A 59,568-nucleotide genomic window follows, 5' to 3' on the forward strand; every position below is an offset into this window, starting at 1 on the left:
GTGGTTTCCTCTCCACATGAGCAAATGCTGAGAAGTTCCTGATTGACCCACATTAGTATATCCCTCCTGTTTTAACTCTCGTGTGAGGATCTCGCGGGATAGTCGGCTGTGGCTTTGAAGATACTTCTCCGCATTTCCTTATTGAAGAGGAAACCACAGAAAATTAATTCAGGAAAAGTCGGACTATTGACAAACATCAACCGACCTTCTATTTCTCTTTCGTGTTCGGCATTTTGTGTCCTATTTTTATTTATTTTATTAAACTAGGTTTAGAGGATTAAGTTGCATCTGCAAGGCTTTTGTCTTTTGGATAATGTACCTACTGAGTTGGGTCGAACAGGATAGGCATAATAATTTTTTTTTAAATGTTTCTCTTTTATCCTAGCAGCTATCGGGTGCTGGTCTTTTTTTAATTTACCTATACATCTCGGGAAAGAGCGACAATAGTGGAAAGAGCAGACTAGAGCGGCAGGAGCATGGAATAATGGGCAACGGCAAGCAAGAGCAGTTAAGGGCAGGCAGGAGTAGCCAGGAGTAGGCAAGAGCTATGTCAACTATAAAGTTTTCCTTCCTAGGGCCATGAATCTTTATGGCCATAAGTATTCAAGTATTCGCAGATGAACGTTTGAGCGAGCTAACGATTAGAAATAAATGATAGGTATTTTTCAATCTTTAGATTTGTGTTTTGTATGGATACATGGATGGTGAGTTATTGTCATGGTAATAAGTATTTAATTTATACAATAAATTGGAGTGAGCTATTACCAAGAACATCCATTATGTAATCTAGGTAAACTGTTTTAATACTGTTGTTGTGACAGTTTTTAAAATATTGTTTTTCTCCACAAATTTTAGACTAGTCTTTTATACATCTACTAGCTTAATCCGTCCACGCTTCGCTGAGGCTTTGTCTGATATTAATTATTAGGGGAGTAAATAAAAATAGTCTAGCAACTATGCATATATACCGAGAAAACAAATTGCTTAATTACATATCTTTATTTGCGTTGCTGTGCCTATGCTGTAGCATATGAGAAAAGAAAATTGTAACTTTGGCTAAAATTGATAAAATGGAAGCACTGTGTAGAATTGTCATTCAGTACTTACATGACAAAAATTATGAGTTAATTTAATACGCATAGAAAGTTCCGTTTCCATTGAAACTTCCGAATAAAAAGTATATAGAAATGTTCTTCTGCTAAAATATAATATTCTGTGAATATTTTAAGTCAATCTATTAATTATTTTCTGAGATTTGCGGCCTTAAGCATATGGAACATAAATTTTTATTTAGAGACCAAATGTATAAAAAATGGAATACTTTCCATCATTTACCCAACAATTTAAAATTCTGCAAGCAGAAGTTAGAAAAAACATAAAAAGAACGAAAAAAAAACACTTTGCTAGTCGCATAAATGAAACTAATGGGAACAGTTACAAAATATGGAAAGAAATTAAAAACATTACCCAAGAAAATGATACCAAAAAAACTAACATATCTAAATTAAAAAAAGAAAATGGTGAAGAGACTCATACCCGTATGCAGAGACAAACCTTAAGGTGAGGAAAGTGCATTCTATTGTCTTCACCTTCGGGTTATTCTCTGCATTTGAAATTAGAATGTACTTTCCTCACCTTAAGTTTTGTCTCTGCATACGGGTATTAAAATGCAAAAAAAATAGCCGACATAATAAACAACTATTACACAAACATCGGAAAAGAATAAGCAAGCGCTATAGTAAATCAAAATACAACCAAAACAAATTTTAGAAAAATAAAATACGACGCAGAAATTTACTTAAGATATACGAGCAACAAAGAAATCAGCAAAATAATAAACGGGCTCAAAGACAAAACATCACCTGGCCATGACGAAATAAAAGTTGTTACAGTCAAAAAAATAAAGGAAGAAATAACCACGACAATAGTGAAATTAATAAATAAACATATAGCAGACGGAAGCTTTCCAGAAGTAATGAAATTAGCAAGAATAACACCAATTTACAAAGGAGGAGAAAAAACTTAGCTTCTAACTACAAACCTATTGCAAACTTAACCATTCTAAGTAAAATATTTGAAAAAGTGCTACACAATCGATTATACCAACAGCTCGAAAACCTTAATTTTATTGCAAAAAACCAACATGGATTTCAAAAAAGAAAGGGTACCTCCACAGAAATGACATCAGTTTGCAACTTTATACAAACCAAAATTGATGAAGGAAATACAGTGACTGCACTCATACTTGACATCAAGAAGGCATTTGACACAGTCCACATAGATACCCTTCTAGATAAACTACAACATACAGGAGTTAAGGGACAAGCTCTCAAAATATTTAAAAACTATCTACAAGGAAGAAAACAGTTTACAAAAATTGAAGAACACAAAAGTGAAATAACAACAATGCAATTCGGAGTACCTCAGGGATCAATATTAGGACCATTGTTTTATATAATATACATTAACGACATAATACACAGTGACATAATGGGAAAAAAAAACAATCTATGCGGACGACTTAGGAATTTTATATGAAAACAAAAATGACATTGAAACGACTAAAACCATCAACAATGACGTGCAAAAACTATTAGAATGGACAAACAAAAACTTTTTAACACTAAATGCCAAGAAATGCAATATAATACATTTCGAAACACAAAAGAAGAACCATAACATGAACATAAAAATAAACAACGAAACTCTTAAAGAACTAGAACATGTGACTTACCTAGGACTAACAATGGACAGACAATTAAAATGGACAAAACACATAGACGGACTCACTAAAGTAATGGCATCACTACATAGCCTCTTCTACAAAATTAAAGATTTTATACCAAGAAAGGAAAAAATTGTGATGTACGAAGCCTATGTCGAAAGTAAATTGAGTTACATGATCCCCTTCTGGGGAACTGGTAACAAGACAGACATAACAAGAATACAAAGACAACAAAATAAAATTCTTAAACTAACATACAACCCTACCTGACCTCTACGACTGAACTGTACAAAAAAACACACCAGTTTGACATAAACTACTTGACAAAAATTGAGACCTTAAAAATTGTGCACAAAATAACACTGGGAAACATACAAGACGACGACACAATATTAGTCAAAAATGCTGACATACACAAATATAACACCAGCAACAACAACACTATCATATTGAAAAAGCAAAGACAAACACAAGACAGTCAAAAATACTACATAATGGACTTAAACACTACAACGACCTACCTTACTACTTGAAAACTTTTACTGGAGACAAATTTAAAATCAATCTGAAAAAGCACATGATGACTGAACTAACTAGACTAGATGAGACATAAAATGACTAGACAATATTAAATTTCTAATGTAACCCTAACGGGTTTTTTTAAATTGTAAATAAATCAAAAAAATAAAAATAAAAATAAAAATTTAAAAAATAACATTCTGGTGGACCCAACAGACGTTGTCCTGCCAGAACGTTGGCTTGCCTGCTATAAGCTTGTTGAACAAACGTTTTTTCGACTTTTTTGAGCCATTTATATATTCGTAATGAGGATTAGTTTTTCGCTTTATCTCCTCATGTGATTGTCCAAAAGTCCTAGTCGTGCTCAAATCAAAATTGTGCAAAAATCACTGCTCTAGTGCCATAATCCAGGAAGAAAATACGGGAATGCGTGTTAATCAGCCGTGTTTCGACGTGACTTGACATTTAATTCGAAACCAAAAGAAAAGAAAGAACTTAGACCAGAGGTTGTCTTGAGGTGGTATTTTTTTTTGTCCTAGCTTTAATTTTATTTAGTTATATTTTATTTTATTTGTACCTATATATTTAGTAAAAGAAAATGTGTTTACCATTGTTGGAATGGACTGTTTAAGTCCGTCAACAAATAAGTAAATAAATAAAAAATAATAAAAGAATAACGAATGTGTCGTAAAAGTATGCAAAAACTGTCCGAATAAAAGGAAAAAGACCTTTCATTGATATGTAGGTACCTATTAGGTACTTGTTGATGATTGAATTCCAAAACTAAACATTTTTTTTTTCCTTTATTATAGCCTTCTACCAAAACTTGTTAACATCGGCCAAAAATAAGTTACATTATTAATTTACAATAAACATAAGAACAACATAAACAGAAAGGAATTGTATATAGATATTGTTATATAGATACAAACAATATTATTTAAATATTGGATTTAATTACATATAGATAGGTACCTTGGTACTTGTTTGTGGTTGAATTCCAAAACATGAAATAATAATTTTACAAATAAAGAATTCTTTTTGCAAATGTCAAACTCTACGCTACTTACCGGCAATGGTACATTCTGTGTAAGAATCCGTTTTCCAAAAATATGTTGAATGTCGGTTAAATTTTTTTAAGCATTACTAAAATCCAATAAAAAAATATGTTAATTTGTAGAAATTAAGAAATTATTAGGAAGGTAATCAATGCAGTATCCATTAAAAATAATGTACGTTTGCAAACGTTAAAATATAAACTTTTTAATACACAAAAATACAACATTCTCCAAATTTTTTGGAATATGCATTTCAGTCTAATGTAACCCTGGAGGAACGGTGAAAAACACATATTCGGTCCTAAATTCCTAACATAAGCAGGTACCCATTCTTTTAAATATGATTATATCTTAGAGTATATATATACTCTAAGGATTATAATATATGCACTAATGTTAGTACCTTCCTGGGTAATCACTTGGTCGTTAGTTTAAAATCAGAATTCGCTTTTCTTCAACGTCAAATGTTTTTCTTTTTTCTTGTTGCCAATTAGCTGTGAATATGAAATAAAAGTGAAAAACGAAGTTATAAAATTACTGTTTGAAAAGTATAAACACAACATATTAAGTAATCTGTATCATGCGTTTTCCTTCCGGAATAAAGAATATAGCTCAAGATAAGGATAGCAAGCCAACTGAAGAATGTCAACCTCCAGGCGGAAGTATACGATCATGGTTTTCCTCAGACCCTGTAAGTGATTATTTAAAAGGTAGTTTAAAAAACATAACACTCATTTCGCGTGCGCGTAGTCAAAAATATGTTCAATATATCCAAATAAATTTGTATGTTTGAAAGCTCAATTCATAGAAATATGCTTATCGCAATAAAATAAAGTCTATAATGGTATTAGGTGACGTACTGAACAATCTTCATTCGAAGTTCCCGCTCGTACGTATTTTGAAAACACACCTTTGTCAGTACTGTACGATAGGAACAAATAAACCAGGTGAATATTGTGAATGTTTTTTGTGCCTTCATTATTTCAACAATATTATTATTTGTCAATTTATCTTAAAACTTAATATTCAAAAATATATTTATTTTGACTTCAACTTTTCCGCATTTGAGGTTTGAGGCTAAAATTTATAAAATATCAAAATAACGACGGAAAAATGAATTTTGAAATATATTTGATAGTTTTAATGAATGTATAATTAAGTATGATTTATTTTTTTATGAAAATGATTACCAATTATGCGATAATATGTAACCTTAAACCTTCTTTCGAGTACTTTCCGATTTCCGACTAAAGCGCCACCTTCTCTACTGACTTCGTGTGTGTCTAGTTTCAGCTCGTCGGCCAGGCAGTTCCCGATCTCCGCTTATAAGTGGAAATTAGTTTTATTTTGGAATTTTATTGACATATTTTCACTAAAACTACGGTGAGTGAATATATCCCTCTCGAATGTCACCTTTTGTTCCCTTTAGAAATTTAGATAGTGTAAATTTACAGTAGAGTTAGCCGGTTTACAGTTTTTGGGTTAATGCTAATATTTTATAATACGTACAACGTGGGAATATAATGATTTGTACGATATTTTCATGTATGAAAAGGTTTACAGACACGATACTTTTTAAGCGTTTTATTTTATACTATGTTTTCTATATCTCTTGAAATCAACCGTCTGTATCTAATTTTTTACACGCCGCGCCATAAGAGCAGTAAGTAGGATCACGCGATATGGACGACAGAAAGAGAGATGGGGGTGAGAAAATGCGATGGTGGATGTCTTCATGAACTTTATCGAATTACTAGGCCGGCTACTCGCGTATTTAGCTTAATCTATCCCTCTAAATACGTTTCCATCCTTTTCAAAAATGTTATGTAACTCTTATAAACGTTGCGAAATAATTCGGCTATATTTTCGCAAAATTTTGACAGACGTCTTATGTCAAAGTCGAAATGTCAAATGACATGGTCCACGTACTTGATCAACTCGAATTTATTGCAAATTTGGTTAAAATATTGTTTATCCTCATCCGTGGTGTTTTATGTCATTTTCATATGCGCAATGCATTATATTACTACCGCATTGTAACCGAAATATATTTTTGAAACTTTTAATAACTTTACATTGCACAAATTTCAATATTGAAATAAATCATCAATTGTTTCTAGCCTTTATTTATAGAGTGCGATTACCAACAAAATTTAAGCCAAATTTATAATTTTTCACTTGCATCACGAGTTTGAAATCACAATATTCTTAATCACAATAAAAAATAAAAAAACAAAACAGCGGATTGTATTTTGTTTTTCCTTTGAATAATTTACGATGTTTATTTTTAACGAATTCAGTCTAGAACAATAATTATTTTCGAAACAAAAGTAAGCAGAAAAAATAAATTATTGGCCATTTTTTGTGATACCTGAAATCTGTCACATACAGAAATAAACCATTATTGTTCTGATTATCATCATGTTTTTATTGGTTCACTTGGGGGATGTGTCCCTTATAGAATATTTTTTCCCAATACGTAACCAATAGCTTAAATATTCACCTAATTAAATTAATGCAGAAAATTCAAAGGGTAAATGGTTAATGTAATTGGATAAATTTTTCTTTGATTGTATTAGTGTCCCATCAATTGAAAAAAAAACAGTTCTCACTGGCAAGGGTTATTCCAGAACCCTAGGATATTGGGGCCTTAGGGATACTTTTTTTAATTTTCATATGGGAGTTGCAATATTACTGACCTTGCTTATAATGTGCAAGGTTTATATTTTACAAGTGGATTTTAATTCCCGGCAATCTATATCTATGTAATCTATATAATAGTGGGAAAGGTAGGAAATTTCGGCTGTGGACCTAAGAGGAAACCACAGAAAACTCATTCAAGAGAAGCTGGACTATTAATAGACATCAGTAGGCCTTCCGTTTCGCTTAAAGAGATCGCAGCATTTTGTATTCTGTTTTTATTTATTGCCCTTATTACCTCGACTATCCTAACCATCAAAGATACTACCTCTTGTGATAAGTCTTTGTGACTTATTACGCAATCACTGTGCCTTAGATCCTCACCAGCGCTTCTGCATCGTATCTCTAGGTTATGTCTTTTGATGCTGAAAAGAGGGTATTGCATCAACATGTAGGAAACATCTTGAGGGGTTTCATTATCACATGGAAAGCAGTTGATCTCAGAAAGTTAAAAACGGTGCAGGTAGCTCATGAACCCACCATGGCCCCTGAGAATTTATGTGAGTTCGAACCTCATACGCTGCTTTTTCTTGAAATTGGAGGCATAAAAAATTGAAGGAAAAAACATTTAGTATGCAGACAATTGGTAGAATTCCATATTAAATTTGGTAATGTACCTAAAATAAAACACGTTTATTGGATTTTAATTCTGCTTTTTTTTTATACCCTCTTGTATATTTTAAAAAACAAAGTAAAATAAAATCCAATAAACGTGTTTTATTTTGGATTCATTAACAAACATTTTAGTTATCTGTCCTGTGGTTTTGTTCAAATTACGTTCATTCCAGAGTCCTGCTTCTAATTTTTCTTTTAGCAAAACTAAGAGGAAACTCCGCAAAATCAGGAGCTGTCCTTTTAAGCGTAGCTTGCCGAACCTTTTCATCCGCTCTTTCGTTACCTAGGATTCCGAATGTTCTCTTACCCATCCCATATATACATTTTGTAATCTAATTTGTAATTTATGGATGTTCATTACAATAATGTTAACCGAATTCCGATCAGTTATTGCTTGCACACCAGACATACAATCTGTGAGAATAGTTATTTGTTTCCATCAATTAGATGGCTTCTTCATAACATAGATCAGTACTTCTTTTATTGCAAAGAGCTCCGGCTGAAACACTGAACAGAAGTCGTCGAGTTTGAGCTTTCAGGTGGCAGCTCTCTAATGCCATCAAAGGGTAGTAAGGCTGCACCGACCTTGCCGTCCAAAAGACTGCCATCAGTGAAAATTCTCAATTCATTCTGTTCCATCCTAGGTAGTCTGATCATTGATCTATTCGATATCTTTCCACTGGATGCGGGAAGGAAAATAAGTCTCTGACTCCCTGGAAGAGTGCTAGGCGAGCTCTAAGAGCTTGAGTTGATACCAGAGAAATGGTTTTGTATTCCTTGAAAGATCAAATGGTGATTTGTCGTTAAATGGAATTCAATTTTCTACAATATTCTTTTTCCGGACCGCTTCCACCCAGACGCTCGAGGCATATGTAATCTGAGGCTCTACAGCGACTTGGCTGCATAACCTATGGTGTCGCTCCCCATGTGGGTTTAGAGGCCTTGACGAGTTTATTTGTGGTGGCAGCTACTTTTTACAGACATCAATATGTTTGGACCAATTAAGATTTATATGTATTGTTAATTACAAAACCTTAAAGTGGACTATGGAGGCCATTATTACTTATTGTTGAAGGATACCTAGTATGTATTAGGAATAAAGAATGTCGATGGTGTTTTCAGGCAATGGCGGCCCCGGTGTATGGTGATATGGGTAAACATGCCCGAGATGTATTTGGAAAGGGATACCATTTCGGATTCCTGAAGTTGGATGTCAAGACCAAGAGCGCTTCTGGAGTAGAGTTCAATAGTGGGGTGCAAGCTGCCCAGGAATCTAAGAAGGTTGCTTATTTTAACTCTGCCAACATCAACTTTCCTGTATATTTGTACCCAAAGTTTTGAATCCTCAGCATGTTTGTAACAATATTTCTCTACAAACATTTAGTTCCATGTGCGTTTTTGTCTTAAATTTTATTTCGATTTCAGGTATTTGGTAACCTAGAATCTAAGTACAAAGTGAAAGAGTATGGATTCACATTCACAGAAAAATGGAATACGGATAATATTTTGGCAACGGATATTACCTTTCAAGATCAATTAGCAGTTGGACTGAAACTCTCTCTGGACACCTCTTTTGCCCCTCAGACCGGGTATGTTGTTAAGTACTTTTAGGCGTTGTCTATTGAGTGAAATAATTCAGTCAGATGAATCTCATCCACACCAAACTTTTGTCAGGTGGAAGAATTGAATACATATGGATGTCCAGAATGGTCAATGTTGCAGTGTGTAAATTTATCACTTAAACCAGCTCCAATAACAGGAGTAGTTCTGTAAATACCTTAACCTTTATATTTCCACTTAAAAAATGTTCTCTATGTCTTGTAATATGCATCAATTTAAAAACATATTCACTTTATTAAAAATACAACCATCTTGAAGTACCAAACTTTTACATTATAATTTACAGCCCCGGATCTAACAGGATTTACACCCCGTCCCTTTTCAGTAAGCGATAGAAATACACATTTACAAATGAATACGAGCATATTATTCTCCTCTCCCCTGTAAGCAAGTGTTTGGTTCTCTGTGCCGACTGAACCTGCAGTAGATTTGGTTTTGATTAAGGTTTATTAACAGCAAACTTGCAGATGTAATCATTTGATTTTATAACTTAAATTGTTTCTTGTTACAGAACTGTCACTGGTAAGCTAAAGTCGCAGTACGTGCATGAGCTAGGTTCCCTTACTTGCGACGTTGAGCTGGACCGTGCTGGACCTATTGTGGATGGGGCCACCGTGTTCAAATATTACAACTGGTTGGCCGGATACCAGATGAGTTTCAATACCCAGAAGGCAGCTATCACCAAGAACAACTTTGCTCTAGGCTACTCTAGTAATGACCTTATTCTTCACACAAATGTGTAAGTATACTCGTTTACATATGTGTCGTCTAGTATCAAACACTGACAGATCAGTATTTTATTATCAATACCTGCAAGAATTTGCATAAACAAATTTTATTCCAAATATATATTTTTGAAATGGTTATCTTAAGTATCACAGAATATACTTTTCTGGATCTGGCAGGGTTTAATATTAGATGATACATTACGTATATAATATTTTTATTCTTTATACCCTGTCAGCTGACTCTTCTACACGTTCTAATGAAATATATTAATGATTAAATGTTTTCCTTTAATAAAACTAATGATTGCACAGTAATTCACTCACTGATTGAAAAAATAATATTTTCTCCGCATTCATGATTTTTGTTTTTTGCTTAAGTATATTTGGTAAGTACATTTTATTATGAAATTAAATAGTAAATATGGATATATATCTCAGAGAAATAATTCACTAGAGTAGCCCTTTAGCTCTATTGCATAGAACAAAAGGGTTCCAAATTTTTTATCATTATTTTAGGGTAGAAAATCATATGACGGGGTGCCCACTCAATTTTTTAAAAGTCTGAAAATAAGGACCACCCTAATATATATGTATCATATCACATAATATCGACACATCCTACGTACAACTGTGTAACTGAAAAAAGTAAATTTTACAGGAGAGTGTTTTAAAGATTTTTTAAAAATCAACTCGTGCTGTTTCGCTATTCTTACGTAGTAAAGCTATGAAATTTGGCAACGCTTTTAATTGAGTTATTTAATAAGATAAAAAATAAATTTTCTTTCTGAGATCACTAGTTTTTGTTTTATCACACATACACTCTTATACTTTGCTACGTAACCTGTCATCAATACTGTAAGTCGCTGATACAGGCTTATTCAATGGGATCCATTGAAATGTTTCACGAGTATCTGCCTAGTTACATAGTTTTACTCTGTACTTCATTTAATATCTTCCCCTAAAATGTTCACTTACACAGCTTTTACCAAAAAATCGTAATGAAATACGGTCTTATATTTGTTTATGTATCACTGTCACAACATTAATATTAGTTCATTTTCATTATTTTGATAAGTATACCTGTGTTTTTAATTTTTTTAAATTTTTTTATGGAACCTGCGGAATTCTCTCGCTGTCCGAGGTATAACTGAGCGACGGGCATATCTCCGTCGCCTGCGCGGCGTCGCATTACCCCCGCGTAATATTCTGTAGCTGACACATACTTAATTATTCCTCGGATTTCGTTTTAGACATATGTAGTTAAACATTTATACGTTTAAATAAATACATGTTCCAACGATTTTTTTTTTTTTTTTTAATATTTGATATTAAAGTTTCAAAGGTGTAGATTTCAAAAATGCAACAGTCGTATAACCGTGGATGAGGCAGTTACACAGTTGTATGCAGGATGTGTCGATATGTAAACATAATTGTAATAATAATTAAAAAAATGGTTCATTAACATTACTCTATAATCTACTACATTTTTGTGGCTATATATAATAATAATAAATACTCATTCCATTATTTATTATTTTTTAAATATTTAGATTTTTTTCTTAAGTATTAATAGTGTGCCTGTCGTTGCCGGAATGCTATATTTTACTTATTCAAAAATTTGGGTTTGATCCAAAATAGGTTTCACATTTTTTTATAAACATGTTGCAGTGTCACATACAATTAATTTAAACTTCCTTTTTTATTTTACATCATCTATGAACTATGTATTTTTCTACTTAACAGAAATAATTTTTGTATACCGAGTTATTATTTAAAAAATTTATGCGTCATTACTACCGTGACAAATATAGTTCAATGTTCCGTCCCGTGCGTTGAAAAACAATGAAGTACTGTTTCTCCGTCAGCATAGAACAAACGATGGCCTGAATGCACCACACTAATGTTCCACTTATGTTGCATTGTAAACTCGAAAAGATTCAACATTGTCCATTTAAGTATACCGCGATTTAAACGAGCACTAAATAAATGGTCTAGATGATGTTGAATATTTTGTTAAAGCTCTGTTGTTCTTTCGTTTTTAATCTTATATTTGTAATTTTCGACTTTACATAAAATGTATCTGGTTTTCCTTTATAAATGGACAGTGGTTTGTTAATCAATAATAAAGAAATACAAATATTTGACGGGTTTCCACAGTGATGATGGGCAAAATTTCGGTGGTTCCATCTACCAGAAGGTTTCTGAGAATCTGGACTGTGGTATCTCACTAAACTGGACGGCTGGTACCAACAGCACTTCCTTCGGAGTCGGCTGCAAGTACCAGTTGGGTAGTGATGCCTGCATTCGCGGCAAAGTGAACAACATCAATCATATCGGACTCGGGTATCAGCAGAAGCTGAGGGACGGTAAGCCTACACTTATTACATATACTTACATAATCATTTGTACACTTTTTTTTTACCATAAGATTACATGATAAATTACATAATGTGGAGTAAAAATAATTAAAATGTAATTTTATGTGTTGATTATTTACAAACAGTAAATAGTTTGATTTGGAAAGAGTGCGGGTCATTAAGTAGAAGTATTTATTTTATAACTCGTATGAAAATATAACTTATAAAATAAGAATTACCTAATCAAAGTAGAACTCATTTTGGAAGAAGCTCGAGAGCAGCGTCAGTGTAATAATAGGAGATATTTACTTGGATGTTATTTTGAAGGTATGAACAGTTTTTATTAGATACGGGATTGGATTGTTAAAAATAATACATAAATAAATTTAATAGCATATCTCTTGATTTAAGTTATCATCCATAATATTCACTGGAATTTTTATTTGCATGTTATTTTGCACTGCAATAATTTACTGTCCCTGGACTGGCACCAGAAGCGTAAGACTGGTCACCTTACCTTCATGTAGCATGTAGCAGGTGATCGAGATACACTGTGTTTGGTTTTCCAATACAGTGCCCCGTGCACCATCGGGTGCAGATGGTATGATGAGTTCTAAATTCATACAAGATAAAATTTAATATAATATATTTACTCTCGATAACTATATTATAGTTATCAAGTGTACAATAATCTTTTTTTTTTAGCTCTCTGAAAAATCATAACTATGTTAATTTAATGAAAAATTATCGACAAAAAACTTTTTTTTTTTTTGTATTTACAGTTATTATTGTTATGTAACTGACCCATCTTTAAAAAAAAAACACTTCTACAAATAATCTAAAAAAAAGTGAATGATTATTTTTGTATATTTTTCTTTTCAAGATTTAAAAAAAATGTTTATCATAAATTACGCTATATATGATATAATATGTAATAAACCTGTTAAAGTTAGATTTTTAATATAATTACCATTTTTTGATTATTGTTTTTTTAAAATGAGGTTTTGGAAACATAACTGCTAAATTTGCCAACTAACATTTTGTAACTCGGCTATGTGTTCACTTTATCGGTTTTTAGAAAAATAAATGTGCTGTGTGTATTGGTTCTAGGAATCACCCTTACACTGTCTGCCCTGATCAATGGACAAAACCTTAATACAGGCGGCCACAAGGTGGGAGTTGCTCTGGAAATGCAAGCCTAAATACTGCCGTCACCACACAATATTGTAGATACTTATATATTGCTGTCTTCGCATCTTTCCAACCATAATTATGTATAAAGCACGAGAAACTGTCATTATTCAACTATACTATTTGTTAATCCTGTAAAGATGTTGATTCTACCAGTAGAAATTATGCTTATTATGTAATAAATTGGATGGCGCACATATTGAGCGTTATTTTATATTGATTTGCAGCAACAAGCGCCTTCTCAGTGCTGCTACTGCATGTCATAGTTTACCTATCTCGATAAGATATAGTTAGGTGAATCCTACCTATTGTGTTGTCCCCGCTGTCTTATGCCTCCGAGTATTATCTGGAAATCACCACCGCAGACATATGCCTCCTTCATCCATTTGTTAAATTATTTTGTTATTTGTGATCCATCTACTTACCGTGTTTTTCATTCCATCGATGGCATGTTTACCTTCGACAATTCTCAGGGTTCTGGTAATTGGGTCTTTGATTTGGCTGATTCATTTTTATATTTGAGATTTAGCAGTTATATAACGTTTGCGTTTAATCTAATGGTTACGTTGATCTTGTTCAATGAACTCAAATATCACCCTTCAACCGGTTTATAAATAATCTCACTTTAAAAGACTTTTAATTAACAGTTTTTTTACGATGTGAAATAAATTGACTAGGGTAATTTGGTCCTTTGAGCCCATTTATGAATGTCATAATAAAACATAGTTACCTAACTACCACATCTCCATTTACTTCTTGCCCTGTTTGTTTCAGTATTTTGACAGAAAAATTTCCATTCGTGCCAACTGTTTGGATGTAAATTTGTTCATTGTTGAGATTGAGCGTTTTGGTGATATTTTTAATAATTTCATCAATCTATAGGAGAATAACCTATTATCGTATTAATCATGGATAGTATCCAGCAACTGGTATGTTTATAATTCACATTAATTTTAATAAAGTTATCTCTTTAATATTGGTGTTTTTTTAACCCGTCTTTTATTCATGGGTCAAAAAGTCAATTAAATGATTGGGTACACTTTTGAAAATAATGAATACAATATTGAGGATACGAGTTGTGCCGTGGTAGTGATGCTGACTCACGGATCAGAGGTCTAAAGTTTGAACCCCGTTACCACAACTTGTTTCCCATTTTCTAACACAGTTATTTACAACTAAAAGAAAATGTATTCATACAAACACAAATATATATATTTTTTATACATAACAATAAAATACGGTTGTATGACTGTATACTTTAAAAAAAATTATACTTCAAAAGCTCGATTTTTCAATATTGTAGTGTTTTTAAATATTATATTGTTTGTTTAAATATTATATGATTGTATATATAACTAGCTGACCCGACAAACGTTGTCCTGCCCGAATATTGGCTTGCCTTGGAAAAATACTTTTTATTGATAAGTGGGTACCTAGGTAATTTTTTGTGATTGAATTCCAAAATTAAAAATTGTTAATGTTCAAATATTAAATTTAAGTAGGTACTTGTTTATGGTTGAATTCCAAAACATAAAAAAATATTTTTTCAGTTATGGCATTCTTTTTGCAAACTTCAAACTCCGGTCTTCTCACCAACAGAGGGGTGTACTTATTTATTTATTTATAATATATAATACGGCTTAAGCCAATTACAACAGTTACATGAAGAAACATAAATGCAAGAAACTGAACAAAAATAACATAAAACTATTTAGCAAAGACAAACAATAATTATATACAATATATTCATAAAAACGTAAGACCTCGAGCTAAACCATGCCAATCCAACTTCATCCCACACTGTTTAGTCGCGAAGAGATCTACGAAAAGCCGGAAAATCTATTCCAAAGAATTACAAGTCGTGTGATGAATTGACTAATCTACACATTCTGGACATTGGGGCATAAAAACCAAAGTTGCTCTTAGAAGATTTTATAAATAGCAGATTTTGACTTCTGGTGACACGGTTGGGAACATGAAAAGAAATTGATTGCAACAGAGATGGGACATCACTTAAAGCATCAAGTATTTTGAAAATGCATATAAGGTCCATCACAGTTCTACGTCTCTCCAGTGAAGACAGATTAAGAGATTGCTCTATTTCAAAGTAGGAATAATTACCTATTTGTAATCCGAGCAACCATGCCACTTTTCTTAGAAAACGGTGTTGGACAGACTCGATATGGTCAATATGAGTCCTGTAGAGTGGAGACCAAATAGGAGAAGCGTATTCTAGATGGGGTCGAACTAGTGAGCAATAAAGAGTTTTGATGGTATTAATATATGGTACTTATGTGGGAATACGAATTTAAAAATGTATTGAATTTAATATTATTTAAGTATTACCAAAAATCGAGTAAAAAGAAATAAATGGATAGAAATTATAAGGAATTTAAGGAAAGAATCTGATTGAGATCCACAAAAAACAAATGCTGTTTGTAAACATTCAAAAACAAACTTTTTTACACACAAAAAACAAAATCTTTCCAGTTTTTTGTCAATGCATTCTCCTCGAATGCAACCCTGGTAGATCGATGAATAAAACATTTATGCTCTTTACTTCTTTTTTACACATTAGATTGAAGATTTTAATATCTACGAACACGCACAGCGCAAATATCTATATTTCTCTGAAAACCGCACGTAAATCGGTTGAACCGTTAAGGAGTTCAGTGACATCACACGTACAGAGGAAATTTATAAATAAAGATAAGTGAAGATGAAAATGAATTGGAAACTACAGTAGAAAAACTATACAAAGCCTCTAGAAAGATTGGTCTTGAAATTTAGACAAAACCAAGATTTTGAGTCCAACACCTAGCACCATGGAAATAAATCTATAGGTGATGTTGACGAGTACATTTACCTTAGGCACAAAATTAAATTGGGAAAAGTAAATCAAACTACGGAACTGCCAATACAAATCGGGTTAAGTTGCTTTTGAAAAGCTGAAACACGTATTCGGAAATAAAAAAATCCCACACAATCTTTTTTAATAACTGAATAATGAATATCCTGCTAAGCATCTATTTTAGAGGCTTGTCAGAAGGTAGGAAAAAGGGGATATGGAAGAAAGTGATGAATTATGAAAAATACATCACAATAGATCATCACCTAGACTGCTTGAGAAAAAAAATCTTTATTGTGTTTTTTATTTGACTCTGGCGTTTAACCGACTGAGCCACGGCACCATCTGAAGGCAACTCTTGTGTTCTACTGGTAACAACACACGCTCTTGAACCCATGTCACTCACTACCAGAAGTGTCCACAAAATTAAGTGCACTCAACGATCTATGGTAAGACAAGTGTTGGGCGTCTCCTCGAGACATTTTAGAGAAGGGATATAGAAGTCTAGGCATCTACAGGGCTTATGAACTGTCATTGGCTGGTTTAAGTGGCCACTTTACACACTGTGTAACATTCACCACTATGCCCATATTTGAACATCTATATTCTTTCATCTGTTGATGTTTGTGAAGTTAAAGAGTTGAAACCTTTCTTCATGCGGGTGAGATTCATCTAATTGAATTATTTCACCTACATACTAGACAACGCCTGAATTTTTTTTTTTTTTTCAATTTCTGTACTTTTTTATGGACCAGGTGGATTAGTAATTCAAAACATTGTCTTCTTGAGAGACCAAATAAGGAAGGAAGAAATAAGACAGTACAAAGGTTACTTCTATTGCAGAAATAGTGAAAAGACAAAAATGGCAGTGAACTAGTCATATGGCGAGACAAGAAGCTGACAGCTGGACCCCAGAATACTACATTGGAGACCCTATGAAAATAAAAGAAAAGTAAAGAGATCACAGAGAAGATGGATTGATGACATTGTTGAACTCGTAGGACATGGGTGGAAACAAAGTGCCCAGGACAGAGAAACGGGCTTATATAAAGAACAATTTATATCTACGAAAGGACAAATGATATAAAAATTGCGATATCAATGGCAGAAAGGCTAATTGATCTAACCAATTTTTTTTTTATTTTTGATGGATCTTTAATAAAAAAATTCAAATTACATTCGTAGGTGTGCTAACAGCAGATTTGGTAAGGAAGAACTTCCTAATTTTTATTGTAGATAAATATCAACTTTACAGATTGACGCAGTTTTTCACCAAATCGACTGGAAAAATTTAATGTAGGAAACTTAAGAAAATGAAACAATACCAAGAATTTTTAAAAAAAGGTAGAAGTGAATGTTTAACATATTTTTACACTTTGAAGTCTTGATTTTTAAAGAGGAAGTCCTTCAATTGCCTGCTTCTTTGCTCCAGACTGGCAGAGCCCTTTACCTCAGCGGGAAGCTTATTAACCAACCTTAGTATGAATAATTAAGTTGTTTTGCTTCCATAGAAGTTCTGGGCTCTGGTCTCCACCAATTTCATGGCTGAAATGGACCTAGTTCCATGTTGGTGACTGAGCCGAGTTTTTTCCTCATCGAAGTTTTCCATTATCAACTTAAAGTGAGTTGCTTCATCGGAAGTACCCCGGAAGTAAATTAGGATTGTGAAATAAAAGGTTTGTTATCCAGTTGATAGATTAAAAAAATTAAATAAAAGATGATCCATATAAAATATAAACAATCACCCTAATAAAATATTTTATTACATTAATTTCAAAAATAATACTTTGTAAAGTCAGTTTATAACATATATATAGTACAATATTAAGTAAATCTTGACAAATTCAACAGTCGCTGCTGTTTGTAAGTATACATATATTACAGGTTTTTAGGTATATATTTGTTTGTGTAAAATACATGTAAAAATATACATTTGAAACATCAAAATAACAAGTCATTAGCTATAATATAATGTAAATACTTAATAAATCATTATAGTTATTAACTTCATAATGTTCCCACAACCAATAATCTACTTTTTTTAAATGTTAATTTTCCAACGATCTAAGACATTTTCATTTGGAATTCTTTATTCAAAATAGACTTGATTTGCTTGAATTGATCACACTTGCAATACATTTATAAATGCACAAATCTTACTTACTGAAATATGTTTAATGTTACTTATAAAGGGTTTTTCAATTGGCGCGGGTAGATTTTGACGGTCCGTGGTGGCCATTTTGTTTTTATGACATCCACAGACTACAGATAGCTTATGCCAAATCACCATGTCAAGTTACACAATTGAACAGCACGTTTAAATGATCAAATTTTATTATCAAAATGAGTGTTCGTTAGTACAAACGTTGCGCGCATTGCGTCCATTTTACGGTAGACGTGGTGGCTTTTTACAGTCAACTCTTCAACGTTTGGTAGCCAAATTTGAGACGGTCGGTTTGGTATTCAATCAGCCAACACCCGTACCTTCAAGGAACCCAAGATCGGCCGAGAACATCACTGCTGTCCGTGAAAGTGTACAGCGGGCCCGAGGCAGTCGATTCCTCGCCTCGATTCTTTCGCAGACTTGGCGAATATTGCGTCGGGACTTAGGCCTACACCCGTACAAGATCTGATTGACCCAGGAGCTCAATGTTCATGACCATAGACAACGCCGTTTGTTCGCTGACTGGGCTTCGAATCGTTTGGAAGACGACCCCAATTTTTGCCAAAAAATAATTTTTAGTGACGAGGCGTATTTTTGGATGAATGGCTGTGTTAACAACCAAAATAGCCATACATGGGACAACACCAACCAACACGAGGTTCACCAGGTGATAATGCATCCTCAAAAAGTTACCGTTTGGTGTGGATTTTGGACCGGCGGCATCATTGGTCCGTACTTTCTCGAAAATGACATTGGTGAGGCGGTCACTGTCAACAGCGAGCACTCATAACGATGATAACCAATTTCTTATGGCCAAATTGAACCATATGGACCTAGACATGTGGTTCCAGCAGGACGGCGCTACGTACCACACAGCGGACGCCAATTGACATTCTGCATGAACGATTTGAGGGTAAGGTTATCTCTCGCAGGATCTGATCTAAATGGGCCACCAAGGTCATGCGATTTGACCCCGCTAGACTTTTTCTTGTAGGGTTTCTTGAAGTCACAGGTCTATGCAAATAAACCACAATCGACCGATGCCTTAAAGGTGAACGAACATAACACAGGCCATCGCTCAAATTCAGCCAGATCTACGCGGAAGAGTCAATGATAATTGGACCACTAGGATCCGTGCCACCGTAAGAAGCCAAGGCGGGCATTTAAACGATGTTATATTTCACACTTAATAGCACATGTGGGCCTTTCACATAAAAAAAGAATTTTGTTAATAACCTCACACACAACTTGTTTTATTTCATTTCAGCATATATCCGTCCTTATTGAAAAACCCTTTATTAACAAAACAAAATAAAACTATTTTACTACAAACCATAGAATTAAGAATAGTCCAGAAGGAGCGTAGAATCATATTTGAATACATCGGACTGTGTCCAATAATTCCCCCACTATGCCCAACTTTTGTGAGGTCGTAGCGTAATGTTGATGATGGGAAAAAAAATCATAACACAAATGTAAGATAAAAAAAAAGCAATCTGTTAATTTCTCTAAAATTTTATTGTGCATGCGGAAATATTGATTGACACAACAGAGTAGATAAGTAAAGGGTTATTTAATAAGAATAATTGAATTAATGAACTTCAAACTTAAAATATAAAACAAATTTTATTTTCCATAAAATGGATATTTTTATATCATGTTAAATAATATTTGATGTTTTGAAGATAATGTCGGTCAAATGTCCACCACAGAGCTGTTGAATCCGAGATCCAACTTTCATTAATTTTCTCATTAGATGAGCAAAGTAGGGTAAAAAAAATTACTAACCCAACAACAAAGAAATTTCCATTATGTTTCTTCGACAATCTGACAGAAGGAAAAATAATTAAATTTTTAAGTAATGCATTTGTTACACTCACATTCATTTACTAATTACACATGAAATGTGATTGCATCCTGTTTCTTTAAGACATATACAAAGAAACTAATGGGTCAAAACGTAAACCTACTTATTTATAGAGTAGTTGAGTCGCCTTCTGTTTGATGTGCGTATGCAGTTTCTGGACTATTCTTAATTCTATGCTACAAACAATAAATGTAAAAAGGCTACATATAGGCAAACACAAAACAAAAAAATCGTAATTATTATTGATTATTTATGCAGTGAAACTTGTGCAAAAATATTCAATGGATTAATTAAATAAAAATATCATAAAGATAAGTACATATTGGAGGGTCAATTGCTGTGCTTGTATGAGTCATGAAATATAAATAAAATGAATAATTTGGTGCGAAAAATAATAAAGGAATGTTAGAAAAACTTAATAGTAATCAGGCACCGGAGCGCAAGCAATTTTCACAAAGTCTTCATAACGAACTTGCCCATTATTGGAAACATTTGCTTCTCTGAAGATGTTATCCACCTGAAAACTTTAAGTTGTTGAGAAATTGTAATATGTATAATTTGTAAGCAAATTAAATCTAATTTTACAGAGTTTCTTTATTTGTGGTCAATTTGTAGAAGAAATTACCTCTCTGGAGGAGAGTCCCTCTCCCCAGTTTTGCAAGAGATTACGTAATTGTGATGCGGGAATAGTCCCTCGACCTGATCGATCTCCCGCTCGGAATGCATCCACCACCTAACAGAAAAATACACAAATTGTTAAATTAAAACAAACCTTTAGCTAAAAGTCAACCATAGAAAGAAAAAGCACAAAAAGAGGCAATGGTTGACATGTACACAAGAGTTTTCAACATTAATTTAATATTTTTATGACTCTGGATGTAGTAAATACCCTGCCCCTTTAAGGTGATTTTAAACGAAAATATGAAACTAATTATTCATAGATGGCGCTTTTATAATGAGATGTTATTTTTTGTTTTGTACACCATTTTGTAAAAAGGACCGAAATTATATTGTTATGGTATTTGCTACAATCAACTTAGTGTAATGTTTCCGCAAACCAAGTTTTGTAAAATTTCCATTAAAAATAAACGTAAAAATGGCATTTTTCAATAAAAAAATATAAAAGCGCATCTATGAATAATTAGTTCCATATTTTTGTTTAGAATCACCTTAACTAAGCTGATGTTAAATATTACTACAATTGTTATTTCAATTAGGCGAAAAGTTTATTCAAAAGCCAATATTGATTTATTTATGCTAAAAATAAAACGTAAAAACACTTTTGGAGTAGTATCATTTAAGAAAAAATATATATCAAAGAAATAAATCGTTATGACCATAATAAGTAGACAATAAGAATACTTTAGAACATTATTGATTGACCTTGATTAGGCTTTTAGCAGCAGAAATGATTACTTAATGGGTATATAATTTTTTACATGCAAATACAATATAACTATGGTAAGTGCATTAAACTGACTTCTTTCGGTAGATTCTCAGCTCGTGAATGCACATGCATGACCTCTAAGAAATCTGCAAAAGTCATTCGTCCTTGTTTACCCTTAAGGTACCCGGTGAGTTCTGCAATAGTAGGGGATAGACCAAGAGACCTCATTACTACTGTCAACTCATCTAGAGATCTGATTTGACCAGATCTTGCAAATAAATAGAAGCATTCCCTGAATTCTGAAAAAACAAAAAAGTTTTTTATTAAATACTTATATTAAAACCTCTTTAATAAGTATTTTGAAAACTGACAATACAGGAAGTCGTCGACTTACGACCACAGTCGATCCTGATAAACAGGTTTTAAGTAGGTCCGATCCGTCGTCAGTCAGTTGTAAGTCGGCTTATGATATTATTTTTTGAGACTCTGCTCTCTACGTTCTTGTTATAATCACTTGAAGGTAATACAGCGAAAATGGGATCATTGACAAATAAATCATTTTACGGGAGAACAAAAAGAAGAATAACCTTAACTAATGTCAGTAAATATTAGTATATAACTACTTACCGACTTTTTCAGTCTACCGGTTTCGAGACGTACCGTTAATTGTAAAGATAAAAGTGATATATTTAACAACTCGGGAGTTTATCAACTCCAATGCAACTTGTGTCTGTCAAGACACATCGGGAGAATGTCACGTAGCTTCAATATTCACATTAAAGAACACATGAGATGTTTAAATAATAATAATTTTTCAGAGTTTGCTAATCATCTTATAACTTCAAATCACGTTTCAAACTCAAAACTTTAAATCAGCTGCTAAGTATATGAAGAATGGGAAAGCGCAAGGTTATGATAACATTGCCACAGAGTTTATAAAGGCGGGTGGAGAAATAATTTTTGTATGGCTACATAAGCTCTTTAACCTATGTTTAGAGGAGGAATACACTCCCCCTGATTGGAGGAGAGCTGTTGTTATGCCTCTATACAAGGAAAAAGGCTCTAGGGTGGACTGCGGAAACTATAGAGCTATCAGCCTTTTGAGCGCTGTTGGAAAGATTTATGGCAGAATACTGATTGAGAGAGTAAGAAAAGTGACTAAAGATAGAGTTTGGGATATACAAAGTGGATTTATGAATGGAAGAGGATGTATGGATCAAATATTTGCTCTGCGCATTTGTCGATCTGCAAAAGGCATTTGATAGAGTTGACAGAGAGAAATTGTGGAAGGTTTTATCGGAGTATGGAGTGAATGGTAACCTGACAAGGGCTATTGTGTCACTGTATAAGGACAGGACAGCACAGCATGTGTGAAGGTGAATGGGTCATTCACATCGTGATTTAATATTCCGAAAGGAGTCAAACAGGGATGTGTAATGTCACCATGGTTGTTCCACATATACATCGATAACTGTATGAAAGAACTAAAAGATATATGAATGGGAGCAAAAATGAGTGGTATAACTGTTTACTGTCTTCTGTATGCAGATAATGCTGTGTTTCTTGCTAGCAGCAAAGAAGACCTCCAATTCTTGGTAACAAAAGTCTACAATGTATGCAAGAAAAGCGATTTGCTTATGAATGTTGATAAATCGAAAGTGATGGTTTTTGAAAGTGATGAAAATATAACTAAATGTGAGATCAGTGTGAACGTAGATATTCTGAATCAGGTAGAAGAATTTGTGTACCTGGGAAGTATGTTAACTAGGGATGGAAAGACTGAGAAAGATATTGAAAGAAAGGTGAGTGCTGGGAACAGGGTGAACCGTGCACTGAAATCTACTTTGGCAAACAAATATTTATCGCAGGAGGCTAAACTAGCAGTTCACAATGGAGTTCTAGTGCCAACTCTAATGTATGAGAGGTGCATAAATGTCGAGATCCGTGAAGTGTGTAAGGCTGAGACATGCATTATTGACAGAATCAAGAAAGGGGTGCTGCGTTGGTTTGGAAATATAGAGCGAATGGACAGCGAAAGAGCGGCTAAAAGGATCTACGATGCAAATGTTGATGGATGCAGAAAACGAGAAAGACATGGCACGATCAAGTCCATCAAATACTTGAATATGGACATGTCAAAGTAGGAATAATCTGCGTGCGTGCATGAGATGTATGAATGTAGAGGAAACAAGGTCTGTATGCCAAGATAGAGTGTTATAGCGTTCTATCCTCTCTGCCTACCTACTGAAACGGCGTGATGGTTTGTTTGTTTGATAAGGATAAAAGAGTAAAAATTTTGCATTCAAATAATAAGGACTTAAATGAAATAATATGGAGATTTTTCACATTAAAAAATTATATTCCTTTAATAAATAATCAAATAAGTTTTCAGTACAGCGCTCTTTTTAAATTAAAAATTAACGAATCGGGTAACCCTACCTCTACCCCCCCCTCCATCACAACTCCCTACCAATTCTTTAATACAAATTAAATATTTTTTTAAATTAAGCTCAGTGCATGACTAGACACAGTGGCGCTCGAATCTCTATAAATCAGCATGTGATTTATGTGTTTTTGGAAATACTATATATATACTACGGTGATGGTGAAGGTGGAGGTGTATTTTAGTATTAGAATGTTGGTGTAGTGAGTGTCCTGACGAAGAGACGAATACGTCACGAAACCGGTTATTTTAGTATTAGAATGTTGGTGTAGTGAGTGTCCTGACGAAGAGACGAATACGTCACGAAACCGGTTGACTAAAAAAGTCGGTAAGTGGTTATATACTAATATTTACTAACATTAGTTAAAATATTTGACCACAAAGTTAATGATTTAAACATAAATAAGAATAACCTTATTTGCGGGACACTGCCTTGCCATATATTTAATAAATGTACAAAAAACTACTATAATTTTTTTTAAACTCATTTGAACAGACTAAACCGAGGTCGCAGCACGGTCGCATTATTGACTGTTTTATAGCCAGCTGTGACCCGAAGTTTTTTCCTGTGCATAGTTTATGAGACAAAAGGCCACATTTGATAGCTTATCAATATTCCATTGCATTTGATACATTTTAAAAATATGGTTTTAATATCTCAAAAATAAAATGATCTCGTTTTTCCGTGCACCTTCTTGTGTAAAACCACTAAAGTTTATCAGGTTTCGCTATGTTTTAGTTTTCAATTTCCTTAATGCAAGTTGAGGAATTGATATTTTCCTTTTTGTAGACATCTCAAAAAATGTTCAGCCCGCTTACGTCACTAATGCAAATGGTCAACTGAGTGCCGATGAGGTCATTAAGACTAAATATACATCTCACGGTTTGACTCACCATCAATATCTTGTTCTTTAAAATAACGAGCCTAAAAATGGAAAAACAAAATCATTAATAATCATTGCAGTTTTTATTACTTACAAATCTTACAAAATACTTACAAAATTTTTGTCATACGATTAGTAAAAAACATTATTTATATCACTGCAAAAACAAATTAGTATTAAAACCGATTTTCATATTGTTTTACTGGATTAAATTTATTTATTTATTATTTTATTGGGTAAACAAACAGTTTGTACGGAAATATAGACAATTTAATTGTATATTAGTGTAGGACACTCATGTATATGACAATAGTAATGACCCAATTCTTGTATAACAAAGAATTGCAATATTAAAACTTATGTACTTACATACTTGAGAAGTTCTATTGAGTCTCGAGCAAAATAAAAATAAAAAATAATTGCAAAACACCTAGAAGGTATTTCAATTTAAAAGAACTAGAGGTATAACAAAAATAACACGAAATTGAAGTGCCCTAATTTTCGCTGTCAATGTAGAGTAGATTTTTTTCAAATTGGAATAACTTCATTGTAATATATTGTTATTAAACAACGTAAAAAACTTATTTCTGGTGAAACATAACATATCGAAAAATCCTTACCATGTTCAAACTTAATAAAACTTTTGCTTTTGAACGATCGGAATCTTACAATAATTATGGTTCTTTAATATTTGAATTTATAATGTTGAAGTGATGAGATAATAACTCGAATTAGTCGGAATATTATCCATAATATCCATATATTATTGGCCTTTTTATTTTTATCAATCTTATCGCTATCTACAACCTCTCGTTGACGTCACCAATAACCAATAACCACAGACACAGATTACATTATTCTAATCAGACTGGATCAAGCGAAAATAGGTACCTAGATTCAGAAAAATAAATCGGTAGATTCGGGAGGAGAGCAGGAGGGGGGGGGAGGGGGGGGGGGGGGGCAAAAATAAATTTGAGAGTTGTTCAAAATAAAAGCGCTTTTTCGCCTAAGGCCGTTGTTTTAAATGGTCGAAAACGCTTGATAAATGAACAATTGAAAACCGAAAAGACTGCAATATGTGAATCACCAAAATATATTGATTCCGGCTCGCAAAACAGGCCCAGAATACAGGTAAATATATTTTAATTTCTATTTCAACAATACTGTATTTTGTGTAACCATACAAATTCTTCGAGGGTTTAAGGCATAAATATTTTGATATAAGTGTATGTAGCGAAATTAATTGATTAAATCACACTAAGTTACCTATGTATTAATTTTTTACGTATAAATATACATCTAGATACATCAATATATAAAGATATATAAGTTATCCATAATTATTATTATCATTTGAATGTGTTTCATAATATATATTTAATGTTGCCATTACTACCGACTTTTTTTGTAGATCTACCGATTTTAGAAGCAATTTACCGATCTACCGAATTCTATTGAAATTCTACCGATTTTTATACATTTCCTTGTTTTTTTTCCATTGAACAAAATTTCAATACAAATAAAACGAATACTCATTATAATAATTTATTGTTTGTTTGCTCACTTAGGTTGCCATATGTTGATTGTTCAAAAACTGCTTATCTATCGTACATAAGTATATAATGAATGATATATTAATGAAATGAATTGAATTGGTTAGTATTTTTCAAATATAAAATATTGTATTATAATAAATCATGACCATTGAATTTCATGACATTATTGAAAAATTTATATATCACTTTGTCTATTTTATGAGGAAAAATTTAAGCGATCACCTTTCATATAAAAAAAATATAGAAATGTTTTTTCTTCAGTTAATTATCTATTTTCTATTTAAATTTAGTTGAATCATTGTTTTAGGCAATTCGTTCAGTACTTCAGCAGTTTTTATATTTAAAGAACTTAAATTATTAATTATTAATTATTTCTTTGTTTAGCAATTTAGTTTGGCAACAAAATTTGACTGATGGTTATAAAAATAACCAGGACATAGAGAGATAGAGAATACCCATCAATGTCAGGGCCTCTATGCTGCAAGACGCTTCTACCTGCAAAAAACTGTTTGTACCGACCAGGCTTACAAAACACAATACTTGAATTTCTACAGAACGGGTATTATCATACATTATTGAATATATTTTAATGAAAAACATTCAACCGATGTATCTTTGTGCACAAAAAAAAATGCATTCATTGGTGACTTAGTGTGATTTCATTAATATGTATGCCTTTAACCCTTGAAAAGTTTGTATGGTTACACAAAATACAGTATTGTTGAAATAGTAATATCAACATAACCTCAAAGTAATAAAAGAAAATCTGGAGTCGATATATTTTGTTAATTTACATAGTGAAGTCCTTTTGGTTTACAATTGTTCATTTATCAAGCTTTTTCGACTATTTAAAGCCTTAGGGGATGTTAAAGCCTTAGGCGAAACGACGCTTTAATTTAGAACAACTGTCAAATTTATTTTCCTTCCTCCCCCCTCCACGCCCCCCGAATCTACCGATTTATTTTTCTGAATCTACCTCTTTTCGCTTGATCCAGTCTGGCAACCCTGCTGTCAACTGTCAACGAGTCAATGTCAAATGTCAAGCATTGCTCGTGTTAGTGCCGGAAGTCGTAAAGTGGAAAATAAAGACAATAGGATTGGTGTTGTTTTCGCATTTCGAATAAATTATACTTGTAAAATTTTGTTGTCAATATTTTTTTCTTAAATCCCTGTGGGTTTGAACACCCAACATGGATAAAGTTATCGATAATCTTAACCCCCAAGTTTATGAAAAAGAAACTGAGAGACCTATAACGAATTCGGATCAAGACGAGAATGTCACCGACGAATTCGACAAGAGAGAAATATTTGATTTAATTCGAAATATAAACGACCCTGAACATCCCCTTACATTAGAAGAATTACATGTAGTTGAGGAGAGGAATATATCTATCGACAGTACTGTCAACAATGTTCACGTTAACTTTACTCCGACGATTCCGCACTGCAGTATGGCGACGCTCATAGGATTGTCTATAAGGGTTCTTTTGCTTCGTGCGCTGCCCTCCCGGTTCAAAGTGTCTGTTGAAGTGACTCCAGGGAGCCACGCATCAGAAGCAGCCGTTAACAAACAACTTGCCGACAAGGAACGGGTAGCAGCTGCGCTTGAAAACAACAATCTTATTGAAATAATCAATCAATGCACTAGCTCTTGTTGATTGCTGGTAAAGGACTTTGCAAATGTAAGTAAATATAAGGCTCGGTAACTGGACCTCAAACCAAATTATATTTATAAAGATAATAAAGTTTTCATTCTTAAAATGGTCCAATGTCTTTCATACCTGTTTGTACAGATTTTAACTGCATATAATATGTCTGTATTATCTATAAATATGAAAATTAATCATAAATGTACACACAATGTATAATTTAATATGTTGTAAGGATCCATTTTATGAGTTAACCTAAATTGTATTATTCTTATTCATTGTTATCATATCATTAGTTAATCATTTCAAATAAATCATTTTTGTACCAATATCTTCATTTTTTATTTACGTTATTGTAGTTTTATATATTTATTATTTCAACACCTTACGCCTTTAATAGAATATCAATATCATTATAAAAACAAACAAATAAAAAACATCCGTGTCTGTAAACATGAAATGAAAAAATTCAATGGTTTGCATAGAAAAAAAAATCATGAACACTTAAACTTTAGCATAAGAGACAAAATATCAGAAGACATAAAACAAAATGTTTTGGATTGACGGCAATGTATCACTGTGTATTCCTTTACATTAAGGTAATCAGCAGCAGAGATGGCAGTACTGCACAACCATATCTTTTCAATTATCAATTTCTTTCATGTTAGAAAGAGAAAGTTTACTAAAAGTTAAAAGAAGGTTTCACAAGATGTTCCTATGACCGCCTCGTGGCCAAATGGTCAGCGCGCTTCCCTACCGTGCGAGAGGTCTCGGGTTAAATTCCCAACGTAGTTGACATGAAATATTTATTTAAAGAGGTATTTTTACACTACAATATTTCATAGTCCACGAACTGGCGCGTGAAGCGTAAGACTTATCATCTTACCTTCACGTAACAAAAATTATTAAGATATGCTGTGGTTGGTAAAGCAATACTGTGGCCTATGCACCATTAGGTGCAAAAAGGAAATGATGATGATTTCTGTTTTACTAATTCAAAATGTCAAGAGTAGTTATCAAAGTAAAAAATTGTTATATTTATGACTAAAATTTTTTTGTACATGCATAAGATGCATTATTTAAATAAATTAAAATACATAAATCCTTTGAAACTTATTTTTATTAATAAGCTAATGAATTTCATTACTTTTATTCATTTTTGTGGTCATCTTACCTTCATGTAACAATATAAAATAAATATGGAAATGTGCTGTTATTGATTTACCAAATAAGTGCCCTGATTTTTATTGGAAGAACTGTTTTTTCTGGTACTAATCTCTTCTTTACTCAATTTGTTATTTAATCCAATTGTTTTAATTCAATAAAAAAAGTTTCTTTACAGAAAAATTACAGATATGTAAAATGAAACAATTTTTTTTACTATAGTAGAAAATTAAGAAATGTTTAACCAAAAAAACTATATGCAATCACATTATTTCTGAGTTGGTAATATGTGATAGTTTAGTTGCATAATACGAGCGAACAGCATCTTCAGCACGCAAAGTTAAAGGAGATGGTTGATGTGTCAATTCACTGTACTCAATCAAGGTCCGTTCTAATGCAAATGTTTTTCCCCCTTTATCCTGGATTGCAAGAGCTTCCTAAAAACAAATTTAAAGGGATTATCATTGCTTCTATTCCAAAATATTTACAGAAAACATACATAATGATTATTAAACTATTATGATAGTATTATAAATTTAGTAAAATATTATTATGTTATTATTTACCTCAATTTTTCCAAGACATTTTTCAATAGAATCCTGTTTCTCAAAAATATATTCCATTGAAGCAGTTGTGTTGCACATCTTGCAAGTTATTTCTTCTGTGATTTGGCCAACTTCCAAACTGCCAGTACATTTCAAATTAGAGCACCTATTTATGTTTTAAAAAAATATTAATTAACCATTAAATTGGGTTGTGGTCCCGTGGCTAGTGTTGCAGACTCACGGAACAGAGGTCCAAGTTTGAACCCCAATCTATCCCAACTTGTCTACCATTTCCTAATAGTGACTTATTTACAACTCGTTAAAAATGGCCCCAAAATCGAAATATTTGGGTAAATAATAAGAACGCAAATATTTCCTTTTTAAAAAAAAAAAAAATTTAATGTATCTCCTTAGATAATTTCATAATTTGATATTTTATTTATTCATATAAAGATACATATTACAAAAAAATAAAAACGTATCCCTAACTCAATGAGACCAAGAACCCTGTGTTAAGTTGGGGTACAACATAATGGGAGGTGGAAGCATGCATATTATTAAAGAATACTAAAAATAAGAATCATTATAAAATATAAATTTTAATACACATCTGGACAACACACTTAATAGTAGGTAAATCTATGCAATGTCACATATTGATATTAGATTGTGATAGACTTTTTTAGGATTCGTGTTTATTAAAAAAAAACATTGGTTGTGAAACGCTTTAATCCTCAATGTAAAAGTAACTCATGTAATTTTGTGAGGACCACAATATTTTTTACCATAATTTCAAAAAATAAGATTATTAGAATTTACTTGATATAGGGTGTTTGTGGAGGTGGTACCGGCCACTGTTGACTGCAAGGAAGGCATTGACAGTTGAACCAGTAGCGAGATCTTAGTTCTTTTTTTCTTATTTCCCTGTTCATTTCACTACCAGCCTTAGCTCGGCCCCATTGAGGACCATAACTGTCACCTACAGCCTGCCCTGCAGATATGGGCCGTAGAGCTTTAATAACCAGTTTTTTCCCCAAGAAATATCTGAAATACAAGTTAAATTAATAATAAGTATTATAAAATAGGGGGAAATATTTCAGCATTTTTCCAAGAGTGCAAAAAAGAACACACTTCTGCATAACAAAAATAATATTTTAAAATTAAAATCAATGTGTTTATAATACTTAGTTTACTTGAAAATTTATGTAACTTTAAAAACAGGATAAAAATGAGTAATATGTAATATTATTGATTGAATCGGCATTATTCATAGAAATATTACCTTATAATGGTAGGACTACAATCATGATTAAAGAGAGAAGCTGTAGAATAAATAGCACAACCTAGCTCCTTGTCTCCACGTAGACCACAAACTTGATGAGCATTAAATTGTAATACTTGCAAATTAAACAGCAAAACACTCCACACAGCTATTTCTTCAGAACCAACTGCGAAATATAAATTTCACACTCAATTAATCTCTAGATCTATGAATCTTATATTTTGGCTTATGAATTTTAATTCCTTAAACTTACAAGTATTATAGGATTGATCATCCTGATTCTTAGATGTTTTCCCTTCAGTGAAAAATAATGTTTTTTGCAGACACCTAGTTAAAAATAGGGCCATCAATGTCCTGTTAGCATAGTCTTCTGGTTTGCGGTACCTTTCATGAGTTACTAATTTGTATATAGCGCCATGGTGAGATTTGTTACCTTGTATATTATGATCTTCCGTTTTAGGACTTTTTTTTACATAATGATTGAATATTTTTATGACTTCATGCAAACCAATCTGTGTTACCATTCTTAGTGCAACGTGGCAGAGAATTGACATTCCGGAACCTAAAATAACAATTGTAAGAATCAGGTCATCACAAAAAGATTATTATTTGAACTCCAACTGTAAGTTATAAAAGTTTTTTTTTTACCAATGAATAGGTCAATAAATTTGCATTCGTATTGATGGTACGTAGTGATTGCTGTTTTATAACATTTTTCCCCACAGAATGCAACAGTTGCACAGTCGGGACATCCAAAAGGTGCTTCTAATCTGTAGAGGTTTTACATCATGAAATTAAGAAAGGGGTAATCAAGTATCGAAATATTTAATCATTCTAGTGATGCACTTTACAACGATGTAAAGTTATTAAATAATTGTAATAATTAACACAAAATTTGGCAAAAAATGATCAAAGCCAACATGAACATGATCACAATACCAGAGAAAATGTAAAAATAAGACTCCGATTTAGAAAAAAGGCAGTCACAAAATTAAGGAAAAACATTTATAAAGAAAAAAAAACAAAATTCAAACAGAAGGTTAAGAAATATTTGATAAATAACTTATAAATTAAATATATGTACATTGTTATTATTAGAGCACACATAAGAATATGTTTATGTTTGCCCTATTTCAATAATATTCAAAATAAAAAAATGAAATAAATAAATAGGAACATATTTATTTCACTAAATAATTATAAAAATGCCTGTTGTTTAACATTTATATTCAAACACAAAAAAAGAAACCATCATGCTGTTTCCCTTTAGAGGTGGGTAGAGAGGATCGAATGCCATATCACTCTGTCTTCGCATACATACCTCGCTTCCTCTATATTCATACATCTTCTCATGCACGCATGATGATTATTCTGAATTTTTACATGCCCATTTTCAAGTATTTGTTGAATTTGGTCGTGCCATGTCTTTCTCGGTCTTCCTCATTTTCTGCATCCATCAATATTTGCATTGTAGATCCTCTTAGCCACTATTTCGCTGTTAATTAGCTCTATACATCCAAACCAAAATAGCACTCCTTTCTTGATACATTCATTCTTAATTAAAATTTAATTCTCATCCCTCAAACGAAGTAATAGTTTCATATAGTAGACTAGTAGAGGGTGTTGTTAGTTATCACTATTGGTATTAACTAATTTTATGGAAAAATGAGCTAATGAAGCAATTGGTTCGATTTATGTTATTTATTGTCAATTTTTTGTGGAATTTCATTGCATCTTCAGACTGGTCCAGTTTGAAGATGCCCATTAGAGGGTGAAAGCGCTAATTGATCAAATAAATAAGTGGAAGTGTACCAAGTATTTTTCATTTGTAACTTATATTCAAATATAAGTTATTATATAATTGAGTAATTGGGGATAGAACACTTAATTGATCATTAGAATGACCCATATTTGAGTTCTGAAGTAGGTAGATGGTTATTTTTTTCTGTGATTCCCTTGATTTGTTAAAACAATAATTCATATAAATCACCTTGTAAAACAATTGTGACAGTGGGTTCCAAAATACTGAGGATTAAGGCACGCTGCATATGGATTTTCAACCACTAAATTATCTCCAATGTTGATGTTATCTGCAGCGGAAATAAACCTTCCCTGTAAAACAAAAAAAAAATACAAACTTCAATCTTATTTGGGATCCATATCCATGTCATTTGGATCCATCATAAGTTCTGTTAAAATATTCATACTTCAGACAAAATATTTATTTTCTTGTATATTTTATTTATTTTATTTTATTTTATTTTTTTAAGAAATCAACAGTTCTACATACATATTTTTAGTAAACAAACAGATATAGTGTATAAACTCAGAACTATTAACAGATTTCCACATAGTATACAAAGTTAGTAAAGAAAATATATTACATATCAAATAAATACATACAATTTATACATATAAAAATGTTATTTTCATGTACTCAATAATTAAAGATTTTTAAAATATTTATTTTAAGAACATTAAGTTACTGTAAATTGGGCGGGATAAGGACAAAAATTATTGAAGAAAGGATAAGGAGGGGAGGGGAGATGTACATATTTATTATTATAATGTCTACTAAGTTACACAATACATTTTTAGTGTAAATTTTAAATCTGACAGAGTGATGTTTGTGTAATCTATATTTTTAAATTTTGTATTGTACATTGAAAAAGTCCTACGAAAAAAAGCATTTTTAACATACGATGTTTTACTTATTGGTACATGAAACAGGTGGTACCGTCTACAAATCCTAGCTGGCACATGTATTGTTATTATACCAAGCAGCTCTGTACAGTCAACCATTCCTGTCATAATTTTGTAAAGCAGTAGTTGGTCCGCACACACTCTGCGGTATTGTAGAGAAATGATTCCATGGAAGGTGGAGGCAGTGAGAGTAGATACATAAGAAATACCGGTTTTGTATTTAAGGTACTTTATAAATTTGTTTTGAATATTTTCTATTCTACTTATATATATGGCATACTGGGGATTCCATATCTGAGAGGCGTATTCCAAATGGCTTCTGACAAATGTATAATATAATGAAATAAGGGCCTTTGGATTATCAAAGTGTTTACTCATTCGAATTATGAAACCTAACATGCTCAATGCTTTGGAGGTAATTTTATTGATATGCGATTCAAAAAGTAGTTTTGAGTCTAAAACAATCCCAAGATCTTTAATGTCGTGCTTTCTCATTAGTACATTATTGTTTAGTTTGTAATCAAAATTAAGAATTTTTCTTTTCCTTGTGAATGTAATACAGACACATTTATTTATATTCAAAAACAGTTTATTTTCAATACAATAGTCAGTTAGACGATTAAGATCGTCTTGAATCATGAGGCAATCTTCTCGAGATTTAACTTTAGCGTATATTTTCATATCATCGGCATAAAGAAGAAATTTTGAATAACGAAAGCAAAAATCAATGTCATTTATATATATATAAGAAATAATAGGGGACCGAGTAGACTTCCCTGGGGAACACCAGAGGAGATTTCTGCCCAATCAGATTTATACCCGCCAATTACTACCGATTGACATCGATTACTAATATATGATATCAGCCAGCGCAGAAGATCACCATGTATGTATATCACCTTTCTTAAAAACTTATCTCCTGTGTATTTTTTTTCAATTGATGCTTACTTTATTCAGTAGTGGTAGATTTTTATCTTGTAATCTATATTTTTAATATTTACCTGTCTTTCATTTTCAGATATCTTAAGTAGTTTTGAGGCACTAACTATATCTGCATGTTCCCCTCCTGACAGCGGAATTTCTGAAAAACATTTTGGTTGGTACATAATTTTATCTGGTTTAATAAACATTTTTCGACAAGCAGACAACAACATTTCTTCACTAAAATAGTCCTATGGGTATTTTAATTATGTACCCGTGTACCCCTTTTGTATGTAATGTATTTATTTAGATAGCTTTACAAATAAAATTTGAACACCTAGTTATACCTAGCATGGGTATGTAATACCTGGGTAAGATGCTGATCTCGTAATTTCTGATTTATCAAATAATATTTCTGATTTATCAAATAATATTATTCTAACTCTGATATGATTAGAATTCAATGAACGAAAACATAAATACCTTTTTCCAATCCAATACATGGACTATTACTGCTGTTACTATTTACTATCTTGAGTTCCCTTAATATTTCTCTTAAAAACTGTTTTAAGGAATCCGTTAGTGGGCCTAAAATAAAAAAAATATATATACTAGGTAGGAAATTGCATTATTCTAAATATGATTTATAATATTATTATTATAATCATGTGTGTACCATGTTGAAGCGAAGCATTAATATCTGCCTTTACCAAATTTGTTTTTTCTTCCTTCAAAAGGCAGTGCGCTCTGAGAAGTAATATTTGTGAAAACAAATTAGTTTCTTGAGTTTTAGAAGTCAATGTTTTTGATGAATATATAGCAATAGGAGCTCGAAGTTGAGCTTGGCTGCATTTCTCTCGGCATTGCTGCCATTGTTGAGCCTTCCATAGTTGTTGTGCTTCAATAAATAATTTATTTGCTGTTTTATCACATTTTTTTCGATACACTTCTGTAACTGTAAATGTCTTCAATACATTGGAAAATATCTGTAAAATTAGTTTTATTAAATTTGCATTTTTTTTAAATGTATTAAATTTGCATTTAAAAAAATGTACTAAGAAGAATTTTATTTTATTTAAAAACATGTAGAAATAGCTTCTGCTAATCATAATCTTTCAAAATGCAACATTATTATTTGACATTTCAAATTCGCAAAGTTTATAAATCAAATTTGATGGAATAAATCTGCTAAGCTTAGCACAAAAATTAAAGTTGAACCTGTATTATAATATTATTATGTTACCCTCAGTAAAGTTATGTAGGTATCTAGTTCTGAACCTTTCAGTGGTTTGAATGTCAAATCTGACTAGGCGTAAATAAGTTTTCAAAATATTTTTTAATATCCAGTCATATTACTATGTGTATTTATAAATGTCCTGACTTTCAGAAAACAAATTTTTAAAATATTTAGCGACACTATTTATTCGTAGGGGTGGTATCTAAGACCAACTTTTCTATGTTGTTTTAGTCATGTTCGCTTACTAGGGTAAATTAGGGTTTACAACGCCTTTTCACCAAAAGTTTAAGAAAAAAATCTAAATTATAATATGGATATGTCTATTGGAGATATGTTGTTCATAATTTATTATTTATAAACCAATTTTACGATAAATAAACACATTAAATTATTTAAATAAAAATTAAGATTTTTAAAGTAAAAAAAAATTGTACATAAAGTTTGCGTGGACCTGCAGTTTTTTCTCTGTAAGGTACACCTTTTATTTTAATTTTATGTTATTCTTAAAAGTGTTATATTTAAAAAAAACATTAAAAACAGCTGCCATGCACCACTGTGGTTAATATGGCTTATTTTCCTTTCAGACTACTTAATTTCTAGAAGGATTTTGTTCAACGATTAGCGCACTGTCCTGATACATTTCAAAATAATAATGTTATCATTCAAAACATTTTATTAAATATTAGTAAATAATTGTTTGTTACCACTTACTGACTTTTCTGCCTACCGGTTTTGTCAGAAAACTAATTACACTACCATGCAAATCTCACTATACGCCTTCACCATAGTACCTAGTTGCACTACTGCTACCTGCTACCATCACGCCATTTCAGGCAGAGTGGATGGACCTTCACAAACGTCTATTCTGACACGTATTCCTAGCTTCTTCCACATTAATACGTCTTGTCACACATGCTCTTCGGTTCTGTCTGCTTTTGACATGACCAGACTTAATATTTTAGTTTATCTGTTCATGCCACGTCTTCTAGTTCCACAAAAATAAAAAAACCATCCGTGTTGATACGACACATGCTTCTAGTAGTTAACATTTACGTGCACTGATTATATATTTTTTATGCCTGATATTGTGGGAAAAATAGTTGAAAAAATGGTAGTGTAATTAGTGCCCTGACAAAGAGACAGGTACATCTCGAAACCGATACACATAGGAAAGTTGGTCTGTAGTTATATTAAATTATTTACCAACATTAAAAAATAATATATTAGCTCAAGTTTTAGAGATGATACAAGAAACAAATTGAAAAAAGAAGTTTACCTTTTATCGACAAATAAATTGTACTATTTTGTGTCAATTAATTATATTTAAAATGGACTCAAAGCAACAGAACCCTTAATCGATTTATAAAAATAAAATAAAAAAAGCCTAAATAAATCCATTTTGCTAGCCTATTTCTTGGAACTAGAAACACCAACTTCCCTAACCAATAACATAAAGCAGTTTTTATTTTTTAAACAAAAAACAATGAGGGTGCAAAATTTAATCCTATGCAGTTAAAATGTATTTATATTTGTTACTTCGTTTTTTGATAATTTTTATTTTTCAAAATAAACTTTGCTAATAAAACTAATTGTTTTATTTCATTCAAGTTTATTGAAAACCCCATAATTACTGTTATTTTATTGCACATTTAAAAAAAGGAAAAATATCATAATCTAGTTTGAATCGATCATTCGATTCAAAATCCTGAGAATTACTTTCAGGAATATTTGTTTATTAAAATAAATACAATGTTAAGCTCATTTTTTTTCCAAATATAATAACGTTTTCCCTAGAATCTTTTAATTCTTTGTTTACTTAAGTGCTATTTACACTAATTACCTATATCTGCATCACATACCTAATGAACATAATGGATAGTTTAAAAAGTCTACGAATTGTTAGTAATAATATAATATGAAATTCCCTTGATGCATTCTAATAAGGTGTATTGTATTTCAAAATCTCACAACTCATATTACTACAACTCAAATTTTATCATTAACTCATTCGGTTTATATCCAAAAAAATATGAGGTACAAATGATTAATTTTATTTGTGCTTTTTCTTATTGGTGTTTTTTTTCTTCTATGATCGTTATTAGTTAAGTCGGCTTTTAATTCATTCTGTTGGCCTCGTAGTGTAGTGATCGGTGCGTTTACCTACTAAATTGGCCTCTGGAGGGGAGACTACACTTACAGAGAAATGGAGTCAACGTTAAAAATCACAAGTCTACAAAAACGTAGAAATAACATTGACTCCATATTCATGTTTAATTTTCTGAATGGCTTAATTGATGTACCATCGTTACTGGAACAAGTGACATTCAATGTTCCGATCCACCGGTTGCGAAATAATAATGTGCTGTTCCTCAATCAACACAGCACAAACTATGGCTTGCATGCACCAATGTCCCGATTGTGTCATATTGTAAACTCGGGACAAGATCTGGACTTTTTTGGTGTAAGTCTTTATAGATTTAAAAATTTACTAAGATAGACCGGATCTTGTCTTGAGGTAGTAATTTTTATTTTTTTTGTCCAAGCTTTAATTTTATTTAGTTGTATTTATTATTAGAAATTGTATTTACCATTGTTCGAATGGACTACATAAGTCCGTCAAATAAATAAATAAATATACAAGAGGTCTCAGGTTCGATACCCAACATGGTTGACATGAAATATTTATTTTAAAAGAATTTAGAAGAGACCCGACTTAACACGGAATTTTCTATCAAGTCGGGACAAAAAAAAATAATTGTTCAATGATAAAATTGTGTATTGAGTGCATTAAATAAATAAAATTTTAAAATTTAAAAAGTGGTTCTACGCTAGATCATTTCATAGTTGCTGGACCGGTACCTGAACTAATCATCTTACCCTTAAGTAACAAAAAAAAATTAGATACACTGCGATTGGTGTATCGATTCAGTGCCCTATTCACCATTATGTGTGAAAGGGGAATGATGGTGATAATTATCAATTTATACAACCCATAAGAAATTCTATAAGTTTTAATATATTTATAAACTTTAATAAAAAAAAAACCGTCTCTTGATGTCGTAAAAAATGACGAAAATAACAACCGGGAATTCAAAATGAGTTGGCCTACATATCAGCTTCTTCTCAGGAAAAAAAAACTGAGAATTCTAACGGAAGGTTACGTTCACGAAAGCGATTTCTAGGCAGATTCGATGTTCCAACCACTGTGCGCCGCGGCGCGGAAGTGACGTCACAAATTTCACCGGGGATTTTAAAACGAAACTTTTTGTCTTCACAAAAGTGAAAACGCATTACCTACCCAATTGATGATTATTTTAACAGTCATTATAATTTTAAAAACTATCTGCGTATTCAATTACTAAGTATCTTATTCATAAAAGTATCAATAAATTAGGTATCCTGTCAAAAAACATTTAAAAAAATGATAAATAATCACGATAGTTGTGTTTGAGAATGGGGTAGAGAGGACATAAACATATTGTTATTATCATCAAACTCCTATCCAAACCCGAAGGTGCATAGGGCACTGCAGAGGCTTTTTTCCCATGATCATATGGGGGGGGGGGGGGACAAGTGCTCCATGCCTAGAGCACTTTTGACAGTTAATCCGCCTCTGGGGCACTGTACTGGTACATCAAATGCAGCGTACCTCTATCATCAATCGGTTACATAAATGTAAGGTGATCAGGTGCCAGTCCAGGGACAATGAAATATTGCATTTTAAACCATCTTATAAACAAATATTTCTTGTCGAACTTGCCAGGAATCGATCCTGGGACCTCAAGCATGATAGGCGAACGCGCCAACCACTACACTTTGAGATAGACCTATCTCAACTAGATTTCCTTTTTCGGATTGTACCTGAGAGTAGCCATTCATAGCCAAATGTGCATTACATATTCACGAATACATAGGTTATTATTTGAGATACAAAATATTTTATTTATATAACAATGTATGTAGGTAAAGGTAACGCACCACTCACACAGATGTAAAACTTGTATACAGCGTGTTACTTTTCTGTATAAATTATATTTTATTCAATTATTATTATTTCCTAACATTTTTATAAACATATTTTATGTCCAATTTGTGGTATAGTGGTTAGCGTATTTGGTTGCCGTGCATGAGGTTGACGTGAAATGTTTATTCAGGGTGATTTTTCACTGCAATGTTTCGTGTTAATGCGGAAATAATTTAAATGCAATAATTTATTGCATTTTTAATAACTTTTTTTTATGTAAAAAATATAATAAAATTAGCAATGATTACTAAGACCCGGACGGTTCGTAGCAAAGCGTCTAGTGCCGCATGCCGCGTCGTAGTAAATGCATTACAAAAAAATAAAATTATTACTGTTTTTCATAATTCTACTGTATTAATACAATATAGACTAATTGCAGCTATAATTATCTGGAACTTATTTTGATGACAGAAAATATTTATTTGACATGAAAGTTTTCTTAGAATTTGGTCAGCACCTCTGCAAAGCAATTTCTGCTGTGTGAAAATTACCAGGGTTAATATGCAGGCACTATCCGAAGAAAATTTCTAAAATATTTTATTATTTAAAATAATTATATATTCACAGAAGTGCATCAATAAAATAGTGGTATATATGTACTTAATTAATCGTCCCTACTTGAATTAATCGTTTTACATTTATTCTCTTGTTGTCGGGTCTAAAGACAAGTTTTGTAAAATTTAAATATAGGTAGGTACATACTTATGAATATTTTCGGTTGAAAATTTTTAGTGCATTCGATTACTTACTTATTGATTTTAGTATTTACTCAGTGGCCCAATATTTTTTTGTTTCGTGTTAATGTGGGAAAATGCAAACGCGCAAAGCGGCAAACCGGTAAACAAAAGTAAACTTTAAAATATTATTTTTACTATACAGGATGTTCTTTAAACCCTGTCACATCCGAAACCACGATGATCAGTATGAGCAAGAAGACATATTGGCACCTTAAAATAAATTTTTAGAGCGAATAAAATTTACAAAAATAAAATATTTAAAAAAACAAACGGTTGCTTACTTCTGCAGGGGAGAAACGAGGAAGGGGAGTCTAATATACTGTCAACCACCCGGCGGCGCCCCCCCCCCTCGTTTCTCCCCTGCAGAAGTACGCAACCATTTGTTTTTGAAAATATTTTCTTTTAAAAACATTTGTTCGTTCTAAATATTTTTTTTAATATGCTAATATGTCTTCTTGCCCATACTGATCATCGTGGTTTCGGATGTGACAGGGTTTAAAAAACACCCTGTATATTGAGTCTTAAAAATGATGAACGAAAGCACTTAAACTTTTTGACAAATGCGTGACGATTGCGAGACGGGTGATTTAAAAATAAATATAATATACCTTTATATAAATCACAATGCCAATAACATTTACTTTGAATTATTATTTGGTCTTTTTGATCCATGTTTTTTATTTATGATATAATATTTTTTTATCTATCCACCAAAATATTTAATTTCGGTGTAGGTATACATAAAAAAATTAGCACCGAGATTAAACTAGATTTACCCGAATTCACTGGAATTGCTACCGCAGCATAAACGTTCGCTTTTATTTTTAAAATATTTTTATTATTATGTCATTGTATCTAAAAAAAACATGGAAAAAAAACAATAAATTTATATCTGCGTTATCCAGTCATAAATCATACTTGTAAATGCGGCTTATTTCATACAACGCCAACGGTAAAAATCCACACGGCACAATAATACAGTCGCGAACTTACGGATCAGAGGTCCAAGGTTCGCACCCCGCTCTACTACAACTTGGTTCCCATTTTCTAATAATGAGTTATTCACAACTTGAAAATAGCTCCCCAAATTGGAATATTTGGGTAAATCATTAGAACGCAAATACAATATATATATACTTATATACATAGGGGGTGGGTTGATATTTATAGCATTCTAATTTATTTATTTATTACATTTATTTATTTAACAACAGGCAAATGCAATAAGGTCACTAATCTCAACTTGATTTCTTTTTGCGGGATTTTCATCTAAGAGTAGCCTCAGAATACATTAAAAATAAATACAAAATAATTTAAGTAATAAAAATGTCAATCCACCGTATTTTTACCGTGCCGTGTGGATTTGGACGATTCGTGATAATTGAGCCTACACACTATTGTATCCTTCGGAAGCATGTAGAGACACACCAATACTTGGCCATTTGAATGTATTGAATGGCCTCAACTAGAATTGAGTTAACATACTGGGTAAAACTTATTGTGGTATTCAAAGTGAAATAATAATGTGTATCTTTCAACGGGCATCAACCTATATTATTTAATTTGTGGTTTCATATTGCATGTGAATACTTACATCGTCTTGATTAATTAAAGATTTAATAAAATCTTCTCCATACAATGGCTTCTTCCACATATCCTCAGCCCATTGCCTTATCCTCGTATTTATTGTAATATTTTCAACCAACGAACTGAAGAAGCCTCTCGCCTCTTCTTGAATTGTTTTAATATTACAAAGTGATGTAAATTTAGGATCACTGTCTTCTTCCATTTTTTAAACGCCCTTTTAATCTGAAACATTCGAAACCCATGTCAAAACAAAATATACGTTTTTGTCGTGTAAAATGTAGTAACCTTAATCCCAAATGTCAGGAATAAACTAACGAACTGATAAAACTAAAGTAGTAATAAAAAATATTTCCACGTACCTACGAATCATCAAACATGTAATCTGGAAATAAAACAAAATACGTACCGAGAGTCGGAAAGAGCAATATTTACTAATAAAATATCTTTAAATATTACCTAAGCAGGTGTATACTCTTAAATCGGTAGGAAATAAAATATCTGTAGGAAATAAAATATCTGTTACATTTTATTTAACAAGAATGTCCATTTTGAGAATGCATTAATGCAATAAATCAATCTCAATTATATATAATAATAATTATTTCATTTATCTTTAGGCGAAACGCGCAACCGGCAACGTGCTTTTCCCCGTGGTACTAAATCTAAAAATACGCAACGAGCACGACGCATCACGTACCGACGTACCCAACAACCCAACCTACTGAGTACTTCTTGTGGATAAAAATAGGAGAGATGATTTTAGGTTAAAATGAAAAATAAATATTTAACTGAAAACTATTGTGAACGCTGCCATGAAGTTTTGTTTTTATATTCCAATGTCGTCCATATTTTGTATTATCATTTACAAACACAGTAGAACTACAACTATCTGAATCAACTGGGACCGGACCCCATTCAAATAATAAACAATTCGGATAATTGTTTTTTTTCCGAAAAAGGAGTCTATTTTAATTAATTACTGTATGTACACCCCCTTCAAAATAAATAGCCGAACCCGTAAAAATAGAACTTAGATAAAAAAAAATCCGTTCCATTCTAACACATTTTCCAATGTTATGCTTATTCGTATACCTATAATATGTATACCTACTTTACATCAATGAAACACTAATTTTGACATTTAAAAAAAAAGGTTTTAAGAGTTTTTTCTATTCGAGACAAAAAACATTTTTTTTTTTTTTTTTTAAATCCTTTAATTGTTATGCTCCAAACTCTTTAAACTGAAATATTGAATTTTAACAACAATTATTCCCTTTTCTAAAAATATTAATAGTTACCTTTCGTTGTCCCCGTGGTAGGACTTTGAATGTACTGAACCAATTTCGAAAAGAAAATTAGCTTGTAAATCTTATCATAAACATACGACATTGGAAAACTTTTTAAAACTAAAACAGGTTCAGACTCAGACCAAACGGTTGTTAAGGAGTAAAAAAAGACATGGATGGTCTCAATTTTGCGAACGACTTTCCCCTTCGAGCACTTTAAAATCTGTATGGACCATGATACGAAAATTTAGAGGTTCTTATAATCCTCCAATTGAACGTGTGCCGGTAACACTTTGGTTGGACGACTTCCTTAATAAATTGGCTCCTTCTTACAGTCCCAATATTGAAGAAATTATTTGTTCTCCCGTTCCTTATTCCTATGCTCCGCTTAACGGTCCCTTTTCTTGAACTGAACTGGAAAAGGTTCTCCTAAATTTAAATAACTCTGCTCCCGGTCCTGATGACATTCCATATTCCCTTATAAAATGTTCAAATACTGTATTTCGTGATTTTCTTTTAAATATTTATAGTCATTTTTTTTATTCAAGTTGTATTCCAGACTCCTGGAAAGTACAGTACCTCATTCCTATTTTGAAAGTTGGCAAAAATCCACATATTGGCTCCTCATATAGACCTATTGCATTATCTTCCTGTTTTCAAAAAAATCTTGAACATCTAGTTAAAAATCGGCTTGATTGGTTCGTTGAAAGCGATAAGTTTCTACCAAATTTTCAATTTGGATTCAGGAGAGGTAAGGAAACGCGTGACAACCTTTCTGTTTTTGTTACAGACATTTTAATCGCTATAAGTAAAAAAGAAATTCTAATAGCTTTCTTTCTGGACATCAAAGGAGCATATGATAACGTCGACATTCCGCTTCTCATTTAAAAACTCTCTTCTCTAAATGTTCCTTCGAAAATTGTAAATTTTATAAATAATCTCTATCTTAGTAGAACTGTTAATATTTTGGTCAATGGCCACACAGAGGGATCTAGATCCATTTGGAAAGAGCTTCCTCAAGGTAGTCCCTTTAGTCCTCTTCTTTTTAATATTGATACTTATGATCTTTTTCACTGACTTAATCATTCTTGTATTTTTTTACAATTCGAAGATGATTTCAATATTTATATTTCTGGTAAAGAACTTCCTTTTCTGTTGAACCAAATGAAACTATCGCTTGATCTCTTTGATTCCTGGATTACCAAAAACGAACTCATTTTGGCCCCTGATAAATGTAAAGTTATGGTCTTCACTAGAAAAAGGAATTTATTGCTCCCTCTCAATCTTTTGATTAAAAACTTTTGCATTGGATTTACCAACGAAATTAAATTTTTGGGCATTCATTTCGATTCTAAATTAGCTTGGCATACTCACATTCAGCATATTATTTCGAAATGTAATAAAAGCTTCAATATTTTTAAGTCCACAGCTGGCGTTTCGCGGGGATTCCACCCCAAGATCCTTAAACTCCTTTACAATGCTCTTATTAGATCTCATTTGGATAATGCATCATTCTTGCTCGAACCACTAACAAAACATTTGCTTCTAAACTCGATAAAATTCAATTCAAATCACTTCGTCTTATTTCTGGCTGCATGAAATCTACTCCAACTAATATCTTACAGGTTGAAAATGTTGACCCCCCCCCCCCTTCACATTAGAAGACAACAAGCGGATTCTAGGTGAAGATCTATGCGACATCCCATCGGTGATAGGTAATAAAGAACTCACACGAGAGGTAGTATTATACATGATCAATATAGTGCAGGCTATTGGTAAAATAAACCAAAGTAGGGAAGAAAATGCCGAACACTCCTCTAGTGGAACGGAAGGCCTGTTGACTACTGCCAACAGGCCGGCTTCTCCTGAAGAGTTTTGAGTGGTTTCCTCTCCACATAAGCAAATGCTGAGAAGTTCCTGATTGGCCCACATTAGTATATCCCTCCGGATCCCAACAGTTTAGATCAATTTAAAGAAATTTAATTGCAGATAAATCCACTTTTGAAATATAAACCTTGTATATTATAAGCAAGGTAAATAATAAAGCAACTCCTATATAAAAAAAAAAAAAAAAAAAAAAAAACAAGCGGATTCGTTCTTCATCAAACGCATCCTGTTACGGATGTCGTATGGACTCAGCAGCCCTTCCTGGGGCCTCTTGAATAAATAGTGTAGAAACCTCGGTATATGTAACACGAAATCCCACCTCCACAATAAAGACTTTATTTTGTTTATTTACCTTCGGGGGTGGCTTTCGTTATACCGTGGCCTATAGAATTAGGATTTATTATTAAATTATAAATATATTGCATTGCCTGGTCATTATTTGAATTAATAATAATATTTTGCTCTGTACATGTTTCTTACCGCGCGGTCTGCACCCTAGTGCGGGTGGGTGGCGGGGGGAGATGGTCGTTATACGTGGTGAGAGAGAGATAGATAGAGCGGGCAACAGCGCGCTATCTCTCTCGCGACAGGATTGGTCGGCTTACTCCCGCCCGCCATTGGCCGGCCTGTGTCGGCCGCGCGGATTTGTTATGTATAAAACGACGCAGCGCCGTAAAATAAATCAGTCTATCTTTCACTCGTGTTTGAATCATCTCCTGCTCTACTCTCCGCCGATACCGACTACGCTACAAGACCTTCGCCTGCCCTTGGATTCGACTTCTGGACTTCTCACCTTACGGATCTTTTCAGGACTACTAGTCAAATCGGCTTTTCGCTGCAGTGAACCAGTGCTTGAGCTTCGCCCTTCAGTTCCCGCCGCCAGTGAAATTAATTGTGTGCCTTGTTCTTCGGTTTCCGCTGCCTTACAAACAGCGGAAGGGACGACCTCGTAAAGAGTGGTGGACCCGCTAACTCGTCGGTAGCGCGTCAGCTACACATCCGTTTTCAAAATCATCCTGTTCTGTCTAAAGTCCAATATCTTCTTCCCATTTGCAATAATTCTCCTCTTTGGCGTAAGAAAAATCACCCTGCTCTTTCGATTAGTCACGAGCGTGTTTCCTATTTTACTACTAAGATTTTTCGATATCATACTTTACCACTTTATTCTTATCCATATTTCAGTTTTTTCTCAAACGTGGAAATTCATCTCGATCTTGGCTTTTCAAAATTTCAAACCATTCACAAATCGATTTCTTCTATTAATATTGAATTTTCAGAAATTATTGACTGTAAGTGGCCCGATCACAAGTATGTATTTACCGATGGTTCGAAATCAAATAATGGCATTGGCGCACAAGACAATTTATTTGGTATTTTTAAACTCCCTTCTTTGCTCTCTAATTTTAATGCTGAATGCATAGCAATTTTTGAATCTTTAATCCATATTGAAAAAATGAACTATTCGTAGTCTGTTATTTTTACTGGTTCACTCAGCTGCTTAAAATTACTTCAGTCATCCCCATTAAGTTCTAACTTTTCAATTATCATTTGTAATATTTTTACTTGTCTTTTTAAATTATTTCGATGCGCCAAAATTATTGTTTTTGCCTGAATTCCAAGCCACATTGGAATATCAGGCAATAAAAAAGTAGATTCTCTTGCAAGGTGGGGTTCTGAAGTTGGTAATTTAAAAAACGACCGGGTGGATTTCTCAGATATTTCTAATTTGATTAGAGTAGTTAATTTTGATTCTTGGAAAGTGGAGTGAAATTCTTCTAAATTGCCAAAGGGATTTTTTATAGTAATATCCAGCCTGACATTCCCTCCGAACCTCGGTACAATAGCGCGTGTAAACTTAATAGGTCTAGGATTGTAACTTTTTGCCTTATCGGGTCTTTATTACTCCTGTCCAGTCTCCAGTATCATTATTACTTCCTGGCGTTTAATTTTTAATTTTAATAGTTATAATTTATCATTAATATAAGATTATGTTTTTGATATAATAATTTGATAATTTTGTCGTAATTTTTCTAGTTATCAAGTTCTATCTTCCTTCTAATATTTTGCTGTAAGTTTCTCTTTTCTGTCAAATAGGCTTGGTGGGTTTTTCGGTTAGTGCCTATTTTAATTTATGTTGAAATTTTTGTTGTTTTTTATGTGTTTATTATTACAATTGATATTTTGTACTATTTTTTTTTTCAAAGATATTACAAATACAAGTAGCTTTGTTTTAGGACACTTTACATAACTGCGAAAACCAGGTTTAGATCCGTCGGGTGGTCGTCGAGATTTATTATAAGCATGGGACGTTCAAGGTCATTCGGTATGTACTCTTTTTTAATAAAAAAGGTTATTATATTTGGAAACTTAACAGGATCGGTGGACATAGGGTCCTTAGTAAAACCTTAAGTTTGTGACCTTGTGAACGACCACCGCTCGTGCCGCAATTTTGAAAAAATGGTGCTTGAAATCAGTTTTTTGTGTATAATTACGTCCCTGAAGGTTTTATAGAAAAAAAAATATACGAAAGTCTAAGTAAATAAAATTTACTTAAAAATCGTAATAATTTTTTTTTTGTAGGATCAATACTTTCCAAGATACACGTTTGAACATCAAATACATTTTATCAAAATAGCGGAAAAGCGGTATTTGAACTAACTTTTTACTAATTATTTGATAGTTGATCTACGAAAAGTCATCATCATTCCATGTCCACTACCTAGTTGGAGCATATGGTGTTCACAAAAATCCTCGAGGCATCTCGGTCGGATGCCAGCTCCTGTGCATTCTCACAAGTCAGGTTCGCATCTCATAGTTGTGACATGAACTACCAATCAAATTAGCAGCGGAGGTCTAAGACGTCGAGAACTTGATGCCTTGTTAAGCAGACTAACCTGAAGTAGCATTATGTAATATTAAATTATTTTTATATTATAATGTACACTGTTTAAAGCATTTGTAATACCTACCACCTGTATATTTGTAAATTTCGATTCTTTTATTAGAATACTCAACTGCGAGAGAAAAAAATACTGTTTTTAAAAACCATCGGCGGAACTTTTATTTGATAAGGATGGAATGTGAAAGGAAACAAATCGACACTATTCAAGACTAATTAATATAACCAGCACCCATATGCACATGGTAACAAATACAATATAAATATATTTCTTTGAAACTAGTCTGTTACAATAAAAGGGATCAATTGTATGACACAAAATGTCATCAAAATCTTAAAATACGAGGAGTAACGGGAATCGCGCTGTGGTGGGGAGGGAGAGCGGGTATGCCCATTTTTCAATCCGGTATCCATTAGTCCGAGCCCTCCTTCCACGATACGTGTATCCATCGACTTGGCGCGCGGCGTATGTAGCGTGCGATGATGCCTTCCTCCGCACTCGTCTATGTTGCACTTTGTCGCACAGCACTTCGATCGAAGCAGTCTGGAATCGCGCACGAATGTCCACTTGTCTTTCATACTAAGCCCCGAATATTCGCAGCATACATCGAGCTTGTGTGTTCCTTCTTTCACTATATACATTAAGTAGCATGTGTCCTTTAGAGGCGCGATTCCTCTCAGCCTTAGCGGGGCCTGCATTGATCTCGAGGCAGCCCGCGTTAGGTTAGGTTCGGCGAAGAGAGGTGTTCACCGTCGAATCCCTCGACGATCGCGACAACGTCCTCGCTGCGACGGCATAATCAGTCACAGCTTCCGCTGACGCGTTGTCTGGCAGCTTCGGAATCCACCGCATCCGCTCCAAGACCGTCTCCACGATAAGCTCAGGGTGTCCGAACGCAGATTCCAGCATCTTCATTATCTCAGTAACCTTACCCGGGTCCACGAGTAGGGCCGATACAGTCTGTCTGGCCCGTCCTGTGAGTTTTCTCTGCAGCCGTAGAATATTTTCTGCATTGGATAATGCACACATCTCCGTAGACTGGTCGAACTGTTTTAAAAATCCGCCACTCTAGCGGATCCCCCGAGAACTGGAGTAGGTCTCTCGCACCAGCCTGCCTTGCGATGAATGACGTCATCCTTGGGTCGTCACTTCGCGGCTGCGACGTCACTCCGGTCGATTCACCGTCCTTCAGTGCCTTCACGAATGCTGCGGCCATCCTGTTAACTGTGGGGTATGAAGCACTGTTTTGGTTGCTAACCCACTCGCCGGTGAGTCGTCTTGTCTCCGAATCCTTGGAGTCGAGTGTCGTCGGGTTCAATGTAGTATGATTCGCAGGGCTCGCTACGTTTGGTCGTGGCTCTGCGGCTTCATCCAAATGCGCCGGCCCGGGTTGAGTTGTTTCCAACGACCTGACCGGGTTTTCCAACCAGCGAACCATTTGTCTTTATTGAGGGCCTAGCACTCAGCTGACAAATACCAGAGCACCTAGCTACATTTATCCATTCATTATTAATTTATATCAACTCATTTATTTATTAAACAAGTTATGTACGTCCGGAACAGTGATGTTAAATCAATCACAAAGCATGCCACTTGTAATTTAGAGTTGCCAGCTTAAAAATCAGTTTCAGTACCGATTTTTGGCAGACTGCATAAAAAAAACTGCTCCAGAAAACAGAAATAAAGTACTGTTAACTATACCATGGAGCACTGATCCAGAGTATGCAACACTACAATGTGACCACAACCTGACTAACGCAAATATATCAGTGCATCCATATTTCTACTTAAAGTATAAGTAACAGTCCTTACGTCTTTTTTATCTGTACAGGACTTAAAAATGAAGTTACCGTAAAAATACTTCATAACTGTTTAGATATCGGCATGTGCAAAAGGAATATTATAGTTCACACATATAATAGTTCTGTGAGTGAAATAGAATCAGAACCCTGGACGAGCGTTTTTCCCTAGATGGCTATTCTTAAGCAAAAATCTTGAATAAGGAAATCGAGTGAAAATAAGGCTGCCTTGTTGTGTAGTGGTTGATGCGTTCCTCTACCATCCTTGAGGTCCTGACTTCGTTTCCAATATAGATTTTAAAGGTTGTTTGAAGTGCAATATTTAGTTGCGCCTCAACTAGCACCTGAAGCTTGAGACTGATTACCTTACCTTAAAGTAACAGATGATCAAAATACGCTGCATTTGGTTTACAAATACAGCGCCCTATGCCCCATACTGAGTGCGAAAAGGGAAATGATGATGACGATTCTTGTTTACAATGTAAATAATGATACCCGGATTGTGAGAAAACACTTTATTAACCAAATTTTGACTAAATTATGATTCAGTACATGTTTTCCGTTTATGAGCCACAAAAACTATTGTATCATCTGTTCTTCCATTACACTGGCCATCCATTCTGGTTCCTTAGCAGTGATTTTGTCAATTATACTGTTCACTTGGTAGCACAAGCTTTGGATCTGTCTGTCCCACTGTGGCAATACTTCCCGAGCTAGAAAATGAACAGACTACTTAACCATTTATAGAATCATGTGACAGTTCGGTTACAACCCATTTCAGTGCTTACAAAATCCAAAATTAACACCAAAGCACACTACGGGTACAAACCATTGTGCAATTAAAGTACATTTTCACATAAACAGATGATTTTGGTTGCTAGAAAATTTATTAGAGATTCACTCGCCTAACTCGCGTGAAACTAACAGGGATGCGTATGTGAAATATTGAAAAAACGGTAAAAATATATTTATACGCGATATTAAGTACACGTTTTGCGCTTTGTTCAAACAACCAAAACAATTGTTTCAACATATTTCATGTTTGCAAATTGAGAATACTTTGAGGTATTGTAACACAAATGGCACATTCCAATTTTCTACTGTTTTGTTAACTTTATTGTGAAAATTTTGAAAAACTGAAACACGCGTTTCATTATTTGCAGAAAGCTATCAAGCGACCTGGAGTGGTATTCTGAATTATATGGCGCGCATAGAGAATGCTATTTAAATGTGTTTTGTGTAAAAAACTAAATACGCGCTAAAAAAGCATTATCTACACGCTATACTGTTCAGAATACCAGCCCTAGTATTTTTTTTTTATTTGAAAGAAGTTTAGTAATAAAGGGTTAATGTGGTACAATTCAAACCATTTTATGCAGATTAACATACTATATGTATGCAACAAAGATTTAAAACATTTTATGGGTTTACACTGACCAATTCTTTCAGGCTGATAAGAGGTTATATCACAAACTCAGCCATTTTGGAGAGTATAAATTTTAATATTCCTGATGGATATCTCAGACAGTGTTAGCACGCACTGTTTTACCTCCCGACTTCCAGAACCAACCTGCCTTTGGTTATGCCGATTAGAAGATCAATCGGGCAGCTTAACACGATCACTTTGGAAATCAACATCTTTCACATCCGTACAACTATGTTTAAGAGGCAAATACTCTTGCTATTGGGGAGTACTATACGTTTATAATATCCTTAGGGTTCCTGGACTGATATGTTGTCCCAATTCAAGGCCTTAAATATTTTATTTTGTAATGTTATTTTGGTCCAATAAAACTAATTTGAATTTGAGGTGGCCACTTTCCACACTTAACGTTCACCATTCTGCCTAAGTTTGAATTCAGATGTTTAGGATCACATGGGGGTAACTACGAAAATACGTATTGTGAGTTAAGCTTAATTTCAGTGATGTTATAATCATATTTCAGGGTTTAGGATCACAAAAAAAGTAACTAGAAAAATACGGCTTTATGATAAACGCAAATATAGATTTTGATCTAACTGAGAAAACATGATTATGGCATTGCTGATACTGAGCCTAACTCACAATTAGAACTTTTGTAGCTACCCCCTGTGATCCCAAGCCCCTGAAATGTGATCTTAGATCACAGAAATTAACAGAAAAATTTAAGAAATATGGATGCTCAAACGTAGTCAAAATTTCATATGTTACACAGTGTGTGAAATTGCCACATAAACCAGTCAATAACAGGTCATAAACCCTGTATAAGCATAGACTAGATTTTGGAATACAGTAAACCCCCCAATAATGTTGAGATAGGTACCACGTTATCGGGGTGAACCTTATAGGTGGGACTTGACTCGCGCGGGATGACGTAATCTTCCCGGAACTTGCGGGCAGGGTAGTTCAACGTGACAGTTTAACTTTTTCTTGTTGTAAATGAGAATTATCTACATCGAGAGATAATGCGTATGACATCTATCGCGCGATATTCACATATTTACTTACTGTATAACGTGAATATCCCCGGGACAGAGCAGCGATGTGCCGATGAGTCATCAATGTTAGTTCCGCTGAACGTGTCTATCAAGGTCAAGGGACACGGGCCTACGTTATACGGGGGACCACCGTTATAGGAAAAGACGGCCGCAAACGTTATAGGAAAAAACCCTATAGAAGTGTATGTTATAGATACAACTCACTTTCGAAAGGTAAAATAATATAAAATAAGTCAAACAATGTGGCATAGGTAAAAATAATGTAAGGATGAAGATGTGAAATAGGGCAAACAATGTAGCATAGGCCAAAACAATGTGATAAAGGTTAATGATACATTACACATGCCAACATGATGATATATTGTGGAAGTAAAACTTACTTTCAAAATGGACAATAGAATCAATTTGGTCGATGTAACCATTCATTCTCCCCTCTGTGATCATTTGACTAGCGATTCGCTCAGCCTTCGCTGGAGGTATTTCTAATAATGACCCTAATTCTTCGAATGTTATGTTGTTGTACAGCTTGCTAGCTGATAACAAATTGTGTTCGAATACGGCTCTGTCTAAAATTGGGGAACCATCCACAGTACTTGCCTAAAATAAATCAATTTATTAAAATCACGCAGATTTACTAATTATAGTAAAAGAAATCAGTTAAAATAATAAATACTTTTTGATGAGTCTGCATTAACGCTTCAAATTCTTGAAGTTCAGACCTTCGAATTATTCTATCCAGATACATTTTCTCGAGGATCGAGTAAGCAGGAAGTTGTTGACATCTTTCATCTTTGAACAACGTAGCGAGCATACGAGATCTTTGCTGCCCTGTAAACGCAATACAACCATAGTATTTAGCAATATCTGGGTTTAAGCTTATATAGGCTTTGGTGTGAATAAATATTTACCAGCTGATGCCAATACTGTGCAAATAAGCGCATTACGTAGACATGTCATTCTTTCATCATCATGTATAATTGTGCGGTATGACAACTCATTGTATCTTTGGGCAGCTTCTATGAACTTTCTGAAACAAAACTAGGATATTGAAATACAGGTTTCATCACAAGGATTCCGTTGTCATTTAAATGCAGAAATCACAATTCTGCAATAATACAATTTTGAGTAGCTAAAAATATTAAGTTAAAAACTGGAATTATATAAATCAAAAAATATAAATATACATTTCAAGTACATCAATTTGTATTCACTGTTTTGGAAATTTAAAAAAAAAAAAATATTTCATGGGACATATATCTTAAAACTGACATTGAAGGATTGAGGATTTGTATATATAAATAACTGTTATAACAATACAAACTAAGGTCAATATCAAAATACTACAGACCTTCTGTAATCTAAAACACGAGCATAGCAAACTTTGTAATAGATCTGTAATTGCTCGTTGCTACTTTCTGCCTGAAGAAGTGAAGCTCTATTGACAAAAGCCTCCGCCTGAACTGGATCATCATCCTCCAAGTAAAGTCTCGCTATTTTTAAATAAGTCTCCAGTTTGTAATCCACGGAATATTGTCTGGAAGTTTACAATGCGTTTAAGCAAAAAGGCCAACAGAAAATTTAAATACATAGTGAGTAGTGAACTTTTTATCAGTCATGGTTAAACTTGAACCATTTATTTAGTGTAACTAAGTTCGGAAAACCTTAACTCATATTATGTTGATATAATATGACTACCATTAAATTATAGTATGTACACACTGAATAATTTCAGTGTCTTCATCTATCCAATTATTATTTTCTCAAATAAAATTCCCTATGAAAGGAATACACTATGTTCATGTATTATTTAAATAAAGTGAAATCTGAACAGAAAATGTGTTGACAATTTATAACTCTTTATTTTCTTTAATTAATGGAAGGGTGACACTTCAATCCACTTAGTTTGATAGACCAACTATTTGTTTAATTGCTCTCACAACATGGTCAGACTGGGGCGGTTTTTAAAACGTTTAAACTATACATAATTATACTTAATTTAAGTGTGTGTGGGAAGCATTTTTCCAAAAGTAGTTGTTTTCTGAATGTATTTCTAAGAAATAATTATTTTTAGTATTTACAGTAGAACTACATTTATTTGAACTTTTCAATTCATCCAGATTGCTATCATTCATCATGATCGTTATCAGGAAATAAAAAAAAAACGGGATGATCTAAATAAAAAGGGGCACTAGAGCACAAAGCAATTAACTTTGTTGGATATGTTGAAGAAAGTTTTTATGTGATAACGACTGGCACTCATTAATCCGGATAGTTGGAATGTTAGTGTAATATTTTTTATTAATGGGTTTTGTCTAATGTTATTACAAGATTTTAAAAACAGTTTTGACAGTCTTAAGCATTACACATTACAATAATACTCATATGAATTAAAGCGCTTTAGTATTTTTTTAAAAGAAAAAGTACATATTTGCGTACTTATGATTTGCTCAAATATTTTAATTTTGGGGCCATTTTAAAGTAGACTTAACAAACTCTTATAAAATCAGAATCAACAATCACTACCGTGGGAATGGTACCCAACATATTGATCATAACAGTATTGAACACAATATAAAATGCTTAACTCACTTTTGTCCCGTTTCAAGTGGTATTCCCACCAGAACGTTGGCAGCTTCTTTCCAGTTTTGATTTCTCTCATAAATATCGGCAAGGTGTTGCCTTATGCTTGCAACTTGCTCTTCAAAAGAAATAACCCTTGGTTGGACTTTGTCGAGCGTGTAGTGAGATACTTCTTTCGATACATCATCAGGCAATAATGTGAGATGGGTGCTCACATCTGTCAAAAGCTGTCTCGATATCACTAAACTCACATTTTCATTGACAACTAAAATTAAAAATCTATAATCAAAGGATGCATACTGTTGAATACCAATCTATAAAATAATTGGTAACCTGACTTACTTGCTTCAATGAAGACTTTTAAGGTCTCTGTCAACTCTTCAAATGGATTTTCCAACAAATCTATGAGTATATTTCTGTACCTGAAAATAAATAATAAAGCTTTAGCAAATACAAGTAGATACATTTATATTTTTTTGAAAACATACTAACTGCTTACTTTTCAGCTTGGTCTTTGTGAGAACTGCAAGAATTCCCTAACTCGTTTAGACTCTGGCGAACGTTCACAAGGGACATTGGCATTTTAGAATATTGAGAAACAAGTCTTTACCAAAAATCTGTTTTTGTAATCGAATTATTTAGAGAGTAAAAAAATTGCAAAGATATTCAGAATTCCTTAAAACGTAACAATATTTTTAAAACATCGACCCGGCTCAGATAAAAGAGAAATAGCATAGAAAATAAAAATGAAATAGAAATAAAGATCAGATCTTCCAAGAAAAAAAAATGTTCTTGTCCCATAAAGCAGATATTACCATAGGTTAACATCTGGTAGACGTAGACTACGACTAGAGATGAAAATAATCGACTAAATTTACTAATCGAATGATTAGTAATCGAATGAAGGAAATAGTCGAACTAATCATTCGAATGAATCATTTATTTCCGGTATACCATAGACAATAGAAATAAAAAAAAGTCGTGTGTTTATTGTATGTAACCCCAATAAAAAAGTAATTAAAAAAATTTAAAAAAAAAACAAATTAATACTGATTTTCAAACAAACAAATGGGAAAATGGAGACATGGTTTTAAAATTAAAAAATACCACCCTCTACGGAGCAACAAATTATAAACCTACATAGGAGGTGATTTTCACAAAAATGGCGCTATATAAATTATCCAAACATTGGGTTGATACGAGCTAAACACACCTGTTTAAAATATTCAGGAATTAAAATCTTTTGTCCCCGTAAAAATAAGCAGGTATTTTCGTTTTAGATTATAAAATCAACCTTGTTTGTATTGGGAAAAAACGCGGCGATATTTTAGAATATTTCAATACGAATTTAAATATAACTTTCCAACACATTCTATTCTTTTCTCTAATCTGGGGTTTCTCAGTAATAATACATTTAAATATAACCTTTTAGTTCATGCTAGCCGATTCCGAAAAGATCCCCATTTTAATGACCGCCTTTACAAATAAATACATTAAAATAAATCCCCATTAGCCAGAGCCGTTACTAGGTATTTACAAATATTTCGTCCATTGTTAGTGTCAATTACGACCTCGGGTTAAAATCAAATGACCGAGCGGCGAATTACCCGGAATTCCAAAACCCTTTCTATTGAAAATAATATCTTTAACAATAAATATTGACCCATGTTTTCCGCTGGGGAAGACATGACCTTTTTTGATAATAATTCGCAAATTGATGGCCATTAGAAAAATATTTGTATTTTAAAAACTTATTTAAAAATAACAAAAATAAAACGCATAATTAATTCCTCTGTGATACATACAAACCTTTCTTCTTCAAATTTCATACATCTTTATTTATACGCGCGCTGATTATTCTAACTTGCTACCTATTAACTTAAAACACTAATTAACTTTTGCGCCATCATTTTCTAATCCGCGGCCGTGGTACATAAGGCACTGTACCAGTGCGCCCATCGCAACGTATCAGCGATTATTTTATAATATGTATAAAAGTATTTTACATCCACCTTGCCAGGAATCGAACCTAGGACCTCAAGTATGGTTCTAATATTCAATAATATAAATTAGTTAAATGATTGAGTTTTCTATGTTTAGTGTATGTTTATTTTTAATTAATAAGTTTAAACGTATTTAATTTTATATACATTCTAATCTTAGTTAATTATAATTTATTTTTTAAGAAATAATATGCAGAACATAATATTTTAGTTTTAAATATGACGATGTGTTTATGAATAAGTGTGGAAAAGAGACAATGAGTTTTAGGCAATAAGTGAAAGGGAGAAGGAGAGACCTCCTAATTGGAGTGTTATAAAACCATCCCAAACGGTCGGAACGAAGAGTCGGAAAACAGTCGGGAAGGAGAGTCGACCAAGAGTCGGTCGACAGTCGGGCAAGCGAGTCGAGTCTACGCGATCGTACCGTCGATCGCGGAGACGATACAATGTCGAGAGTCGTGGAAGTTGAAGTGAAGTGAGTGTACGGGTAGCCAGTGCTACGTAGCAAACCTCATGGAATCCGGCTACTCCACGAGGGTCATCGGAGGCCGCTTTCCAGCCCTGAAGGTCCCTCCACATCCAGGACATCCATCGTCCTCCAAAAGAACGCCAGTTAATCCATTACTGCATTCGGGCTATCAGTCGACTACATTTACCCATCGAATGTAGTCGACTACTTTCATCGGTAGTAGTGAGTATAATCTGTGGCCATAGGGGTTTTTGCCAACCATGCTGCAACAGGCTATTTTGTATTTTGCGGGATGAAAAATTACCACCAACTAAGATGTCTAACATTTTAAACGGAGAAATTGTATATGACCCACAAAATTTCATTTGTGACAGCTGTTTTTTTTCTATATAAATTCGCCCACTAACTCTGCATATCTAAACTGCAGCCCAATGTGTAACGGTAAAACCATAAACATTATTGTTATTTTTTTTTTAAATAACCGGTACTCGATTACCAATCATTTTGATTTCATTTATCTCAAATTTTTTCTCGTCTGTTTATACTTTTTCGTTTTTCTTTTTTAAGAAATAATATTACCCGCCTCTTCTTCAGAAGCTTGTCAGCAGGTGTGAAATAGGATATGGAAGGAAGTTATAAAAAATATGCCACAACAAAATATCTTTCTTGGATTTTGTTCTTGCAACTGGCGGGAATCGAACCCGCGACGCTAATTTCATAGTTAGCTGTCTTACCAACTGCGCCACGGCGCCTGTCATAAACTGTTACTTACTATGATTTGTAATATTTTGTTCATTGTTATGTTTTCATTAATTCTTTATTTTTAACAATAAATTTCTTACATTTTTAAGTTTTAATAAAATATTTTACCTTCATTATTGCTCTCTTGTGTTTATTTATTCAAATTGTTAAAATTTATCATTATTATAAGATTATGTTTGTTATTATTTTGAAAATTTTGTTGTAATTTTTCTAGTTACTTATTATGTTTTATTATCTTACTTTTTTATATTTCACTGTAAGTTTCTCTTTTCTGTAAATATAGGCTATATTTACAGAAAAGGTATAGGTAAGGTTTTTCAATTTTGGTTGGAATTTTGTAAGTTTAGTTATATGTGTTCATTATTTCAATAATTATTTTATGTTATTCTTGTACTTATGTTTTTGTTGTCTATCGTTTGTGTCTATATCTATTGTTATTTGTGTTGTTCTTATGTTAATGTAACTTGTTGCAGACTGGCTGAATTTCCTTCCTAGAGAGTTGTTCATGTTCAGTTGGAAGAGTTAAGGAAATGTGGATGTTCAAACATGGGCAGAATGGTGAATGTTACACAATGTGTAAAGTGGCCACTTAAACCAGCTGATGACAGGTCATAAGCCCTGTAAATGCCTAGACTTCATATTCCCTTCTCAAAAATGTTTTCCATCTCTGTTGAAATAGCTTAAAATTGTTATTTTATTAGGGGAAAGGTGAGACACCTAGATAATTTTTTTAAAAACAGAGAGAGCTTCGCCGGCCATCTCACAAAAAGCGCTAATAAAAAAAGTCAAAGTAGAAGTATTTTATCCAATTTAGGTAATTACCTTTCTTTTAATTAAACACAACATTCACCATCAGAAAAACATAACAATCTTTCATGCTCATAATTTGCTTT

At 33.0% G+C, this 59,568-nt stretch overlaps 5 protein-coding genes across 13 annotated transcripts; 2 read left to right on the plus strand and 3 right to left on the minus strand.

Moving 5' to 3' along the window:
* The first annotated feature begins 4,824 nt into the window (after positions 1 to 4,824).
* LOC148272831 (voltage-dependent anion-selective channel-like) lies at positions 4,825 to 13,710 on the plus strand. Of its 2 annotated transcripts, none has more exons than XM_088239505.1 (6): positions 4,825 to 4,993; positions 8,740 to 8,898; positions 9,043 to 9,206; positions 9,749 to 9,976; positions 12,123 to 12,331; positions 13,433 to 13,710. In XM_088239505.1, exons 1-6 carry the CDS (start codon positions 4,883 to 4,885, stop codon positions 13,522 to 13,524), a joined length of 963 nt encoding a protein of 320 aa, XP_088095631.1. In that variant the 5' UTR covers positions 4,825 to 4,882; the 3' UTR covers positions 13,525 to 13,710. The 2 variants fall into 2 exon arrangements, with proteins under 2 accessions (XP_088095631.1, XP_088095632.1); XM_088239506.1 differs by lacking the exon at positions 4,825 to 4,993 and adding an exon at positions 5,578 to 5,685.
* A 6,038-nt stretch (positions 13,711 to 19,748) lies between these two features.
* On the minus strand, positions 19,749 to 26,025 carry LOC148272832 (calmodulin-like protein 4). Of its 4 annotated transcripts, none has more exons than XM_088239509.1 (5): positions 25,727 to 26,025; positions 25,117 to 25,147; positions 21,873 to 22,078; positions 21,018 to 21,125; positions 19,749 to 20,909 (listed from the first exon to the last, which is right to left on the minus strand). In XM_088239509.1, the coding sequence occupies exons 1-5, from the start codon at positions 25,727 to 25,729 to the stop codon at positions 20,808 to 20,810; spliced, it is 450 nt and encodes a 149-aa protein (XP_088095635.1). In that variant the 5' UTR covers positions 25,730 to 26,025; the 3' UTR covers positions 19,749 to 20,807. The 4 variants fall into 4 exon arrangements, with proteins under 4 accessions (XP_088095635.1, XP_088095636.1, XP_088095637.1 ...); XM_088239510.1 differs by having other exon boundaries at positions 19,749 to 20,916; XM_088239511.1 differs by lacking the exons at positions 25,117 to 25,147; positions 25,727 to 26,025 and adding an exon at positions 22,174 to 22,371.
* Positions 26,026 to 26,917: 892 nt separating this feature from the next.
* galla-2 (MIP18 family protein galla-2) lies at positions 26,918 to 28,640 on the plus strand. Its single transcript, XM_088239508.1, has one exon. The coding sequence runs from the start codon at positions 27,853 to 27,855 to the stop codon at positions 28,318 to 28,320; it is 468 nt and encodes a 155-aa protein (XP_088095634.1). The 5' UTR covers positions 26,918 to 27,852; the 3' UTR covers positions 28,321 to 28,640.
* An 827-nt stretch (positions 28,641 to 29,467) lies between these two features.
* LOC148272834 (protein-lysine N-methyltransferase SMYD4-like) lies at positions 29,468 to 43,251 on the minus strand. 5 transcript variants are annotated; one of them, XM_088239500.1, is made up of 12 exons: positions 42,871 to 43,251; positions 42,519 to 42,733; positions 35,603 to 35,912; positions 35,410 to 35,514; positions 35,007 to 35,086; positions 33,293 to 33,414; positions 31,951 to 32,072; positions 31,556 to 31,864; positions 31,303 to 31,468; positions 30,840 to 31,064; positions 30,042 to 30,186; positions 29,468 to 29,912 (listed from the first exon to the last, which is right to left on the minus strand). In XM_088239500.1, exons 2-12 carry the CDS (start codon positions 42,711 to 42,713, stop codon positions 29,739 to 29,741), a joined length of 1,953 nt encoding a protein of 650 aa, XP_088095626.1. In that variant the 5' UTR covers positions 42,714 to 42,733; positions 42,871 to 43,251; the 3' UTR covers positions 29,468 to 29,738. The 5 variants fall into 5 exon arrangements, with proteins under 5 accessions (XP_088095626.1, XP_088095627.1, XP_088095628.1 ...); XM_088239501.1 differs by having other exon boundaries at positions 42,918 to 43,221; XM_088239502.1 differs by having other exon boundaries at positions 42,968 to 43,012.
* Positions 43,252 to 50,883: 7,632 nt separating this feature from the next.
* On the minus strand, positions 50,884 to 56,339 carry CSN4 (COP9 signalosome subunit 4). The gene is made up of 8 exons (XM_088239499.1): positions 55,941 to 56,339; positions 55,784 to 55,863; positions 55,451 to 55,706; positions 54,210 to 54,395; positions 53,770 to 53,888; positions 53,535 to 53,689; positions 53,242 to 53,458; positions 50,884 to 51,096 (listed from the first exon to the last, which is right to left on the minus strand). The coding sequence occupies exons 1-8, from the start codon at positions 56,021 to 56,023 to the stop codon at positions 50,963 to 50,965; spliced, it is 1,230 nt and encodes a 409-aa protein (XP_088095625.1). The 5' UTR covers positions 56,024 to 56,339; the 3' UTR covers positions 50,884 to 50,962.
* Positions 56,340 to 59,568: the final 3,229 nt, after the last annotated feature.

This window comes from Micrasema longulum, unplaced genomic scaffold, assembly GCF_059751315.1.
Source record: "Micrasema longulum isolate JH-2025_06_02 unplaced genomic scaffold, ASM5975131v1 h1tg002175l, whole genome shotgun sequence".
NCBI classification, from domain to species: domain Eukaryota; kingdom Metazoa; phylum Arthropoda; class Insecta; order Trichoptera; family Brachycentridae; genus Micrasema; species Micrasema longulum.

Coding starts and splice junctions, on each gene's coding strand:
- LOC148272831 (XM_088239505.1), top strand. CDS start 4,883: ATGCGTTTTCCTTCCGGAATAAAGAATATAGCTCAAGATAAGGATAGC. Junction 4,994..8,739: donor CATGGTTTTCCTCAGACCCT/GTAAGTGATTAT, acceptor TGGTGTTTTCAG/GCAATGGCGGCCCCGGTGTA. Junction 9,977..12,122: donor CTTATTCTTCACACAAATGT/GTAAGTATACTC, acceptor GGGTTTCCACAG/TGATGATGGGCAAAATTTCG.
- LOC148272832 (XM_088239509.1), bottom strand. Junction 22,079..25,116: donor TAAAGAACAAGATATTGATG/GTGAGTCAAACC, acceptor TTGTTTTTTCAG/AATTCAGGGAATGCTTCTAT. Junction 20,910..21,017: donor AGGGACTCTCCTCCAGAGAG/GTAATTTCTTCT, acceptor TAAAGTTTTCAG/GTGGATAACATCTTCAGAGA.
- galla-2 (XM_088239508.1), top strand. CDS start 27,853: ATGGATAAAGTTATCGATAATCTTAACCCCCAAGTTTATGAAAAAGAA.
- LOC148272834 (XM_088239500.1), bottom strand. CDS start 42,713: ATGGAAGAAGACAGTGATCCTAAATTTACATCACTTTGTAATATTAAA. Junction 35,087..35,409: donor ATGTATTGGATTGGAAAAAG/GTATTTATGTTT, acceptor AATGTTTTTCAG/AAATTCCGCTGTCAGGAGGG. Junction 31,065..31,302: donor TGTAGTCCTACCATTATAAG/GTAATATTTCTA, acceptor CTTGTATTTCAG/ATATTTCTTGGGGAAAAAAC.
- CSN4 (XM_088239499.1), bottom strand. CDS start 56,023: ATGCCAATGTCCCTTGTGAACGTTCGCCAGAGTCTAAACGAGTTAGGG. Junction 54,396..55,450: donor CCACTTGAAACGGGACAAAA/GTGAGTTAAGCA, acceptor GTAAACTTCCAG/ACAATATTCCGTGGATTACA. Junction 53,459..53,534: donor TAATGCAGACTCATCAAAAA/GTATTTATTATT, acceptor GATTTATTTTAG/GCAAGTACTGTGGATGGTTC.